The sequence below is a fragment of the Camarhynchus parvulus genome, chromosome 28 (assembly GCF_901933205.1).
Source record: "Camarhynchus parvulus chromosome 28, STF_HiC, whole genome shotgun sequence".
NCBI classification, from domain to species: Eukaryota; Metazoa; Chordata; class Aves; order Passeriformes; family Thraupidae; genus Camarhynchus; species Camarhynchus parvulus.
Window position 1 is genome coordinate 716,317 of NC_044598.1, and position 58,486 is coordinate 774,802.

At 55.4% G+C, this 58,486-nt stretch overlaps 5 protein-coding genes across 6 annotated transcripts; 2 read left to right on the top strand and 3 right to left on the bottom strand.

The window, feature by feature from the left end:
- Nucleotides 1-314: 314 nt before the first annotated feature.
- On the bottom strand, nt 315-13,858 carry SSBP4 (single stranded DNA binding protein 4). The gene is made up of 17 exons (XM_030966611.1): nt 13,673-13,858; nt 12,127-12,199; nt 11,961-12,022; nt 11,105-11,189; nt 8,449-8,538; nt 7,614-7,673; nt 7,426-7,495; nt 7,250-7,320; nt 6,262-6,329; nt 6,121-6,166; nt 5,980-6,015; nt 5,823-5,877; nt 4,525-4,595; nt 4,341-4,419; nt 2,087-2,115; nt 820-921; nt 315-435 (listed from the first exon to the last, which is right to left on the bottom strand). Exons 1-17 carry the CDS (start codon nt 13,726-13,728, stop codon nt 406-408), a joined length of 1,083 nt encoding a protein of 360 aa, XP_030822471.1. The 5' UTR covers nt 13,729-13,858; the 3' UTR covers nt 315-405.
- Nucleotides 13,859-14,793: 935 nt separating this feature from the next.
- LRRC25 (leucine rich repeat containing 25) lies at nt 14,794-17,601 on the top strand. Its single transcript, XM_030966807.1, has 3 exons — nt 14,794-14,867; nt 15,571-16,408; nt 16,926-17,601. The coding sequence occupies exons 2-3, from the start codon at nt 15,594-15,596 to the stop codon at nt 17,044-17,046; spliced, it is 936 nt and encodes a 311-aa protein (XP_030822667.1). The 5' UTR covers nt 14,794-14,867; nt 15,571-15,593; the 3' UTR covers nt 17,047-17,601.
- Nucleotides 17,602-18,898: 1,297 nt separating this feature from the next.
- GDF15 (growth differentiation factor 15) lies at nt 18,899-22,728 on the bottom strand. Its single transcript, XM_030966952.1, has 4 exons — nt 22,695-22,728; nt 22,463-22,510; nt 20,380-20,778; nt 18,899-19,695 (listed from the first exon to the last, which is right to left on the bottom strand). Exons 1-4 carry the CDS (start codon nt 22,726-22,728, stop codon nt 18,899-18,901), a joined length of 1,278 nt encoding a protein of 425 aa, XP_030822812.1.
- An 8,133-nt stretch (nt 22,729-30,861) lies between these two features.
- Nucleotides 30,862-46,243, bottom strand: PGPEP1 (pyroglutamyl-peptidase I). 2 transcript variants are annotated; one of them, XM_030966626.1, is made up of 5 exons: nt 46,102-46,243; nt 43,120-43,172; nt 36,385-36,501; nt 35,050-35,282; nt 30,862-33,645 (listed from the first exon to the last, which is right to left on the bottom strand). In XM_030966626.1, the coding sequence occupies exons 4-5, from the start codon at nt 35,253-35,255 to the stop codon at nt 33,453-33,455; spliced, it is 399 nt and encodes a 132-aa protein (XP_030822486.1). In that variant the 5' UTR covers nt 35,256-35,282; nt 36,385-36,501; nt 43,120-43,172; nt 46,102-46,243; the 3' UTR covers nt 30,862-33,452. The 2 variants fall into 2 exon arrangements, with proteins under 2 accessions (XP_030822486.1, XP_030822485.1); XM_030966625.1 differs by lacking the exon at nt 46,102-46,243 and adding an exon at nt 45,764-45,881.
- LSM4 (LSM4 homolog, U6 small nuclear RNA and mRNA degradation associated) lies at nt 45,939-55,520 on the top strand. The gene is made up of 5 exons (XM_030966627.1): nt 45,939-46,412; nt 46,613-46,654; nt 46,761-46,859; nt 51,082-51,265; nt 54,151-55,520. Exons 1-5 carry the CDS (start codon nt 46,410-46,412, stop codon nt 54,237-54,239), a joined length of 417 nt encoding a protein of 138 aa, XP_030822487.1. The 5' UTR covers nt 45,939-46,409; the 3' UTR covers nt 54,240-55,520.
- The last annotated feature ends 2,966 nt before the right edge of the window (nt 55,521-58,486 follow it).

Below are 58,486 nucleotides of genomic sequence, written 5' to 3' on the forward strand. Positions count from 1 at the left end.
GCTGGAAAACAGGGGAGGGGTCCCAGTGCTGGGGGGGGGGGAGCAAATAAGTCACGTGACTTATTTCTAATCATCATTATCTTAATTATCTTTTTTTTTTTTTTTCCCGCTCGTTTTTAGTGTTCGTTTGGAAAAAAAAAAAAAACCCCCAAAACCCCAAAAATATAAAAAAAATAAGAAAAAGGCGGGGGCGGAATAATTGGGCGGAGGAAAGGGGGGGGGGGCGCTGAATGAATTGGGGGGTTTGGGCGTGACGGGGCGGGGCCGGGTGGGGCTGATCGTTTGATCATTAAAATTAATGAATTTTTTTGTTGTTTTTTGGTTTTTTTGGTTTTTTTGTGGTTTTTTTTGTTTTTTCGGTGGTGGGTGAGGGCGGTCTGGCTGTCGGCGGCCTCGGCGCGGGGCTCACACGCTCATTGTCATGCTGGGCGAGTACTACAGAGAGAGCGGAGACACCACAGCGTTATTAGCGGGGCCGGGGTGGGCAGGGGGGTCCCGGGGTTGGGGTTGGGGTTGGGGGGGGCACACACACCGCTTGCCCCCCCCCCCCCCCAGCGCCGCCCTCCTTCCTCATCCTCACACCTCGCTCGGCCAAGGCGCCCCCCCCGCCGTCGCCGTCGCCGCTGCCGGTGGTGCCGATGACGATGATGACGCCGGCCGTGGTGGTGGTGGTGGTGGTGGTGGTGACACAATTTGGGGGGGTCGCCAGGGGGCTTTGCTCGCTGACCCCCCCCGTCCCCGGCCGCGCCCCCCCCGGGCCCCCCGCCCTCGCCGCCTGCCCCCCCGGGGGTGCGCGGGGGTCCCCGCCGGGTCCCTTACGCTGTCGCTTTGGAAGGGATTTAGGAAATTGCTGCTCAGCTCGGCGTCGTCACGAGGGGTCCCGGGGGGGTTGCTCAGGGCCCCCAAATTACTGGGGGAGCTCTGGAGGGAGGGAGGGGGGACAAGAGTTAGTGGGGGTCTGGGGGGGGGGATTAATGGGGTGACAGGAGATGGGGAGGGGGCGGTGGGGTGGGGGAGTCACAGTGTGGGGAGGGGGTAAAGGGGGTCACAGCAAATGGGGGAACCCAAATAAATGGGGTCCCAGTAAATTGTGGGGGGCGATAAATGGGGTCCCATAAATGGGGTGGTCCCAATATATGGGGGAACCCAAATAAATGGGATTTCACTAAAGTGTGGGGGGCAATAAATGGGGTCCCAATAAATGGGGTGGTCCCAGAACATGGGAGAACCCAAATAAATGAGGTCCCAGTAAATTGTGGGGGGGCGATAAATGGGGTCCCAATAAATGGGGTCCCAAAAATGGGGTGGTCCCAATATATGGGGGAACCCAAATAAATGGGGTTTCAGTAAATTGTGGGGGGCAATAAATGGAGTCCCAGTAAATTGGGGGTGATAAATGGGGTCCCAATAAATGGGGTGGTCCCAATATATGGGGGAACCCAAATAAATGGGGTCCGAATAAATGGGGTGGTCCCAGAACATGGGGGAACCCAAATAAATGGGGTCCCAGTAAATTGTGGGGGGCAATAAATGGGGTCCCAATAAATGGGGTGGTCCCAGCACATGGGGGAACCCAAATAAATGGGGTTTCAGTATATGGAGTGGGGCAATAAATGGGTTCCCAAAAAATGGGGTCCCCAAAACAATTGCGTGGTCCCAATATATAGCGGGGGCAATAAATGGGGTCCCAAATAAATGGGGTGGTCCCAGCACATGGGAGAGCCCAAATAAATGGGGTCCCAGTATATGGTGGGGGGCAATAAATGGGGTCCCCATAAATGGGGTGGTCCCAGCACGTGGGGGAACCCAAACAAATGGGGTCCCTGTAAATGAGGGACCACGGGCTCCCCAGCACGTTTGCCCCCCATCAGTGGGGTCCCAGTAAATGGGGTGGTCCCAGAATATGGGGGAGTCCCAAAAATAGGATCCCAATACACGTGGGGGGCTCCCAGTGCATTTCCTGGGGGTCCCAGTGCACGGGGGATCCCAGCACACTGGAGATTCCCAATAAACAGAGGTGCCATTCCACGGGGGACCCCAGTAAAGGGGGTGCCAGCACCGTGGGGGTCCCAGGTCCCCAGCTCACCTTTGGCAGCCCATCCATGTCCCCGGAGCCTGCCAGGGTGACAGAGGGGCATTAGTGACCCCCCGAAATCTGAGTGTCCCTAAGCCACGTGTGTCCCCCAAACTGTGTCCCCCACCCTCCATAATCCACGTGTCCTTCCCACACTGCGTGTCCCCCAGTCCATCCGTGTCCCCAGACCTGTGTGTGTGTCCCCAAATCTGTGTGTCCCCAAATCTGTGTGTCCCCAAATCTGTGTGTGTGTTCCCAAATCTGTGTGTGTGTCCCCAAATCTGTGTGTGTGTCTCCAGATCCGTGTGTGTCCCCAAATCTGTGTGTGTCCCCAAATCTGTGTGTGTGTCTCCAGATCCGTGTGTGTCCCCAAATCTGTGTGTGTCCCCAAATCTGTGTCCCCAAATCTGTGTGTGTGTCCCCAGATCCGTGTGTGTCCCCAAATCTGTGTGTGTCCCCAAATCTGTGTGTCCCCAAATCTGTGTGTGTCCCCAAATCTGTGTGTGTGTCCCCAAATCTGTGTGTCCCCAAATCTGTGTGTGTCCCCAGACCTGTGTGTGTGTCCCCAAATCTGTGTGTCCCCAAATCTGTGTGTCCCCAAATCTGTGTGTGTCCCCAAATCTGTGTGTATGTCTCCAAATCCCTGTGTGTGTCCCCAAATCTGTGTGTGTGTCCCCAAATCTGTGTGTGTCCCCAAATCTGTGTGTGTGTCCCCAAATCCGTGTGTGTCCCCAAATCCGTGTGTGTCCCCAAATCTGTGTGTGTGTCCCCAAATCTGTGTGTGTCCCCAAATCCGTGTGTGTGTCCCCAAATCTGTGTGTGTGTCCCCAAATCTGTATGTGTGTCCCCAAATCTGTGTGTGTCCCCAAATCTGTGTGTGTGTCCCCAAATCTGTGTGTGTCCCCAAATCTGTGGGTGTGTGTCCCCAAATCCGTGTGTGTCCCCAAATCGTGTGTGTCCCCAAATCTTGTGTGTGTCCCCAAATCTGTGTGTGTCCCCAAATCTGTGTGTGTGTCCCCAAATCCTTTTCCCATCTGTGTGTGCGTTCCCAAATCTGTGTGTGTTCCCCAAATCCTGTGTGTCCCCAAATCTGTGTGTGTTCCCCAAATCTGTGTGTGTCCCCAAATCCCCCCCTCTTGTGTCCCCAAATCTGTGTGTATGTCTCCCCTGTGTGTGTCCCCAAATCTGTGTGTGTGTCCCCAAATCTGTGTGTGTCCCCAAATCTGTGTGTGTGTCCCCAAATCTGTGTGTCCCCAAATCCGTGTGTGTCCCATCTGTGTGTGTGTCCCCAAATCTGTGTGTGTGTCCCCAAATCCGTGTGTGTCCCCAAATCTGTGTGTCCGTTCCCAAATCTGTGTGTGTGTCCCCAAATCCGTGTGTGTCCCCAAATCTGTGTGTGTGTTCCCAAATCTGTGTGTCCCCAAATCCCTGTGTGTGTCCCCAAATCCCTGTGTGTGTTCCCAAATCTGTGTGTGTGTCCCCAAATTTGTGTACGTGTTCCCAAATCCCTGTGCATGTTCCTAAATCTGTGCCTGTCACCAAATCCCTCTGTGTGTCCCCAAACCCGTGTCCACGTCCCCAAATCCCTGTACGTGTCCCCAAATCTGTGCCTGTCCCCAAATGCCTGTGTGTGTCCCCAAACCCCTGTGCATGTTCCCTAATCCCTGTGTCCCCAAATCCCTGTTTGTGTCCCCAAACCCCCTCGTGTGTCCCCAAATCCCCCGTGTGTGTCCCCAAATCCCCGTTTGTGTCCCCAAATCCCCGCGTGTGTCCCCAAATCCCCACTTGTATCCCCAAATCCCTGTTTGTGTCCCCAAATCCCCGTGTGTGCCCCCAAATCCCCGTTTGTGTCCCCAAACCCCTCGTGTGTCCCCAAATCCCCACTTGTGTCCCCAAATCCCTGTTTGTGTCCCCAAATCCCCGTGTGTGTCCCCAAATCGCCGCGTGTGTCCCCAAATCCCCGTGTGTGCCCCCAAATCCCTGTTTGTGTCCCCAAATCCCCGTGTGTGTCCCCAAATCCCCATTTGTGTCCCCAAATCCCCGCGTGTGTGTCCCCAAACCCCCGTGTGTGTCCCCAAATCCATGCGTGTGTCCCCAAACCCCTCGTGTGTCCCCTCAGTTCACTCCCCCCTCCCCCCCCCGCGCCCCTCCTGCTGCACGAGCCCATCCAGCCTCAGATGGACCCCCCCAGATGGATTTGGGGATTTTGGGGTTCCTGGGGGGGGAAAGCACAGAGGTCCCTGCTGTCCCCAGGGCTGTCACCCACCTAAGGACCCGTTCATGTGGTGCGGCTCCATGGCGCTCATCCCGCCCAGCGGCCCCTCGGCTCCGGGGCCCATGGGGAACTGCAAGGGAAAAGGGGGGGCTCAGGGATGCTGGGGGGACCCCGAGGGACCCCTGAGCCCCGTGTCCCCCCCCTGTGTCCCCTCCCTGTCCCCTCCCTGGCTCACGTTGGGCCGGCTCCCCGCGGGTCCCATGGGGTTCATCATGGTGTACATGTTCTCGCTGGAGTTGGTGGAGTCTGGGGGGACACAGCGCGCGTGGGGGGGTGAGCGTGGCACCCCCCGATCCCGGTTACAGCCCCAAATCCCAATCACACACCCGAATCACAATCACACACCCGAAAATCCCACTCATACCGCCAAATCACAATCACAGCCCCAAAAATCCCACTTATAGCCCCAAATCCCTATCACAGCCCCAAAAATCCCACTCATATTGCCAAATCCCTACCACAGCCCCAAAAATCCCACTTATAGCCCCAAATCCCAATCACACACCCGAAAATCCCACTCATACTGCCAAATCACAATCACAGCCCCAAAAATCCCACTTATAGCCCCAAATCCCTATCATACCCCCCAAATCACAATCACACACCCAAAAATCCCACTTATACCGCCAAATCCCAATCACACACCCAAAAATCCCACTTATAGCCCCAAATCCCTATCACACCCCCCAAATCACAATCACAGTCCCCAAATCCCACTCACTCCCCCAAAAATTCCCCTTATAATGCCAAATCCCAATCACACACCCCAAAATCCCACTTATACTGCCAAACCCCAATCACACACCCAAAAATCCCACTTATAGCCCCAAATCGCAATCACAGCCCCAAAAATCCCACTTATAGCCCCAAATCCCTATCACAGCTCCAAAAATCCCACTCATATGGCCAAATCACAATCACAGCCCCAAAAATCCCACTAACACACCCAAAAATCCCACTTATACTGCCAAATCCCAATCACACACCCCAAAATCCCACTTATAGCCCCAAATCCCAATCACAGCCCAAAAATCCCACTCATATTGCCAAAATCCCAATCACAGCCCCAAAAATCCCACTTATAGCCCCAAATCCCTATCACACTCCCCAAATCCCACTCACACCCCAAATCCTACTCACCCCCACCCCAAATCTCACTCACACACCCCCAAATCCCACTCACACCCCCAAAAATCCCACTTATATTGCCAAATCCCAAACACGCTCCCCCAAATCCCAATCACACCCCCCAAAAATCCCAATCACACCCCCCAAAATCCCACTCACACTCCCCCAAATCCCCCACACACCCCCCCAGATCCCACTTATACCCCCAAATCCCACTCACACCCCCAAAATCCCCCTCACAGTCTCCCAAATCCCAATCATATCCCCAAAAATCCCACTTATAGCCCCAAATCCCAATCACATTCCCCAAATCCCACTCACACTCCCCCAAATCCCCTCACTCACCTCCGGGGCTGGGCAGGATGGGGGTACCAGGGGGGCCACCACCCCCAGGAGGGCCCTGGAAGGGAAATGGAAAGAAGAAAAAGGGGGGTGGGTGGGTTTGGGGGGTCACGGGGTCACCGCAGCCCCCCCGTCCCCAGCAGCGCACCCCAATACTCACCACGTAATTCCCAGGGGATGAGGAGGAGTAGGCAATCTGTGGGGGGACAAAGGGGGACTCAGCACGGGGGGGGACACGGGGGGAGCACCCCCATAGGACCCCCCCACCCCAAGGTATCCCCCCCAAAACCCCCAAACTTACAGAGTTGGCGTTGGGGTTGGGCCAGGGCCCGCGGCCACCGGGACCCCTGGGAAGGCAATGGGGTCAGTGAGGGGGGGTCCTGCCGGGCCCGGGGCTCCCCCCACGCTGGGGGGGCCATGGGGGGGGGCACGGGGGTCTTACATGTTCATGGTGGGCATCCCAGGGCCGGCCAGCGAGCTGGGGGGGGGGCGCATCCCGCTGCCGTAGCTCTGCGGGACGGGGGGGGGTCAGCGGGGCTGGGACACCCCCAGCACTGTCCCCACCCCCTTGTGACCTCCACCTCTGTCCCCAAAAGCCATCCCCGTCCCTATATCCCCATCCCCTGTCCCTGTTACCCCCATCCCTGTCCCCACCCACGTCCTTATTCCTGTTCCCTGTCCCCATCCATGTCCTTATTTCCCTGTCCCCATCCCTGAACTCCCATTCCCATCCCCTTCATCCCTGTCCCCATCCCTATATCCCCATTCCCTGTCCCTGTTACCCCCATCCCTGTCCCCACCCACGTCCTTTTTCTTGTTCCCTGTCCCCATCCCTGAACTCCCATTCCCATCCCCTTCATCCCTGTACCCCATCCCTGTATCCCCATCCCCATATCCTTGTCACCCTGTCCCTGTAACCACTTCCCCCCCTGCACCCCTGACCCTGCCCTATGCCAGTACCCCAGTACCCCAACGTCCCATTACCCCATCACCCCACTATCCCACCATCCCAGTGCCCCCCAATCCCATTACCCCAGTGCCCCCATCCCCTATCCCAGTGCCCCCCAATGCCCTATCCCAGTGACCCCAATCCCATTACCCCAGTGCCCCCAATCCCAACCTCAATCCCCCCATCCCCTCCCAGTGCCCCCAATCCAGCCCCCAATCCCCTATCCCAGTGCCCCCAATCCCCATTATCCCAGTGCCCCCAATCCCCCATCCCAGCCCCCCAATCCCCATCCCAGTGCCCCCCAATCCCCTATCCCAGTGCCCCCAATCCCCCATCCCAGCCCCCCAATCCCCTATCCCAGTGCCCCCAATCCCATTACCCCAGTGCCCCCAATCCCCTATCCCAGCCCCCAATCCCCTATCCCAGTGCCCCCAATCCCATTACCCCAGTGCCCCCAATCCCCCATCCCAGCCCCCCATACCTGCGGCCCCATGCCCGCCATGCCTCGGGGGGGGTTCATGCGCTGCATCGGGCCCCCCATGCCGGGATGCCCTGCACAGATGGGGCAGGGGGAGCCGTGAGACCCCCGGAGCCCCCCCGAGGCCCCACTCGGGGCTCTGGGGAGGGCTCAGGGACCCCGGGGGACCCCAGACTCACCCTGAGCCCGCGCAGCCGGGTCCATGGCGTTGGGCAGCAGCGGCTGGGAGCCAGGAACGCCCACGGGGGGCTGCACAGAGGGGAGGGGGCACAGCAGGTCAGGGTGCTGGGGAGGGGGCTGCACCCCTTTACCGGGGAGGGGATGCACCCCTTTATTGGGGAGGGGGCTCCGGCAGCGACCGCCTCACCTGGTTGGGCATCCGTAGCGGGGGCCGGGGGCCGCCGGGGTAGCGGGGGGACATGAACGGCTGCAAGAGAGGGAGAGAGGGGGTTTGGGGGGGTCGGTGTCACCCTGGGGGTCCTGGGGGGCCCGGGGGGGCTGTGACCCCTGGGAGGGGTCTGTGACCTCATGGGGGCTGTGGGGACACGGGGGGAGGCTGTGCCATGGTGGGGGTGTGACCCCCTTCCTCCCCAAAACCCGCTCAGGACACACGGACACACGGACATACAGACACACGGACACGCAGGACACACGGACACACAGACACACAGACACATAGACACACGGACACACAGGAAATATGGACACATGGGACACACACACACAGGACATACGGACACACGGACACACAGGACACACAGGACACACGGACACACAGACACACAGACATACAGACACACGGACACGCAAGACACACGGACACACAGACACATAGACACACGGACACACGGACACACAGGACATATGGACACACAGGACACACAGACACACAGGACATATGGACACACGGACACACAGGACACACGGACACACAGACACACCACAGACACACGGACACATGGGACACACAGGACACACGGACACAGACACACGGACACACGGACACACGGACACATGGACACACGGACACACAGACACACCACGGACACACGGACACATGGGACACACAGGACACAGACACACGGACACACAGGACACACGGACGTACAGACACATAGACATACAGACATACAGACACAGGGACACACGGACACACAGGACACAGGGACACACAGACACACGGACACACGGACACGCCGTACCTGGAAGAAGGCGGGGGGCACGGGACCCCCGGCCATGCCATCCCCGGGGGGCAGGTTCCCCATCACCGGGCTGGGCGCCGCCGCCGCGCTCTGCGGGCACAGACAGACAGACGGACGGACAGACAGCTCAGAGTGGGGCCGGGGGGTCCCCAGCGCCCCCCGCGCAGCCCCGAGCTCGGGGCCCCCGCAGCGCCCGGGGGGAGCTGTGAAGGGAAGGAATGCGGCGCTTTTCCGCTCCTCCCGCTCGGCCCCGGCGCCACAAATGGTTCCAATTTGGAGCACGGAGGAGAAGGGGGGAACCCCGCGCTGCCCCCTCCGCCCGGGGGGCCCCGCGCCCCCCAAGGCACCGCCAGCCCGGCGGGGTGGGGGTCCCGCGGCGCCCAGGGCTGGGGGCTGCGGCTGCTGCTCTGGGGACGGGGATGGCCACGGTGACACCTGGGACACGGGTGACACCCAGGGTTGGTGGCACTGAGAGCTCAGGGACACCCAGATGGGGTCTGTGCCCCATGGGGGTCCCAGGGCTGTGTCCCCTCCTGGGGACCCCAGACTCAGCCGCAGGGACAGGCTGGGGCCACTGCAGCCCCCGGGGGTGACAGCGCTGTCCCCTCGGAGCAGGGACCGAACGGGGCCCCCCCGGCCCCCCCACCGCCCGGTGATGCAAAGCAGGGTTGCCATGGCAACAGGTGGGGGAGCTGCGGCTCCTCCTGCGGGCTCAAGGTCAGCAGGGAGGAAATTGGAGAGGGGGGGGACACGTGGGGGGCAGTTTAGGGGGGGCTCACCCCCCGGGGGGACCCCAGACCCCACTGCTGCCAATATCTGCCCCTAATTGCTGGAGCCCCCCAGTTCTGTGGGGTCACCGGGATGCTCTGGGGGTCCCAACATGCCTGGGGGGGGGCTGATGGGAACACGAGGGGACCCCAGCTCCACGCTGGGACCCCCCAGTGCAGCCCAGCCGGGCACTGCGATGGGGCCAGGGCTGCGTGGGGCACCCCAGCGGGTGCGGGGGGGCCCTGGGGCTCCCCCCAGCCCTGCCAGGCAGCAGTGCCATGGCAACGTGGCCTGACCCGTGCCGTGTCCCCGGCGTCACCGGCACCGCACCGGCAGCAGCCTCATTAATTCCAGCATGGAAATCAGCTCTGCGCAGCCATGGGGCCGGGGGCGGCGGGGGGGGGGTCCTGCTGCAGCCCCCGCGGCGCCAGCGCGGCCTCGCAGGGCCCACGGGACCCCAAAGGACCCCCCGGGACCCCAAAGGACCCCCTGGGACCCCAAAGGACCCCACGGGACCCCCTGGGCCCCACAGGGGTCAGGGGATTCCTGGGGGGCAGGGGATGCACGTGGGCCCGGCAGGGTCCTGAGCCCAGGGGCCACCGAGGGTCCTGCAGCCCACAGAGTGCCCCCTGTGGCACCCTGAGTGTCCCCCCAGGGACAGGGACCCCCCCCAGGACCCTGCATCCCACGAGGGCATCCTACACGGCACAGCATCCCACATCCTGCGGGGCTGCGGATCCCACAGCACCCTGGATCATCCCACAGCATCCCACAGCATCCTACAGCATCCTGCATCACCCCACAGCATCCTGCATCACCCCACAGCATGCCAGATCATCCCACAGAATCCTACAGCATCCCAAAACATCCTACATCACCCCACAGCATCCCACAGCCTCCTGCATCACCCCACAGCATCCTACAGCATTCCAAAGCATCCTGCATCGTCCCCTGGCCTCCTGCATCCCGTGGCATCCCCCGCCCCAGAGCACCGCGGGCTCCACAGAATCCCACAGCACTGCGGATCCCACAGAATCCTGCATCCTGTGGGGCTCTGGACCCTGCACCATCCTGCATCCCACAGCATCCCACAGCATCCCACAGCATCCCACAGCATCCCACAACATCCCACAGCATCCCAAAGCATCCTAGAGCATCCTAGAGCATCCTACAGCATCCTCCTGCATCCCAAAGCATCCCACGACATCCTAGAGCATCCCATGGGCTCTGGACCCTGCATCCCACAGCATCCTACAATATCCTGGGGATCATGGATCCTGCATCCCGCAGCACTGTGGACCCTGCAGCATCTTGGGGACCACTCCCCATCCCAGGGCACGGTGCCCCCGCAGCCCCAGCGCCCCCCCCGTGCCCCCCCCGTGCCCCCAGCCCTGGCAGGAGCGGGCACAGGGACCTGGGAGCCCCGGGGGCTGCAGACTCTGTGCCGGTGATGAAACCCCCAGAGCTGGCACTGGGAGGGAGCAGAGCTGTTCTGGGGGGGGTCCCCTCAATGTGGGGGGGTCCCACTGAGCCCCAGCCCTGCAGTGACCCCCAGGACCCCGGGTGGGGACAGGGGACACCCCCAGGACCCCGGGTGGGGACAGGGGACACCCCCGGTTGGCACCGTGCCCGGGGTCCCTGTGCCCTGGGGGGGTGACAGTGGGGGATGGGCACGCCAGGGCACGCCGGGGTCCCCCGGGGGGGGGCACAGAGCCAGGCCCCCAGGGATTAACCCCCCCTCGCTGGCACCCTGTGCAATGGGGAATAGGAAATAGGTCACCCAGAGATCGGGGCTGGCAGCGCAGGAACCCCGGCACGGGGGGGGGTCCCGACGGTATGGGGGGGTGGGGGTCAGCGGGACACGGCCCCCCCCTCCCGAGGCACTCACGTAGTCATGGAAGGCTTTGGCCTCGCTGGAATGCTCGCAGGTCTCGCGGCGGTCGGGAGCGGCGCAGTACAGATCCCAGAACACGCTGGGAAAACCACAACGGGGTTGGGGTGGCATGGGGGGGCAGCGGGTGAGGACCCCCCCCCAATTCACAGCCCTGACCCCCTCCCAGCGAGCCCCGCGGCCGCGGCCGTGTCCCCCCTCCCTCGGCGGGGGCCTCCCGGCCGCTCGGGCGCTGCTTTCCCCGCCTGTTTTCCCTGGAAACGGTCGCTACGGCCGGAGCCCAAATTCCTGGGACTTTACATCAGGCTGCAGCAGCATCCCGGCGTGGGGAGGGGGGGCGTCCCTGCCCGCGCCCCCCGCCCTGGGCTGGGACAGCACAGGGGGCCCTGCCTGGCTCTGGGTGCCCCCCCTGGTTTGGGGGGTGCTGGCTGGGTGCCAGCTTAACCCCCCCTCACTGCGTGTGTCCCCCTCCCCAAATCACCAACTGATCATCCCCTGCCCACCCCCGAGCCCCCCAACAAGTGGTGCCCCCCCACACCCTCCTCGGGGGGCTCTGCTGGGGCCCCCCCAGCGCGGGGGTCCAGCCCCGGGGCCGGGAGCCCCCCCAGCTCCACTCTTGGTGCCAAATTGGATCCATCTGGAGGAGCCGGGCAGGGGGGGCCGGGATGGGAGGGGAAGGGGGGGCCCCCAAATCGCGGATGGGAAAAGCAGAGGGGCAGGTTTATGTTTATGGGGTACGAGGTGATGTGGGGGCAGAATGAGGGGGGGGCAGCTCCCAGACCCCCTCCCAGCCCCTCTGCCATGGGCATGGGGGGGGTTCCCCCCTTTCCAACCCCCCCAGACCCCCACTCACCACCACCAGGAGTGCAGGAAGCCGGGGGGCTCCCCCAGCGTGATGTTCTTCTCCCATCGGATCTGCCAGAGGGACACGGGGGGGGGTCAGCAGGGATGGGAGGGGCTCCAGGACCCCCCCTGGGTGGGATGGGGGGGTCTGGGGGTGCTGTCCCCCCCCCCCTTACCTCCGACAAGAAGGTCTGGGCAGATTTCTGGGCCCCCACGTGCAGCAGGTACTCGTAGACGTAGAGCGCCAGCCTGGGGGGACAGGATGGGGACAGGGACAGCGTCAGGGACCTGCCACCCCCACGGTGACACCCCCACCCAAGGGACCCCGAGGAACACGGGGAACAGCCCCCTCAATTAGTGCAGATTAATGAGGGAGGTTCGATGTCACCTCCCTGCGAGGGACCCCAGCGGTGGCACCGAGTGACTCCCACCGGTGGCACCGCACGGCAGCAGCGCCGGGGTGGCTCCAGGACAGGTGACACAGCCCAGAGGATGTGGCTCGGGGCCCGGTGCCACCACGCGTGTCCCCGCTGGCACTCACGGAACCCCGGGGAGCAGGAACGGGACCCGCGGGGGTCTCAGCCCCGCTGGGTGCAGCCCCCGGCCCCAGCAGGTGCCCCGGGGAGCGCGGTGGCCTCGGGCACGGGGACACAGCCGGGAGCGGCGGGGCACGGACCGGGGACCGCGGCTGGCAGCGGCCGCGGAGCATCGGCAGCCCCGGGGCCATTCCGGGGATGGCACGGCCGGGGAGGGCTCCCGGTGCCCTCAGGGACGCTGCGGACCGGGCACATCCCGGCTCCCGGTAGCCCCGGTGCCATCGCGGGTCACGGTGCCCCTGGGAATGGCAGAAACCGGGGGGATCGCCCCGGCTCCCGGTAGCCCCGGAGGATGGCAGAAACCGGGGGCACAGCCCCGCTCACGGCAGCCTCGGTGAGCTCCCGTACCCTGGCGGATGGCACGGAGCACGGGGATCAGCCCGGGTCCCGGTGCCCCGGGGGATGGCACGGTCGGGGAAGGGGCATCCCGGCCGCCGGTGCCCCCGGGGATGCCGCAGACCGGGGAGATCAGCCCGGTGCTCCCGCAGCTCCCGGTGCCCCAAGATGTGGCAATACCCGGGGGGCACATCCCGGCTCCCGTTAGCCCCGGCGTGATCGCGACTCCCGGCGCCCCGGGGGATGCCACGGACCCCGGCACATCGCAGCTCCCGGTGCCCCGGGGGATGTCACGGATCGAGGGGGATCATCCCGGGTCCCGGTGCCCCGGGAAGCCACGGACCGGGGGGATCATCCCGGTTGCCGGTACCCCGGGGAATGGCACAGATCGGGGGGAATCATCCGTGCTCCCGGGGCCCCCGCAGCTCCCGGTGCCCCGGGGGATAGCACGGACCGGGGGGATCATCCCGACTCCCACCGCTCCGGGGGATGCTACGGATCGGGGGGACCATCCCGGCTCCCGATGCCCCGGGGGATACCGCAGACCGGGGAGCTCATCCCGGCTCCCGGTGCCCGGCTGACCCCCGCCAGCTCCCGCTGCCCCGCGGCTGCCGGTGCTCCCCGGCGGGGCGGGGCCGGGGGGTCCGCCCGCCCCCCGATCCCCCCCCGCTTTTCCCGATCTCTCCCCCCCTCGTCCCTTCCCGCTCCGTCCCTGCTCCCCCGGCGCCCGCCCCGGCAAAAAACTTCCGCGCCCCGGCCGTCCCCCGCCGCCGCCCGGCGCCGCACTCACTTCTCGCGGGCCTGGCCGTCCGAGGGCACGCCGGAGCCCTTGCCCTTGGCGTACATGGCGCGGCGGCGGCTGTCAGCGGCCCCGGGCCCGGCCCCGCGCGGCCCCCGCCGCCCCCGCCGCCCCCGCCGCCATCCCGGCCCGGCCCGGCCCGGCCCCGCCGGCTGCGGCCGCGCGCCCGAGGGGGGCTTGAAACCGCCGCGCCCCCCCCGCGCGGCTGTTCCGGCAGCGCCGCCACCACCCCCCCCGCGCCGCGCGCCGCCCTTAAAGGGGCGATGGCGGCGGGGGGAGGCGGTGGGGACCGCGCTGAGGAGGGAGGGAGCGGGGCGGTGGCGGGGAGGGGGACACGGACACGGACACGGACACGGACACGGACACGGACACGGATACGGACACGGACACGGACACGGACACGGGGGGCGAGGGGTGGGAGAGGAGGGTCACGGGCACCGCGGGGTGGGCACAGGGGGCACAGGGGGGCGCGGATGGGGCTGGAGCCGAGGGGGTGGACGCGGGGACGCGAGGGCGAGGAGTGGGCACGGACACGGGGGACACACGAGAGGGGGTGGGCATGGAGGGGCAGGGACACGAGGGGGGTCAGGGACACGAGGGGGGTGGGCATCCAGGGAGGGGGCACACGGGGGGTTAGGGACACGAGGGGGTGAGTTAAAGGGGCAGTGACACGAGGGCACACGGGCACGGTGGTCACGGAGGGACACGAGGGGGTGGGCGCGGACACGGCGGGCACAGGGGGTGGACATGTGGCAGGGTGGACACGGACGCGAGGGGGTGGGCACGGAGGGACACGGACAAGAAAGAGTGGGCACGGACACGAAGGGGTGGACATGGGAGGGGGGACACGGGGGGACACGGGGGACACAGAGGGACACGGATGTGACAGGGCGGACGCGGAGGCGATGGGGTGGACTTAAAGGGGCAGCGACACGAGGGGATGGAGACAGGCTGGTCATGGAGGGACACGAGGGGGTGGCCGCAGACACGCGACACAGAGGGACACGGATGGGCCAGGTGGACGTGGACACGACGGGGTGGACACATGCGAGGGGTTGGGCATACAGGGACACGGACACGAGGGGAACACACGGACACGACGGGGGGACGCACGGACAGGAGTGGGAGCAGGTAGTCACGGAGGGACTCGGACACCAGGGGGCGGACACGGACACGGTGTGACACGGTGTGACACGGTGGGGACACGGTGGGGACACGGTGGGGACAGGGATGGACACAGACGGGGGGGACGTGCAGGGACACGGACACCGGAGGGGGCTCGGACATGGGGAGGGGACCCGAGCACGATGCACTCAGGACACTGAGCTGCAGACACGCGGAGGGGACACCGGGATGGGGACACCCACCCTGCCAGGGGACACAGCCACGGAGTCCCCCGGCTCCCACCCGGCCCCGGGGTTCCCTCACACTCGGGGGGTCCCTGTGCGGCCGGGGGGGGTCTGTGTGCCCACACGCGTGTCCCCCGCCCCTCGGGTCACCGGGGTCACCGGGACATTCAGCCAGTGCCGGGGGGATGCTCAGCCCCCCAAGAAAGGACCGGGGGTCTGGCAGGGCTCAGGGGGTGCTGACGTGGGGGTGCTGCCCCCCTCCCCCCCCCGGGGCCGGCTACGCCCTGGCAGGGTGACACAGGCCAGCCGGACCCGCCTGTTCCTCTTCCCCACACCAGGCAGCAGCGGCCGGAGCGCAGGCGAGTGGGGCTGCTGTGCTTGGGAGGGGGAAGGGGGGCAGGAAATGCCCCATTGGGACCCCCAGGAGCTGCCCAGCCCTGCACAGCGGCACCGGGGTGGGGACCAGACTGGGCTGCACTGGTTTGCGGTGGGAGGGGGGATCCGGTGCCAATGGGGGTCCTGATTCCCGTTTCCCAGCAGGCTCCCGCTGCAGTGGAAGGACCATGGGGGTCCCTGCGGCCCGGCTGCTGCTGCTGCTGCTGCTGCTCCCCGTGACCCCCATACTCCTCGTGTCCCCCTGTTTCCCTTTGATGCTGGACATTTCCCCAGAGCTGGACCTGAGCAACCGGAGCAGCGGCTGTGCCGAGCTGGACTGGAGCCCGTTCCAGGGGCACCGGCGGCTGCTGCTGCGGCACAACGGCATCGAGGCCCTGAGCGCCTCGGCCCGCCTGGGGCCGCGGCTGGAGGAGCTGGACCTGGCGGAGAACCGGCTGCGGGAGCTGCCCCGAGGCTTCTTCAGCAACGCCACGGCGCTGCGGAGCCTGAGGCTGGAGGGGAACCCCCTGGCCGCCGTGCCCCCCGCCGCCTTCCAGCCCTCGCTGCGCTCCCTGAGCGTGTCCTGCCGCTGCGACGTGCTGGGCACCGTCCTGGAGCCCTGTGCCCGCGGGGGCATCCGCTGCCAGTGCCTCACCTCGCGCGGGCATCCCTTCAACGTCACGGAATTCCACGGCCGGGAGTGCGGGCCGGGCGCGGGCCCGGTGGCAGCGCTGGTGGCCGGGCTGGTGGCCGCGGTGGCCGCGCTGGTGGCAGCGCTGGTGGCCGCGGTTTGGTACCGGCGGAGGAGAGCGGGAGCCGCGGTGGGCGGCGGGGGAAGGGGGAAGCAGGATCGCGCTGGAAGCCTCCGGCAGCCCCGCTACATCAGCCGGGACACCGCGAGCGCCGATGTCACCGACGGCCCCGACTACGAGAACGTCTTCGTGAGCCCCCGCACGGCCCCGGCTGCGGGATTGGCACTGGCGTGGCAGGAGCCGCGCTACAGGTGAGGCTCCGGCACAGGGAAGGGGCATTCCGGGAACGTTCCACCCCCTCCCTGCTGTGCTGTGCCCTGATGGGCTGTCCTGAGCCATCCCGCCTCATCCCACCCCACTCCATCCATTCTGTGCTGAACCTGGCACCCCATCCATGCCTTTCCATCCATCCATCCCATCCCATCCCATCCCATCCCATCCCATCCCATCCCATCCCATCCCATCCCATCCCATCCATCCCATCCATCCCTTTCCATCGATCCCATCCCATCGCATGCTGTGCCATCCTGTTTTCTTCATCCTTTCCATCCCATCCCATCCCATCCCATCCCATCCCATCCCATCCCATCCCATCCCGTCCCATCCCTTTCCACCCATCCCATCCCATCCCATCCCATCCCATCCCATCCCATCCCATCCCATCCCATCCCATCCTCATCCCACACCACACCATGCTGTGCCATCCCATCCTGTTGATCTTTCCCATCCTTTCCATCCCACCCCACCCCTGGCATTCCCTGGCCCCAGCCCCCAGGTCCCGCTGCACGAGGATTATTTCCTGGAGAGCGCGGCCGATCCCGGGGACCAGCCCATCTACGCCAACACTCTGGGCCCCACCGAGGACATCTACCTCACCCCTGACCAGTGAGGGGCTGGGGAGGCACAGGGAGGCCTGGGGGGACGCTCTGTGTCCCTTTCCCTGGCTGTCCCCCAGCCCAGAGGGGACGGGGACATTCCCCTGCGCGGTTCCCACGCACATCCTGGGGCAGCGCCTTTCGAGGGGTTTTTTGGGTTTTTTGGCAGCCCCGGCTCCCTCCTTCGCCCCGGTTCTCAGGCGGAGGCGGGGGCTGAGCTGACATTTCCTCCCGGGGCTGCGGGGACGCCTCGGCCGCATCCGCCGGCAGCGGCACCGGAGCGGCGGGGCCGGGACACGCCCGGGGCCGGCGCGAGGAGCGGGGCTGACCACGGCCTCGGCTTCCTCTTCCCCTTTCGAGCCGATGGAGAGGAGAGCTCGCCTGGGGACGGGCTGGCGGTTGGGGACATCCGGTGCCACCTGCTCGATCCTTTCCCGCTAAATCTGCCGCTTTGGGGAACAAAGAACAAACTCCTTTTTTTTAATCCTCCCGGTGGGACCCCGAGCTGTTGGGACATAGGGAGCCCACGGTTTGTCTGGGTGTCCCCCCAGTCCCTGGGAGGCTTCATTGTGCCCCATTAAATGGTTTAATTATCTCTAATTACCCGCATAGCTCGTGGTCTGTGGGATGGGAAGCCCTGGGCAGGACATGGGGTTTTCCTGGGGGTTCCCCGAGTCTGTGTCCCCAAAGTGGGAGTCCCAAGGGACCAAGAGCCAGGTCCCTCCAGTCCCTGTCCCCAGAGAGGCCATCTCAGCCTGCATCCCTCAGTCTCTGGTCCCCAAAATCCCCACCCCAGAGCAGAGCTCCCATATTCCACCTGCCCCAAGGTCCCCAGCAGGAGCTGCTGAGCCCAGGACAGCCCCAGCCCACACTGGAACAGGGGACAGAAAGGAGCAGTGACAGCAGAGCCACCCCATGGATCCTTGGGGAGGCCTTGGGGACGCCGTGTGTGCCCCCAACCTCCCAGGGGGGTTCCCCCCATCCCTTTGGTGCCCACGGGGCTGGAGGCACCTGGAAATGGGGCAGTGGTCACCCCCAGGGGTCAGAGCAGTGCCCGGTGCCCTTCCCAAGGACACAAACAGCCCAAAGGTCTCTGGGAGCAGTGCCCAGGCATGACTCACACGCTGGCACTGGGAAGCCCTGGGGATTTACCAGCAAATCCACGTGGAGGCAGATCCCAGGGGGGCTGAGGGTCCTGTCAGAGCCCCCCCAGGTGCGCAGGAGGAGCAGCCAGAACCCCTGTTACAATCACTTTATTCATGATTATTACATCCTTTTGGTTTCATAGAAATATATAAAATAGAAAATCACAAAAGCCCTTCCCTCTCCCCCAAAAAAAAGGATATTTTGTTATAAAATACAATAAGTTAGAAATAAATAGCTGGGTTGCATAAATAAGTCTCTGAGCAAAGAGGGTTTGGAGTGGGATATGGACACCTGGGCACAGACCCACCCCAGCCCATCAGGGGTCTCTCGGGTGGGAAGGACCCACCTGCTCGATAAAATATGGATTTAAATTAGAGAAGAGACAGAGGAACAATTATCTTGGTAGAGAGGTCACAACTGGAGGTGCTGGGGCTGAGCTGGGTGGCAGAGCTGGAGACGCCGGGTCTGAAGCAGAGCCAGGGCTGGAGAGGAGTCACTTGGTGCCACAGGACCTGGATTTTGGGATGCTGGAGAGCCCTTGGCTGAGCTGAGAGGTGCCACAGGACCTGGATTTTGGGATGCTGATGCTGGAGAGCCCATGGCTCAGCGGATCCAGGGCTGGACAGGAGTCATGGTGCCCCAGGATCTGGATTTTGGGATGCTGGAGCTGCAAGCAGTCGGGATGGCTTTGCCCGCCCAGGATGGGCAGAGCTGGAGCTGTCAGGCACAGTGGCACCTGGTGACCAGCATGTCCTCGAAGAGGCTGGACACCAGCCTGCCCTGGCTGTCCAGGTGCATCAGCACCATGGGGTCGTAGCCAGCGGGGACACAGCAGGGAGGAGGGGCAGCCTTGGACAGGGAGTGCACCCTGGATTGGATCTGGGCGTGCATGCTGGCCGGTTTGTAGTTGTGGGGGCAGGAACCCTCGCAGAACCTCATGTGGTAGCTGTTGGGGGCGATCACCCAGTCCGCCCAGCCGATGTCCTGGAAGGAGACCCTCAGCGACTTCAGGCAGCACCTCCCATCGCTCTTCCCGCACTCCTCCTCCAGCCCCCGAGCTCTCCTGGCCGCCCGAGGTGGCTCCTCCAGCGTTTGCATCTCCAGCTCCAGCGTTTCCCCCGCGGAGGCGGCCAGGGCGGCCGAGATGTCGCTGCTGAATTCCAGCTGCAGGCGCAGCGAGGGCTCGGGCCCGGCCAGCCAGGGCTGGATGGCTCCCGTCAGGTCCAGGCTGCGGGAATCCCGCGGCAGCTCCTGGCTGTGCAGCAGCTGCGGGGCGCCCCCAGCCCCCGGCACGGTGGAGATGGTGACCCGAGGTGGCACCGAGGCGCCGGGAGGGGACAGCGGCTGCTTGAGGAGTTTCAGCTCCGCCCGCACCACGCGGAGCTGCCGGTGGAAATCCGCGGTGCGGGACAGCAGGAGGTGGTAGCGGTAGGGACCGAGGGGCTCCCGGTGTCCCTGGGGGTCCCGGTGGCCTTGAGGGTCCTGGTGTTCCTCGGGGATGTCCAGCCAGGGCAGCACTGCAGGGACAGAGGTGACAGCTGATGTAAGAGATAGGAATTCCTCATCAGCCCAGGCTTGGGATCAGCCCCGGCCAGGCAGCCAAGCCTTTGCTTGCAGGGAATCACCCACACCCTGAGGGATGCTGGAAATTCCAACATCCCGTCCATTCCTGGCTGGACGGTCTCAGCTCTCCTGGTGCCAGAGAAGGAATCCCAGGACCCACCGGAGCACCCCCGCCCCGACTGTCCCCAGCCAGCCCGAGCAGCAGGAGAGGAATGATTTAAATTAATTTAAATTTTAATATTAATTAATTTATTTAATTATTACACCCCCCCCCCAGACGCAGATAAACCCCCAAACTGGAGCAGAAGCTGGGGATCGGGGGGGTGGCGCCTCACTTCCCCCTCCCGCTCACCCCCAAACCCCTCGAGCCCCAATCCGAGCCCCCCAGCTGGCTGATCAAAGCTTTCACCCCCAACCCCGCTGATTTTTTGTGGTTTTAGGCAAAACGGCTCCAGCGGCGGCTCCTCCCCACTTCCAGGGCCAAGGAAGGAGCAGGACAAGGATGAGCGCGGCCACCGCGCTGCATGCCCGGTCATGTCCCCGGGCCGCGGGGTGACATTCCCGGCGGCGGGACACGCTGGGACACTCGTGTGGGGGCCACGAGGGTCGGGGGGCGACGTGGAGCCACGGCCACTTACAGGTGGGGGTCAGGCGGTGCAGCCTGGGCACGGCTTCCTCCTCTCCCGCCTCCTCCTCGTCCCGGCTCCGGTTCCCCGCCAGCTCCGCCACTTTGCGCCGGTAGAGCCGCTGCGCTCTCTGGATGCTCTCCGGGTCCGGCCGCTGCCGGATGGCTGGGGGAGCCGGCATCCCCAGCCGCTCCAGGATTTCCTTTTTGACGGCTTCCAGCTGGAACCTGTCCTGGTCCCACGTGTGGGGCCGGCAATCCGCGGCCGACACGAGCAGCAGGAGCCGCAGGCAGGTGAGGGCGGCCCGCGGCATCGCTCCGCTCAGCAGCATCCTGCAGGAATCCGCCGGCTTCGGGGCAGGATTTGCTCCAAATTCCTCTGCAAGGGCTGGACGCGCTGCTGCCGGCGGTGCTGGCAGGGGAATGAATGAAGAGGACCAGACCTGACTTTATAGGAGCCGAACTTTGCCCGCCCTCCGTCCCCCCTCCCCGGAGGGTGACGCCGGAGAGAACTCCCAGCAGGAATCTCTCCTCTCCTCTCCGCTGGGATTTCCGACAGGAGCTCCGAGAGAGCTGCGGCCGGGTGATGTCTAAGCTGGTTTGCAGCTGCGGAGATTAAAAACAAAATATGGAATATTCCTTTTCAGACCCAAACATTTCCCTTCTACCCGCGGTTTTCCCCACGGAGGGCGCGGCTCGGGGAATCCCCCTGGGGGTGATGGAGAGGGGATGATGTGCGAAGCGGGAGCATCCCAAGCACGGGTTTCCCATCCTCGCATCCTCAGGCACCTCTCCCGGCCGGCACCTCGCTGTTATGGGGTCGCTGTTATCGCGATCCGCCCTTTCCCAAAACCCCAGCGGAGAGGGGCGTGCGGCCGGAGCAGGGGGAGGAGCGGGACCGGACCTGGTCCCACCGGACAGGTGAGGCCGGGGGATGGGTTCGGGGAGCCTGGATCCTTCTGAGGCAACCGTGGCCGGGGTTACGTCATCCCAAAGGGAGGCAGCCGGGATGGAGCCGGGCACGCCGGTGGCACGGATCCAGCGGGGCCACGTGTGCCGGGCAGCGCCGTGCCAGAGCGGGGCTGGGCAGGGCGAAATCCAGGGTGGGAACGACCCCCGAGGGGCAGCGCTGCGCCGCCCCTCTCCCAGCTCCTCCTCAGGGATGCTTGGACGGAAAAAACGTGAGCAGAGGGATGAGGAGCTCCCGGTGGCGTGAGGAAACGGGCAGGAGCCCCGGGGCAGGCGAGGCCATTCCCGAGTGTCCTGAGGTCCATCCAAGCGCCCGGGTTCCAGCTGTGCTCCCGCCAGGGAGGAACGGGCGCTAATCCCGTGATTTAGGGCTGTTTGTCCCCGCTCCAATCCCGTGATTTAGGGCTGTTTGTCCGCGCTCCTCCGCCGGACTCGGCTCCAGCCCTGCCCCGGCTTTTCTCACCCGGGCTCTCAAGGGATTGCCTGAGGCAAAGCTTAAAACACGGGGAAGAAGTTTCACCCTAAAACACAGGAGAAGTTTCACCCGAAAACACGGGGAAGGGGAAGTCTGTCAGGATGATCAGGGTCATGTAGAAGGGATTGCCCGGTCCTGGCTCTGCTGCCCTGCTCTGGATCCGTCCTTGCAGCAGGATGGGTGAGGAGGAGCAAGCAGGAGTCCCCCCAGGTCCCCTCCCCATTTCACTGCTTTTCCCTTCCCAGCCTGGAAGGAAATCCCACGTGTGGCTCACAGGGAAAGCTCAGGTTTGTCTCCGGGGTTTTATCCCTTGTGGGACATCACCCATCGCTCCTGCAGCACCTTCCCAGAGCCCCGAGGCTGCTGTGATTCCTCTCCCAAGGATTTTATCAGCCAGGGTGTTGCGACCCTCCAGCCCCCCAAATCCAGGGGGGAAAGGAGAGGAGGAGAGGGAGCATCACCCCAGGAGCACCCAAGGGCAGAACCACCACACCATTCCCTCCCCTCCGGACATCTCCATGCCCACACCAGCCACCAGCCCCCTTCACCATGCCCGGGGTGCCAAATGTGCTGATCCAGAGCCAAAATGGAGCCCTTGGCACATCTGGGTGCAGGAAGAGGCTCCGACCTCTCTGGTGACATTGAGCAAGACCTGTCAGAAACCCCGAAATCCCAAAGTTCTGCTTTTGCAATGGATTTTCTGCGAGCCCCACATCCAGGAATGACGCACTCCCAGAGCATCAAAGGTTGCTGGAGCCGGATGTTTTCCCCCAAAGGCGCCAGCAGTGGAAGCCGGAGATTTACAGGGCCATAAAAGAGGGATTTTTGGGAGCAGTGGCTTGATCCTGAGTGAGGGATGATGAAATGTCCCAGCGTGTCCTCACCAGCCTGCAAGAGGGGATTGCGCAGCCTCTGCATCCCACGTGTCCTCAGCTCTTCCTGGACACGCTCAGGGCTGGGAGGTTCACGGGGGCTTTTTCCCAGCAGGATGAGGGTTCCTCTCCAGTTAATGCATCCCATGAGGGTCCCTCATCTCAGCACAGCTCTCCTGGCGTGGATCTAGAGCAGGGGATTGCTGCTCCCAGGGAAAGAGCAGCTGGCATGGGCTGAGGGTGAGGAGGACCGAGCTCTGGGAAGTCCAGGAGAAGCTCCAGTCGTGCACTGCTGAGCCTGAGAAGGTGTGGAGGTGCCCAAGGCCAGCTTGGATGAGGTTTGGAGCACCCTGGGACAGTGGAAGGTGTCCCTGCCCATGGCAGGGATGGGCTTTAAGGTCCCTTCCAACAAAACCATTCTGTAATTCCAAACAAATCATGCTTTTCCCTTCTCCAGATGCTGGTCCCGGTAAGGACACAGAGCAGGAAGCTCCAGAGGGCTCCAATTCCCCCAAAATGCAGAAAATTCCCCTCAGCTGCCTGAGCTGGCAGAAAATTTGGTTTTTTTTTTGCAGAGCTCCTTACCACAAGTGGCAAGAGGGGAAGTGCTGCCTTCCAGATTTTAGGGCTATCAGTTCCTCACAGCTGTTGAGCAAAGGATCCCCCAAAAGTGCCCAGAGACCTCTGGGAATTGGTGGCATCACCCCTGGGAGATACAGAGTGGGACCAGATCCTTCTCACACCTTACAGGACCCCAGTGCTCCCCAAAACCACCCAGGCTGAGCAAGGCGGATGCTGCAGGGAGGGGATTCCCTGGAAAAAAGGCAGTTTATGCTTTCTCATGGTGTTTTTTTAACCAAAGGATAAGAAGGGAAGAGCAGCCAGGCTGCTGGCAGCACATGGAGCTCCAAGCAGTTCTTGTGGTTCAAGGGAAGCTGGAGGCTCCAGGAATAATTTGGGATGGGAAACCCCAGGAAAAAAGGCAGTTCATGCTTTCTCATGGTGTTTTTTAACCAAAGGATAAGAAGGGCTGGCTGCTGCATCCAGCACATGAAGCTCCAAGCAGCTCTTGGGGTTCAGGGGAAGCTGGAGGCTCCAGGAATTATTTGGGATGGGGAACCCCAGGTGGGGTTTGCTCCATCCCACCTCAATTCAGGGCTGGAGAGGGGCACAGAGGGATGGGATTCAGGGCTGGAGAGGGGCACAGAGGGATGGGATTCAGGGCTGGAGAGGGGCATGGAGGGGCAGGATTCAGGGCTGGAGAGGGGCGTGGAGGGGCAGGATTCAGGGCAGGATTCAGGGCTGGAGAGGGGCACGGAGGGGCAGGATTCAGGGCAGGATTCAGGGCTGGAGAGGGGCACAGAGGGATGGGATTCAGGGCTGGAGAGGGGCATGGAGGGGCAGGATTCAGGGCTGGAGAGGGGCATGGAGGGGCATGGAGGGGCAGGATTCAGGGCTGGAGAGGGGCACGGAGGGATGGCATTCAGGGCTGTCCCTCTGCTGCCAGCTGGGATGGTTGGGAAGGCACAGCCCGAGTTTTCCCAGCGCTGGCTGCTGTCAGGACAGATCAGCAGAGTGGACACCGAGGTGACCTTTGGATGTTTCTAAATCAAAGCCAACCACGATGGCTCAGCAAGAAAAAAGAAAAGCAGCTTTTGCCCCGCCACAGCAGGAATCACATTTTTCTCTCCCTTTGCTGCGAGTTTACGGCATCTCCCAAAAATGAGACTTCTGCTCCACTTGGACAAAGAAATTCCTGCCTGGGCTGCACCCACGGTCAAAGATTAACTCGGATTCCCAACCCCCTCAGGCCTGGAAAGGGCAGGAAATGCCTCTGGTCCCACCACCAAAAATGGAAATCTGCCTTGGGAAGTGCTCATCACCCCACAATCACCTTCCTCTCTCCTTGGAGATGCTTTGGCACCAGGATGTTCTCTGCTTCCCAAGGGGCAGCACCCAGGGATTTCCCCAGGCTGGAGCCGTGGTGACGGAATAGGACAAGAGAATCCCATCCTGCAGCAGAGAATATAGAGAATATAGAGAATATAGAGAATATAGAGAGTATAGAGAATATAGAAAATAATATAGAGAATATAGACTATAGAAAATACAGAGAATATAGAAAATATAGAGAATATAGACTATAGAAAATATAGCGAATATAGAGAATCTAGAAAATATAGAGAATATAGAGAATATAGAAAATAATATAGAGAATATAGGGAATATAGACTATAGAAAATATAGAGAATATAGAGAATAATATAGAGAATATAGAGAATACAGACTATAGAAAATATAGCAAATATAGAGAATATAGAGAACATAAAAAATAATATAGAGAATACAGGGAATATAGAGAATATGGGGAATACAGAGAATGGAGAATGTGGAGAATGTAGAGAATAGAATATAGAGAATATAGTGAATATAGAGAAAATAGACAATACAGAGAATGTAGAGAATACAGAGAATATAGGAAATAGAGAGAATATAATATAGAGAACATAGAGAATAGAATATAGAGGATATAGAAGATATAGAGGATATCCATCTGCAGCTCCTGGATGTGGGCAGGGAGGGAAAGGCACACTGAGCAGAGAGTGAGAAGCCTTAAAGCTGCCAGCACAGAGTTCCCATCCCTGGAGGGGGTAAAGGAGCAGATGTGGCACTTGGGGACAGGATTTAGGGGTAAAGATGTGGATGTGGCACCTGGGGACAGGATTTAGGGTGGACAGGGGAACAGGTTTGTACCAACCACCACCTTTAAAACCAACAAGAATGAGAGGACACAGAGTCAAACTCTTTATTTCCTTTGAAACAGGGGTTCAAATCCTCAGTTACAAAGTCCAGTCTGGCAGTACAAGCTGGGACCCCCCAGCCCCTCGGGGCCGTGGGGGTTGTTGGGATTTACAAGGCACTGCAAGAACACGACAGAAACCCCCAAAGGGCTGGGATTGGTGCTCCAGGAGCCCTGACGAGCACAAGGCGACACCTGAGATGCCCACACAGACACTGGGTGGCTTCACGAGGGACACGCGGAGGACCCCAGGGCTGGGACAGGGTCAGGACAAACAGCTCGCCCCAAGAGGAGACAGCAAAACCATCAGGAATCGGGTTAACCCAACCAAAAACGAGGATGGAACAGCAAAATAATCAGGAATTGGATTAACCCAAACAAAAGTGAAGATGGAGCAGTAAAACCCTCAGGAATTGGGTTAACCCAACAAAAAAATGAGGATGGAAGAGCAAAACCCTCAGGAATTGGGTTAACCCAACCAAAAATGAAGATGGGAACAGCAAAACCATCAGGAATTGGGTTAACCCAACCAAAAATGAGGATGGAAGAGTAAAACCATCAGGAATTGGGTTAACTCAACCAAGAAGGGAGGATGGAACAGCAAAATAATCAGGAATTGGGTTAACTCAACAAAAAATGAGGATGGAAGAGTAAAACCCTCAGGAATTGGGTTAACTCAACCAAAAATGAAGATGGAGCAGTAAAAAAATCAGGAATTGGGTTAACCCAACCAAAAATGAGGATGGAAGAGTAAAACCATCAGGAATTGGGTTAACCCAACCAAAAATGAAGATGGGAACAGCAAAACCATCAGGAATTGGGTTAACCCAACCAAAAATGAGGATGGAAGAGTAAAACCATCAGGAATTGGGTTAACCCAACCAAAAATGAAGATGGGAACAGCAAAACCATCAGGAATTGGGTTAACCCAACCAAAAATGAAGATGGAAGAGTAAAACCATCAGGAATTGGGTTAACTCAACCAAGAAGGGAGGATGGAACAGCAAAATAATCAGGAATTGGGTTAACTCAACCAAAAATGAGGATGGAAGAGTAAAACCATCAGGAATTGGGTTAACTCAACCAAAAATGAAGATGGAGCAGTAAAAAAATCAGGAATTGGGTTAACCCAACCAAAAATGAGGATGGAAGAGTAAAACCATCAGGAATTGGGTTAACGCAACCAAGAAGGGAGGATGGAACAGCAAAATAATCAGGAATTGGGTTAACTCAACAAAAAATGAAGACGGAAGAGTAAAACCATCAGGAATTGGGTTAACCCAACCAAAAATGAAGATGGGAACAGCAAAACCATCAGGAATTGGGTTAACCCAACCAAAAGCGAGGATGGAAGAGTAAAACCCTCAGGAATTGGGTTAACTCAACCAAAAGCGAGGATGGAGCAGCAAATTCTGCTTGCCGCCCGTGTGAGTGTGAGCACACCTGGGGAACCCAGCGCAGCCTCCGAGGAGCACCCAGGGACAAGAACGGGGATTCCAGCCCAATTTCCCCACCCCACGCTGGGTAAACCCATCCCCAGCGCCACCCTGCTGCCTCCCAGCCAAGGCACTCCCTGATCGTCAGAGTAAACATTTGCGATTGAAGAGGCTGGTGCAGTCGAGGGCCCGAAGGTGGAATCTGAATCGGAGTTTTTCTGTAAGGGCAGCGGCAGTTTCATTTCCCACCATCCATTCCCATCTGCGGGGAGGCGTTTCCTTCCCTGTTTTGCCTTAAAAATAAACTGGTTTGTTCCCGGGTTTTAGTGAACACCTTGAAGAATTAACAACGCCCTCAGCTCTGGGGTTTTGGCAGAATTTCCCTTTCAGCACGTAAGACACTCATCAGGCAGGAATACAAGTTTGTTTTTTTTTTTTAATGAAAAAGTGCACTTCATACTGCAAAAGAAATTAGGGATTCTGGTGCAAAAATAAGAAATTCATCTAGATCAAGATGAGTATTTATGGTATCAACAAGGGGGGGTTTCCTCCAAGTCAATAAATTTAGAAAGAGCCTTTGCAACTCTGAAATTCCTATTGTTAAAATAAAATTAAACTGTTAAAATATTATTGGATAAAATATTAAAGTAAAAGGAGATAAGAGGGGGGGAGTTCCTTTGGGAAAGGATCTGTACAAATTCATTGCTGACAGCTTCACCTGCGCCGTGGGGTGAAATATGGAAATCAGAATGAAAAAAACAAACCCACAGAAAATACTTTTTATGCCTAAAGATGCTGATTTTCAGCCAGATTTCGGACACCACCACTCCCCCCTGCAGCAGCTCCGTGTCTGAGCCTTGGCTGGAGCGAGAGATCCAGGAATTAAAAGGAATTAACCCACAACCCCCCATGGCCAGCCCATCATCATCATCATCATCACTGCTGCAGCTCCTGTGGGATTCACCCAATTCCCTCCTTTCCAGGCTTTTCCTAAAAAAAATTCCTTAAAAAACTCCCCCGACCACGGCAAGGAGTCAGGGAAGCCCGGGATGCTTTGGGTTGGAAGGGACCTCAGAGATCACCCAGATCCAGCTCAGTCGAGGTTATCTGAGCATCAGAAGAAATCCTGTGGATTTTTAACTTTTTTTTTGGTTTTTTTTTTTCCCCAGACCTTTCCTTACCCAAACCAACATCCCTGGGAGCCTGTGCCGCGTGAGCAGCTGGAATCTCCTGGGATAATCCCAATTTCCAGCTGCTGAGGCACTGGGAGGGTCAGTGCAGACATGGGGAGGGGTTGGACGCTCCATCCACACCTGGCCCCAGGTGAGCTCGGCCACAAACGGGGATTTCCCGCAGCACCAATCCCACCGAGGTGACGATTCCCACATCCCAAGGAACAATTTCCTGTCCTGGCCATCACCATCCCCACAGCTCCCAAATTCATCCCAAAGCGCAGCAACTTTATTTTAGGTTTTTTTTTTTTTTTTTTTTTTTTAAATGATGTCTCCAAGCCTGCAGGGAATAACTGGAATAACTGTGGGAGCTCAGCAGCCTCTGTCACTACCTCACCCCAAACCCTCTTCCTGACCTTTCCGTCCCTTCCCACCTCTCCCTCTGCTTGGCAGCTTGGGGGATGCTCCAGGGAAGGTGAACTCCAATTTTCGCTCCCAAAAACCCCAAAAAAAAAAAGTTTAACCACCCCACAGAACCCCTCAGGCTGGGAGGGATCCCCAAGGATCAAATCCCACAGGAATTCCTGAGGCCAAGAGCCTCCCAAACTCTTTTTTCCTGAGGTTTTAAATCAGATTTCCAAATTTTAATTCACCTCCAGGAATTCCTGAGGCCAAGAGCCTCCCAAGCTCATTTTTCCTGAGGTTTTAAATCAGATTCTCAATTTTAATTAATCTCCAGGAATTCTTGAGGCCAAAAGTCTCCCAAGCTCCTTTTTCGTGGGGTTTTAAATGCAAATTTACAAATTTTAATTCACCTCCAGGAATTCTTGAGGCCAAGAGCCTCCCAAAGCTCTTTTTTCCTGAGGTTTCAAATCAGATTTCCAAATTTTAATTCACCTCCAGGAATTCCTGAGGCCAAGAGCCTCCCAAGCTCCTTTTTCCTGGGATTTTAAATCAGATTCTCAATTTTAATTAATCTCCAGGAATTCTTGAGGCCAAAAGTCTCCCAAGCTCATTTTTCTTGAGGTTTTAAATCAGATTTCCAAGTTTTAATTCATCTCCAGGAATTCCTGAGGCCAAGAGCCTCCCAAGCTCCTTTTCCTGGGGTTTTTAAATCAGATTTCCAAATTTTAATTCACCTCCAGGAATTCCTGAGGCCAAGAGCCTCCCAAGCTCCTTTTCCCCGGGATTTTAAATCAGATTTCCCAGTTTAATTCACCTCCCCACAGCAGCATCCCCCAGCTGGGACATTGCTGAGTCTCTGGAGCACTTTAGGGCTGGAACAATTAAATTCTGCCATCTCAAACACGAGGGCCAGACCCTGTTGCAGGCAGACAAATGACACCAGACCTGACCCAGCAGAACGTCCCTAAATCCTCTCTTCCACACCAAAACCCCTCAGCCCCATTTCCCCCCTGAACCTTTATGCCCAGAGACGATTTTGCACTCATAGCACCCTAAAATTTCAGATGTTTTTTGACATTTTTCCCACATTGCAGGCACGCGGAATGAGCTCTACCTGAACTTCCTGTGCTTTTATTCACCAGCACCAAGTTTTTGGGGTTGGCAGCAGGTCTCCCAGTCAGTGCAAATTAGCAAATTCTGTTAATTGATGATGTGGAAAGCAAATGGGATTTAGTAAAGCATCAGCTTTTTGAAGCTCTGCATCAGTTTGATGTCCTATTCCCAAAGAAAATAGGGATCTGTTTTAGGAAAATAGGAAAAGCTTTGTGAATCGGACAAAAAAAATAAAATTAAAAAAAGAAAAACACCCAACCCCAAAGTATTTAATTTAGCTCATATTAAATAAAATTAGTTTAATGCCATTTTTCCCCAGTTGGGCTACAGGAAATTTCTCTACCACCAAGACACCTTTTATAAACACAACTTTGGGCTAACTTCCCAAAACCCCCCTAAAAAAAAAAAATATAAAATAAATTATGTTTTCTAAGGAACTGATCACGCGGAGCTTCCCAAAACCAGATCGGGAGGAGAAGCAACGCCCAAAATCCTCCCCAAAAATGGGATTTTTAATGCTGACACACGCAAGGCCGCAGCAGGCATGGAGCTGGCTCTGGATTTTCCCCTGGAGCAGCAGAGAGCAGCCAGAAAAACGAATATTTTCAGGTGCTGAACAGGATTCGAGTGCCCAGGCTGAACAAACCCACGCGGGAAGCTGCTCTGCCCACGGACCTGCTGCTGTCTGCGCTCCCTGTGCTGGATCCTGGGCCTCCAGAACCCCAGAACTGCCAGGGGAACCCCAAAACTGCCAAGGGAACCCCAGAACTGTCAAGGGAACCCCAGAACTGTCAAGGGAACCCCAGCACTGCCAGGGGACCCCAGAACTTCCAGGGGAATCCCAGAACTGCGAAGGGAACCCCAAAACTGCCAGGGGAACCCCAGAATGGCCAGGGGAACCCCAAAACTGCCAGGGAACCCCAAAACTGCCAGGGGAACCCCAGAATGGCCAGGGGAACCCCAGAACTGTCAAGGGAACTCCAGCACTGCCAGGGGACCCCAGAACTTCCAGGGGAATCCCAGAACTGCGAAGGGAACCCCAAAACTGCCAGGGGAACCCCAGACACATCCAGGGCACCCTCAGACACATCCAGGGGACCCCAGAACTTCCAGGGGAGCCCCAAAACTGCCAGGGGAACCCAGACACATCCAGGGCACCCCTGGCACTGCCAAGGGAACCCCAAAACTGCCAGGGGAACCCCAGAACTGCCAGGGAACCCCAGAACTGCCAGGGGAACCCCAGATCTACCCAAGGCACCCCAGACCTACCCAGGGAACCCCCAGAACTGCCAGGGAACCCCAGACTCATCCAGGGCACCCCTGGCACTGCCAAGGGAACCCCAGAACTACCAGGGGAACCCCAAAACTGCCAGGGGAACCCCAAAACTGCCAGGGGAACCCCAGAATTGCCAGGGGAACCCCAGAACTGCCAGGGCAACCCCAGAATTGCCAGGGGAACCCCAGAACTGCCAGGGGAACCCCGACACATCCAGGGCACCCCTGGCACTGCCAAAGGAACCCCAGAACTGCCAGGGGAACCCCAGATCTACCCAAGGCACCCCAGACCCACCCAGGGCACCCCGAGAACTGCCAGGGGAACCCCAGAACTTCCAGAGGAACCCCAGAACTGCCAGGGCACCCCCAGACCTACCCAGGGCACCCCAGCATGGCATGGGGAACCCCAGACACAGCCAGGGGAACCCCGGATCTACCCAGGGGACCCCAGACCCACCCAGGGACACAGAACCAGGGATGGACAGATGGACAGACGGACAGGGGACACCTCACCTGGAGATGCTGATCCCTCCCAGAGCCCACCCTTGGCATTTCAGCGTGGCCTCACCAACCTGTTGATTTTCCACCTCCGTTTCGCCCACAGCGACACCAGAGGTGAATGAATTCAGGGTTTTTTTGGGGTTTTTTTTGGGAATTACTCCATCACCAAACCCCACTTGGGATATTTCCTCTTCCCCAAGTTTAGCAGCTAAAAACCACCCAGGACAAAAAAAAAAAAACTTCCCACCAACAAAGGAATAATTCCTATGGGGATAAGGAGCTCAACTAATCACAAAAAAAATTAAAAAAAAATCAAAAAACTGTGTCGAAGCACGAAGATTTCAACAAAACATTAAATAAAATAAATTACTAATCAGGAAATCTGACAAGTGCTACCTCGGAGCGGATGGGAATGACAACATTTCACTTGAAGGCAAATCCCTGTGAGCAGGAAGGCCTGGATGGAGAACAGAGGAGGAATTTCCTTGGGTCTATCCCAAAACCATCCTCCTGCTCAGGTGCCCTCAGCCGCAGAGCTCCTGTCCCATCTCAGGGGTCACAAGGAGTGGTTTTGTCACCAGACTTCTCCTGGCAAGCCCAGGGCAGCTCTCACTGAGAGTTACAATAGCAGAGCCAGTCAGCACCAGAGAAATTCAGAACCACGGGGTTTAAAAACCTTCCAAATGTTGGTTTTTATATATACATATATATATATTTCTAGCGATTTGTAAAAGCATCACAGGCCTCTCCATCCAAGCGGCCTCCCCACGAGGCCTCAGCTCCCAGGTTTGTGTCTGGTCCTGCTCCAAACCCAGCTGGGTTTTGTTTTGTTTTTTTTTTTTGTTTTTTTTTTGCTGCAATCCCAAAATTTGGCAGCAAATCTGCCCACAGGACCAGCACCACCCACCTGCTGAGATCCTGCTGAGATCCAAGAGAATTCCTGGGGAAATTCCCAGGAGCAGCCAGAACCACTCCTGAACCCTCCCGTTGGGAGGGGACACCAGGAAAAGAGCCCGGAATCCTCACTCTGAGCAAAATTCCTGGATTTCAGATAATTCCCTCTGGTTTCCAGGCAGTGGGGTTGGGTTTGAGAAGCTGACATTTCGTTTTTGCAGGGGTTTTGAAGATTTCCATCTGCATTTTTATGCACCCACTCGAATCCAGGTGGAATTGGGAGCACGAGGGGGGAATTTGCAGCTGGGGAAATTATAAATTTCTCAACCTTCCCCTCAAAAAAACAGCATGGAGCACCAGGATAAAGATCTCCCGTGGGGAAAGTGGCCCTCAGCAAAGCTCTTTATCCATCAGTGAAGGGTTTTAGACACATCTGAACCGGGCTGTTTGGTACAGGAGGTCCTTGAGGAAGGGAGGCAGCCAGGAGAGAAAAAGAGATTTGGAAAGATTTAGGATCAGGTTCCAAAAACTTAAAAAATCCAGCTGGATTTGGGTTCCAAAAGAACCCCAGACACATCCTTCTGCTGCAGCTAAGGAGGCTGAGGTGTCTGGAGGGTGTGGAGAGAGGAATCAGCGCCCAAAATCATCTTCCTTTCCAGCCAAGCAATTCCGGGCTCCTCGTGCCCACCAAACTCTGCTTTCCAAGCCAACCCCACAGCACCCAGCTGTCCTTCCACATCGTCACCTGGAATTCGGGGCAGGAGAAGGGGGAAAAACCAAACCCAAAGCCAACTGGAAAGCAAACCTTTCAAACCTTTCAGGTCAAGGATTGGCCACGAGCTGGTGCAGGTGAGGAACCTGCCTGGAGCTCCCAGCACGAACCCGTCAGGAATCAGGAGCTGCAGGTGTCCTAGAGAAGAGATTCTGAATCCTTTGTTGCTCAGGCTGGAGCTCACAGATTCAACAACACCAAAAAAAAAAAAAAAAAGTTAATTTCTAAGCAGAATTTGTAGAATATTCCTTTTTTTTTTTCTTTCTTTTTTTTTTTGAAGTCTCCAATTCTGTGTCTGGAACTGTTGCTTGATTTATTATTATTTTCTTTTCCCCCCAATACTTCATCAGAGCAGGGAAAATTTTGGAAGTGCAATACTAGGAGAGCTCCTGGCCAGGCTGCTCAGTGTTCATGTTGACAATTGATTTTGTCTTCAGAGTGCTCCAAAAAATCCAGCATTTCCTCTATGATGGCCTGCAGGGCCCGGCCCAGCTGTTCTGCAGAGTAAGGTTTCCCCAGAGGAGGCACGTGGACAAATGCTGACCTCCCATGGCTCTGGTACAAGGAGGTGTAGTAGGTGAAGTCACAGAGGTACCTGGAACACAAAACCACAGATTATCCAGTGAAAAAAAAGGAAAAAAAAACAGATAAAATGAGCTGTAGGGTCCCCATGCTTCAGCATCGTGTGGCATCCCGGGGTTTAGGGGGATGTGAGGCAGGAATTTTTATAAAATTTTATATACATTTTATATATACATATATATAAGAATTTTTATAACATTTTAGGTAAACATATATATATATATAAAATATATATATATAAAATATATATGTATATATTTATATATACATATAAAATATATATGTATATATTTATATATTAATATATATGTATATATTTTATATATACATATATATACAGTCACAGAGGTACCTGGAACACAAAACCACAGAAAAAGGGAAAAAAACAGATAAAATGAGCTGTAGGGTCCCCGTCCTTCAGCATCGTGGTGGCATCCCGGGGTTTAGGGGGATGTGAGGCAGGAATTTTTATAAAATTTTAGATATATATTTTATATATATATATATATATATATATATATATATATATATATATATATATATATACAGGAATTTTTATAAAATTTTATGTATACATTTTATATACACATGTATACAGGATTTTTTATAAAATTTTAGATATACATTTTATATATACATTTATACACAGTCACAGAGGTACCTGGAACACAAAACCACAGATTATCCAGTGAAAAAAAAGGGAAAAAACAGATAAAATGAGCTGTAGGGTCCCCATGCTTCAGCATCATGGTAGCATCCTGGGGTTTAGGGGCAGGAACTGTGAGTCTGGGATTGTTCTAATTCAATTTAGGACAAAAAACGTCAAGATCTCTCTATTTTTTTTTTTTCCAAAAAAGGGATAAAACCAGATAAAATGAGCTGTAGGGTCCCCATGCTTCAGCATCATGGTGGCATCCTGGGGTTTACGGGGATGTGAGGCAGGAATTTTTATAAAATTTTATATATACATTTTATATATACATATATACCTATATACACAGTCACAGAGGTACTTGGAACACAAAACCACAGATTATCCAGTGAAAAAAAAGGGCAAAAACCAGATAAAATGAGCTGTAGGGTGCCCGTCCCTCAGCATCGTGGTGGCATCCCGGGGTTTAGGGGGATGTGAGGCAGGACTTTTCATAAAATTTTATATATACATTTTTATATATAAATATATAAAAATATATATTAATATATATTAATATATAAAATATATATATGAATATATAAAAATATATATATTTTTAAAAAAATATATATTAAAAAGCTGGTTGAGAAGGGAACTGGAGTCAGTTGGCTGCTTCGTGAAGAAGACCCAGCGCTCTGAGGAGCTGCCCACGAGGAAACGCCAAGAAGGCGTGAAACCCTTGTGGCAAGGAGACCAGAGCGCCAAGATGCCAAGGCCCCATACCTGCCGGCGTCCTTGGAGATGGTGACAGTGACATCCAGCCCCAGGGCAGACACCCTGCTGCTGACGGCGTCCATGTCGATGATGGAGTCGATGCACTCGGGGCCGCCCTCCACGCAGCACTGCGAGCCCGGGCAGAAGCGACAGTTGTCCAGCCCCTTGTAGCCCACGTTGTGGCCACACTTCTCCAGGGTGACGGTGGTGGCCATGCCCGACACGCCCACGTGCACCACCAGCTGCCAGGGGAGAAGGGACGGGGTTGGGCCGCGCAAAATGCTGCTCACAGAATCACAAAACCACAGAGTAATGAGGCTGGGAGAGGCCTCTAAGGTCATCGGGCCCAAGCTGCGCTGGCACGGTAAGAATTGTTTTGGTCGTTCTCTGAGGTTCAGAGAATGTGGAACCCAGAAATATTCTTGAGAGGAACTGTGCCTTGCTTTCCTCTGTGAAGAGAAATGTGGGGATATTTCCTGACAGGCCAAGGAACCAAACACCATCACTGTGGGGAAACCATCTCCACGTTGCATTCTGCTTTGGCACAAACACAGGCAGGGAATATGGGATAAGAATATTCTTGGGAAGAATTGTGCCTTGGTTTTGTCTGTGAAGAGAAATGTGGGGCTGCACACCTGGCCCTGACAGGCCAAGGAGCCAAAACACCAACAATCCCCACATTGCGTTCTACTTTTGCACAAACACAGGCACAGCAAATGATAAGAATTGTTTTGATCATTCTCTGAGGTTCAGAGAATGTGGAACCCAGAAATATTCTTGGGAAGAGCTGTGCCTTGCTTTCCTCTGTGCAGAGCAATGTGGGGATATTTCCTGACAGGCCAAGGAACCAAACACCATCACTGTGGGTGAACAATCCCCACATTGCATTCTGCTTTGGCACAAACACAGGCAGGGAATATGGGATAAGAATATTCTTGGGAAGAATTGTGCCTTGCTTTTCTCTGTGAAGAGAAATGTGGGGATATTTCCTGACAGGCCAAGGAGCCAAACCACCAACAATCCCCACATTGCATTCTGCTTTGGCACAAACACAGCAAATGAGATAAGAATTGTGTTTTCTTTCTCTGAGGTTCAGAGAATGTGGAACCCAGAAATATTCTTGGGGAAGAGCTGTGCCTTGCAGTGGCCCCTTCACACCCACTGCTCCTGGGAGCTGCAGCACTCCGAGCTGTAAAACCCCACAAATTCCTCACCACAAAAGAAGAAAAGATCCAGCCAGGGACTGCCAGGCTGAGGGAATACATGAAAAAGGAGACTTCCCATGGTGCCCACTGCAGGTTCCAACCCTTTGCTGGGTGGTTTTTTCCTCCTCCCTTGACTCACTTGGGGACTGTGCTTCTTCCACAAGGCAGGAATGAGTCTCTGCACGGTCTGGTACTCGACAGGGACCTCATAGACGTGCAGATCCACATCATCCCTCAGCCCCAGCTTCTCCAGCTCCTGAAAACACCAGCAAAGCAAAACCAAGATGGTCAGACTCGGGATGAGCAGAGGATTTCCTCCTGGAGGGTTCAATGGCAGAGTGAGGGACTAACACACAGTTTACACCGGGGCTGTGCGACCACACAAACAGCACCTGCAGCGAGTTCACAGCGACGTAAAGAAAACCCCAAACCCATAATGGCAACAACAAAGGCATCTCCCCACCTGTGTGGAAGAAGAGTTTCACCCACAGAGCCGTTAGCGTGGCTCTGATGTGTGTGTGTGACAAAGAAATCAACATTTAACCGACAACAGTCACCCACGCTGCCAGGGAAACCTTGGCGCCGATATTTATAGAGGGAGACAGCCACAACCCTGCTTCTTCCAAGGAGTGAGATGTGGGGAAGGTGGGACTGGCAGGATTTTATCCATCACCCCAGGGCTGCTGGCCTGCAGAGGAATTTCACATTTATTTCCAGATAAAGAGCTCTCAGGGCTGCGGTGATTCAGCTAAGCCAGTAGGTGATTTCTCCCTCTCTGCCATGAAGACATCCCAAATATCCCGGCAATAAACGGAGCCAATTTCCTCCAAACCTTTTCAAACACAGAGTGGCAGTTAAATACCTTGCGAAGACTTTAAAACCAGAGGAAAGGGTTGGTTTTGGTCTTTTTTCTCTGACAGGAAAGCACTGTTTGATCCCAAAACTGGGAGTTGCCCCTGCACACAGGTTCTGCCCTGTCCTCTCCAGGAAGGCTCCACCTGGAGCTTTGCTCCTCTGCTACCTCTCAGAGCCACCAACCCCAAAACTTCCCAGAGCTCAAAGAAACACCCACAAGGTCTGAAGGCTCTGGAAAAAAAAAGGTTCTTAAAAAAAACAAAATAAAACCCATCAGCTGAGGCTGAGCTTTGGAGCCAGGTAACACCAGGAAAGCATTTGGAGAAGAGACCTTGCCCATCATGTTTAAGGAATTCCTGCAGCATCAAACCCGGACCAAACTCTCCCCTTGTCACCAAATGTCCAAAACAGCTGTTCCTGTGGAGCTGAGGTAGGAACAGGTAAAAGCCATCAAAGGACATTCCAAAATACCCCTGAATTTATCCCTGTTCCAGGTTTGGATTCGGTTCACCAGAGCCACGAGCTGCTCCTTGAAGCGATTCTCAGGTTTTATTTTCCCCCTTGCAGATCAGCTGTTTTCACTCTCCAACCTCGTATTCCCCCAGGTTAAAAATTAAAAATTAAAGGCGCTTGAAAGGAGAAGCCAAGCTGAGGTTTGAGGCCTCCCCCTTTAAACATGAGCAGTGTCTTGCCACCGTTTTTCTGTGTTTCCATCAGCATGAGTGGTTTTCTACTGAGGGGAAAAAACACCTTTCACACTTGTACAGCCAAACCACAGGGATGTAACAAGATTTAAGATAACTAAAACAGCCAGAAAGGCCAAAGTGGCACTTTCAGAGCGCAGCAGATATGAGCAAGGATGATAAATCACAGGCTCTGGCTCCCAGGGCAAGGCTGATATTAAAGCCTAGCTGTATTGATTAGTGTCTGGCACACTCAGACACTCATTAGCACAGCTGGATGGAAGGGATGCACAAATCTGCACAAATCTGCCTTTCAAAACCTTACCTGGAGCCTCAATAAAGGAGTTTACAGATGAGAGTGTCCAACCACCAGCCAGCCTCTTCAGGAGGAGAATAAACACTTTTTAGGAGCGTTAATAATAATAACAAGAAGCGATGCTCCTGAAGGTGAAGGGTGGGGAAGGAAAAAACTCCTGAGGATGGATTTGATGGCGGGGATGGGGAAGGACAGAGCTTCTAGGGATGAAATTTTTGGTGAGGAAGGAAAGAGCTCCTGGGGATGGATTTAGTGGGGAAGGAAAAAACTCCAGGGGATGGATTTGGTGGTGGGGAAGGAAAAAGATCCTAGAGATGGATTTGATGGTGGGGAAGGAAAAAACTCCTGGGGATGGATTTGGTTGTGGGGAAGGGAACAATTCCTGGGGATGGATTTGATGGTGAGGATTCAGAAACAGCTCCTGGGGATGGATTTGATGGTGGGAAAGGAAAAAACTCCTGGGGATGGATTTGATGGTTGGGAAAGAAAAAGCACCTGGGGATGGATTTAGTGGGGAAGGAAAAAACTCCAGGGGATGGATTTTATGGTGGGGAAGGGAACAGCTCCTGGGGATGGGTTTGATGGTGGGGATTTAGAAGGAAAAAGCTCCTGGGGATGGATTTGGTGGTGGCAACTTTTGCTGGATGAAAAGAGAACCCTCCAGCCACTTAAACCCCAACTTTACCAAGCCACAACTTTTCCTTTAAGCAAGCCCAGCGCTCCATAATGAAGATGTTTGTGACCTTCCTCCCCCCCCCCCTGAACAAGCTCTGCCCCCCAGCCCTGTCCACCTGACAACCAGAGCACACAGAACATGCGTGACCCATTCCCTGACCCCTCCACAATGCTGCTCTTTGTGAGCCTCTAATATCCTTATCAGGTCTGTCTAGACACCCTGACAGCAATTGTCCTTCCTAATGTCACAATGCACTCTGACCTCTCTCCTCCTCCTCCTCCTCCTCCTCCTCCTCCACAGCCAGCAGCACTTCTGGGGGGGATGAAGGAGCCCGGCAGCTTCACAGTCCACAGGTCACACCTGTGTCCACACCTAAGTCACAGCAGGGAGGGCACAAAACCAGACGAGAAAAGCTCATTTTAGTGATTTCTCCTTGCAAGGTCCCTCCCCAGCAAAAGTTGTGGGGGGAAAAAAAAAAAAATAAAAATCCTGAACCGACAGATTAGAACGATGAAAACTCAAAAGAGCAAACCCAAATTAACACGGAGTGGTTTTGCTGTGAGCCTTAAAATAAAGCAGAAAGGAGTTTTTCTTCCTGCTGGTTTTATAGGAAAGCTGTCCCCCGTGAGTAAAAACCCAAACATTTCATTGGGTTTTTTTAGGTGAAATTTCAAAACTTTTCATTTCAGCAGCATTATTAGATTGCTGCTGCCACTACTTAAGGTAGCCATGTGTAAAAATCAGTCAGCTTGCAAAACCAGACAGAAATTCACTGCACTTCCAGGGCAAACTCACCCCGTGCCCGTTGTTCTGTGGGAGAACCCAAATAAAACCAGGGGCAGCGAAAGCAAAAAAAAAAAAACCAAAAAATAAATAAAAGGAGAGAATTTTATCCTCGGGATGCAGCACAATAAAAGATGTAATAAACCAGAACTAGCTGAGCCCTGGAGCTAGGAAGGATTTAGAAAGATTGTTTAATTGATTTTTCTGCTATTAAAATGCAGATCACAGCGTCTGGGATTCGGGGACTCAGACACGCCTTTGTGTCCCCTCCGCTCCATGAAGTCCCCGTCTGAAAGTTGCACAATGCCCACCTCAGCCAGGCTCAAAGGCATGCTGTTCCTTTTTGTCTGGGCCTCTGGGGGCTGAGACAGGGGAAGGAAAGGCAAATCCTCCCCGCTGCCTCCCAGCTGATGTTTTCACTCACGATAATCCGGACCCGGAGCCTCCGGTTTGTGCGCAAAACATCCCCAGCTCTGGGTTTAGACACTCGAAGCATCCCAAATCCACTCAAAACATCCCCAGTTCTGAGCTTACCCACTCAAAACATCCCAAATCAACTCAAAACATGCCCAATTCTGAGCTTAGCCACCCCAAACATCCCCAGTCCAGCCAAACATCCCCAATTCCGAGTTTAGCCACCCCAAACATCCCAAATCCACTCAAAACATCTCCAATTCTGAGCTTACCCACTCAAAACATCCCAAATCCACTCAAAACATCCCCAATTCCGAGTTTAGCCACTCAAAATGTCTCCAATTCTGAGTTTACCCACTCAAAACATCCCAAATCCACTCAAAACATCCCCAATTTTGAGTTTAGACACTCAAAACATCCCAAATCCATCCCAAACATCCCCAATTCTGAGCTTACCCACTCAAAACATCCCAAATCCACTCAAAACATCCCAAATTCTGAGCTTACCCACTCAAAACATCCCCAATTCACCCCAAACATCCCCAATTCTGAGTTCAGCCACCCCAAACATCCCAAATCCACTCAAAACATCCCAAATTCTGAGCTTAGCCACTCAAAACATCTCCAGTTCTGAGTTTGGCTACTCAAAACATCCTCAATCCACTCAAAACATCCCCAATTCTGAGTTCAGCCGCTCAAAATATCCCCAGTTCCAAGATTAGCCACTCCAAACATCCCAGATCCACTCGAAACACCCCAAATTCTAAGTCTAGCCAGTCAAAACACCCCCAACTCTGAGTTTACCCACCCCAAACATCCCCAATTCTGAGTTTACCCACCCCAAACATCCCCAATTCTGAGTTTGTACACCCCAAACATCCCCAATTCCGAGTTTACCCACCCCAAACATCCCCAATTCCGAGTTTACCCACCCCAAACATCCCCAATTCCGAGTTAACCCACCCTAAACATCCCAAACCTAATCAAAACACCCCAAATTCTAAGTTTATCCAGTCAAAACATCCCCAATTCCGAGTTTGTACACCCCAAACATCCCCAATTCTGAGTTTGTACATCCCAAACATCCCCAATTCTGAGTTTACCCACCCCAAACATCCCCAATTCTGAGTTTGTACACCCCAAACATCCCCAATTCCGAGTTTGTACACCCCAAACATCCCCAATTCTGAGTTTACCCACCCCAAACATCCCCAATTCTGAGTTTGTACATCCCAAACATCCCCAATTCCGAGTTTATCCACCCTAAACATCCCCAACTCTGAGTTTGTACACCCCAAACATCCCCCACGAATTTACCCACCCCAAACATCCCCAATTCTGAGTTTACCCACCCCAAACATCCCCAATTCTGAGTTTGTACACCCCAAACATCCCCAATTCTGAGTTTACCCACCCCAAACATCCCCAATTCTGAGTTTGTACATCCCAAACATCCCCAATTCTGAGTTTACCCACCCCAAACATCCCCAATTCTGAGTTTGCACATCCCAAACATCCCCAATTCTGAGTTTACCCACCCCAAACATCCCCAATTCTGAGTTTGTACATCCCAAACATCCCCAATTCTGAGTTTACCCACCCCAAACATCCCCAATTCTGAGTTTGCACACCCCAAACATCCCCAATTCCGAGTTAACCCACCCCAAACATCTCCAACCTACTCAAAACACCCCCAATTCTGAATTTATCCACCCAGAACACCCCCAAGTCTGAATTTTGCCATCCCCCAAGCCCCTAAAAAGCGGATTTTACACGGAGGGGAGATGACTTCACCCCTCAGCCACACAGCTGAGCAGCCACCAGCGCCTGGAGCTGTTTCTCTTTAGGTTTGTTTATTTTTTTTTTTTTTCCAAGCAACATCTCAACACCCACCACTCCTCCTGCTCCAAAACCAACCCTTTTGTCCATCTCCTCTGAAATAAAAGCAGCTATTTACAACACCAGCAAGAACAAACCAAATCGCTGAGCCTCGCTCCCGATTTTTAGGAACGTCCTGTATTTTTTTTTTCCCCCCGCCATCCACGACCTGCGTATTCCCCCAGACTGACCCAAAATTAAATAAATTCATTCCCAAAAAAAAAAAAGCTCTTGGAGGCAAAGGTTTTGTCTTCTCCCACCAGGCAGCGACGTATCAGGCAGCTGGACATTAGTTGGCTGTAATTGATTAGAGTTTGTGATTTAATTTAAAAGCTTTTGGAAGAAGATATTAATCTCAGAGCTCTGAAGGGGAGAGAGGCGTGGTGGGGAGAAAAATGGATTTAATTCCCTGGGCAACTGTACTAAAAGGTACCATGGAATTCCCAGGGGCTCTGCCACAAACCCCCATCCAGAATTGACAAAGAAGGAGGAAGTGGGATAATGTGGCAGCACCATCCCTGTGAAAAGCGTTTTTACAACAACAACAAAAAAAAAAACACCTTAATTCCATCAAAAAGAGCTCAATTCCCTCTTTTTGCCACACCTGTGGGATGCCAGCCTCAGCCAGATGAACTCCTGGGCTCAGGGTGGGGATTTTGGGGTGTCCTGTGCACGGCCAGGAGCTGTTGGATGATTCCCTCGCAGGATATTCCAGATCTGAGGGATGTGCCCAGGCAGGTACAGAGCGGCATAAAGCCGATTGTCCTGAGCAGGCAGCAAAAGGCATTTCCCCAAAAAACTCTCCCAAGCAGAAAAGGGAGGATCCAGCATGGGAAATGAGGCAGCTCTGCCTGGAAATCAGATCTGCCACTCAACTCCACCAAAGTCTCCTCTCAGGGATAAAGGTGAACTCAGCTGGCCCAGCTTCAAGTCAGAACTGAGAGAAAAACACCCGGATTCCTCTGGGCTGGCTTGTTTGTTTGGAATTCTCCGGGGCACAGGAAGATTCCAAGCTCCCTGCCCCATTTAAAAAGCACCCAAAGCTGGGAATTCCTGACCCGCCTCAGCTACATTAACTCGATCTCATTAAACTCCACCAGCTCAGGGATTGTTTTCTGAGCAGGGAATCAAACATTATCCAGCTGACCATCTGGATATCTGCAGAGAGCTCCAGGAGAAGTTGTAAGTGATAAAAAGAGCTGAAAGCCCAAATTTGTAGGGATTTGTCCTCTGTTTTGACGCTTCCCAAGAGGGAAACCCAGGGGTTACCTGGACTGCAATCCAGCTGGCGTTCACAGCGTGCTCTCCAAACGGCCCAAACCCTGCAAGAGAGGAAAAATTCACAGATTTGACTCAACTTGCAAAGAGGTTTGAGCTTTCCTGGGAAAAAAAAAAAAAAAACAAACAAAAAACAAACTCCGCTTTACCTCTCAATCATTATTTCTTTACACCTGAGTATCAAACAAGACACCTGCACTAAAATATTTCAACTCCAGCCTTGTACAGTGAAGGAAAACAATAACTTGCCTGAAAAGAAATTTGTTTTTTTTTTTTTTTTTGAGGAGGAGAACTTTCCTTCCTGCCCAGGTTAGAAAAATTGGTTATTACCAGCTAACTTGCCCGATGGCACAGAATTAGAATCATGATTGGATTTTCTATTCCTGATTGCTTCAGCCCACAGCAGATGCTTCCACAAGTCTGCCTCAAACGTTCAGGGCCCTCTCCAAGATCTTCGTTAGCATTAATTACACCTCCCAAGGAAATAAACAGAGCTGTTGACAGCCCACCCACAGCTCAGCAAAGGCTACCAGGGTGTCATCAAAACCACTTCCTTCAGCACCTCCAAATTCCTAATGAATAACTCTGGAGTTAACTGGTAATCCATAATATCTTTTTATTATTTTTTTTTTTTCCCCTGAGCGAGCACACAAAGGTCGGGCAATTTATCTGGGTGTAACGTCGATATGCTTTAATTTCAGATGTCAGCCTTGCCCTCCGAGCCTGGTGCAATTAGGAGACATAAATTCTGCCCAGCCCCTGAAAGGATCCGAGAGGGACCGCAAATATCGGCTCAATGGAAATGCGGGGTTTGCCCTCCCCAGGCAGGCTGCACCCCAGCAGGAATTTCCCAAGCGTGGGCTCGTCCACGCCCGCGGAGCTCAGCCCGGCTCGCCAAAATAAATATCCCCACGAAATCCGAAATGCTGGGGGTGTTTTCCTGCGAGCAGAGCTGCAGGGGTGTGAGACAAACCGCGGCAGGGGAAGGAGGCAAATGAATGCCTTCCCCAGCTGTTTGTGCAAGCCCCACACGACTCCCTGGAGCTGAATTCCCAAATAGAGCGTGACAATCCCATAAAAGAAACGAAATGCACCTTTCAACAGCTCAGCCAGGGGAAGGCTGGAATTCCACAGGTGCCCGCGCACAAGGGCAGGATTCCCTTGCTCCAAATTCCAAATCCAAGCGGCACAAACACAGCTGGGGCTACCCCTGCTCTGCCTCATCTGGGAACAGAGGGAACTTTGCGGGCAGCCCCCGACCCCACGGAGCACATCCAGCCCCGCGAGGCTCATTAGCACTAAAACCAGCGGCAGGGATGGCCGCGGGATTATCTCTCCTTAACGAGTTCTAAAAAAGAAATTGTGCACAAATAACGTTTATCCTCGGCCAGCCCGGCTGGGAACCCGCAGGGAACACGACACCGTGCCCAGTGCTGAACGGAATTCCTCCCGACGTCCACGGAGTTATCAAACAGGGGCACAGCTCACAAGGCAACCGCCGCCTTTTTGCAACCAGACTTCCTTGAAATTTACCCAAAAAAAAAAAAAAAAAAAAAAAAAAAGGAGCGTGGAGGAGCCTCGAGCAGCAGAACGTCTCCTGACGCAAGTTTTCTGTTTAGTCACCGCCGCTCCACGCTGGATTTGGGGCTGGGAAAGGCAGGATCTGCCACCTGCTCCCTGCAAAGAGGCACTTTCTGCCCGTGGTTACGGCCGCTCTGCTATTCAAGCGGCCTCAGCTTCAGCTGCTGGGGGGAGACCTGAATAGTTTGGGCCAGTTCCCCATTTGTCACAGGGCGGCCTCACCCACAAATCACCCCGAGCTGCCTTTGTACCCCGGGGGGAGGCTGACACCGCCGGGGCCTCTCGCTCATTCTTCCCTCCAGCGCCTCGGGGAGCAGCTCCCACACCTCGGGGGCTCAGGGTGGGATTCCCCCCTCCCTGCGCCCCAAATTGGTTTTCCTGCTTGCTCCTTGGGAGGATCGATTCCCTTCTTCTGGCGAATAGCAAACCTCTGGGATGGGGTCACGCATGGAAAATGGGGATCCAAGCGCCAGCTGGATGGATAAATGCTAGAAAAGCCCCTCGCTGCTGTACCCCCCCCAGCTCTGGCACCCCTGAGGCAAAGCCCCCCAGACTCTGCCCTGCGCCCCATTTATCGCCCCACACAGGGGACAGCCCCCCAAAACAGCCCCCCCAAAACAGCCCCCACTCCCCATTCAGTCCCCCCCCGATGGGACAGCAGACCCCCCCTCACCTCAGGGAAGGGGTCCCCCACTGATCTCAGGGAAGGGGTCCCCAACTGCCCCCTCCAAGCCCTGTGGTGAAGGGGCGCCCAAAATTCCCTCCCTGCCCCAAATTCCCCATCACGCAGAAGTGGCTCCTGCAAGCCCCCCAACACTTCGGGGAGGGGTCTCACCCCTACCCCCGGCCACTTTCATCAGCAAAAGGACCCCCAAAGCTGCTCCTCAGCGCGGAGCAGGGGTCCCCCAGCTGCACCCCCAGACCCTTAAACCCCCCCAGCTCTGCCCTTCCCTGGCAGCCCCCCCTCAATTGAGGAAGGGCTCCCCCAAACTGCCCCCGCAGGGACGGGGTCCCCCAGCAATGCCCCCCCATTTCCCCTCTCACCGCCCCGTACCCGTCACCACCACCGCCCGCCGCGGCTTCTCCATCGCGGCTCCGTCCCGTCCCGTCCCGTCCGTCCCGTCTGTCTGTCTGTCTGTCTGTCCGTCCGTCCCGTCCCGCCGCCGCCGCCCCGCACTGAGCGCGGCCCCGCCCCGCGCCGCCCGCCCCGCCCCGCGCCGCCCGGACCCGCCGCTTCCGCCGCCGCGGCGGAAGTCCCGCAGCGGGACGGCCTGGAGCCCTTCACCCGTTACCCATCACGGGCACCGTCCGTGCGCGGCGCAGCCCGAGGGCTCCCGCTCGCCCGCCTCAGCGGCAGGACTCGGAGGGGGTTTAGTTAAATAAAACGCTCACCCTGAGCCTCGCGGGGGTTCCCTGCTCGCTGTGGGGCAGCACGAAGCGCGGCCGCGGTACTGGGCGGTGCGGAGCGCGGCCCATCCCGTCTCGGCGCGACCCGGCCGGGGCGGTGCCGCCGCAAAGGCACGGACCGGGCGGCGCGGCGCGGCCGGGCCGTGATCCGCGCTCTGATTGGCTGCGGCGGGACCGCGCCGCGCTCTGATTGGCTGCGGCGGGACCGCGCCACGCTCTGATTGGTCCCGCGCGGAGCCGGGGGCGGTTTGAGCGGCAGCGCCCGGCGCGGCGGCGGCTCCCGGTCCGGCACGATGGTGAGCGGGGCACCATGAACGGGGGGGAACGGGGAACCGGGCTCGGGAGGTGGCTGGAGCGGAGGGGAGGGCCTGGATCATCTCTTCCCCGCCGCCAGGGATGGCGTGCCCGGTGCCCCGCTCGGTGCTCGGGTCGGTGCCCGGCCGGTGTCCCGTTGCCGGTCGGTGCCTGAGGCCTTTCTCCTCTCTTCCCCCCGCAGCTTCCCCTGTCCTTGCTCAAGACGGCGCAGAACCACCCCATGGTGAGTGCGGGCCGCGCGGCCCAGCCCCGCTCCCCTCTCCGGTACCGCGCGGGTGGCACCGGGCACGTCCCGGTACCGGCGCCCCGTGACCGCCGTTCTCTCGCAGCTGGTGGAGCTGAAGAACGGGGAGACGTACAACGGGCACCTGGTGAGCTGCGACAACTGGATGAACATCAACCTGCGGGAGGTTATCTGCACATCGCGGGTAAGGCTGCGGCACCGGTACCGGGCAGGGCTCACCCACGGCAGGGTCCGCGGAGGGCACCGGGAGCAGACAGGACTGGCACCCCCGGTCTGTCCCCAAAGGTTCCCCAGCTCTGTCCCCGCAGCCGGGCTGGCTCTGCTGTAGCTCACAGCGCTCCTATGGAGGCGTGACGTCTGCCTGAAACGCAGATTTAATGTGATCATTGATAATGTCCATTTAATTATTGATAATGTCCATTTAATTATTGATAGTGCCCATAAGGAAGGAGCAGCCCTGTGTGTGTGTCCCCTCTCTGCACATCACAGCATGAGGGGCTAGGGTCCCTCATCCTCCTGGGTGAGGAGAGTGGGGGGCCACGTGCTGTGATGCTGATCCAGGTTTCCCAAAAACCAGAGCCTTTACCTGTCCCAGGCAGCCTCAAACACCACAATCTCTTTTTTTTAATTCCCTCCAATCTCTTTTATTCCCTCCAATCTCTTTTATTCCCTCCCCTCTCCACATCCAGCTGAGTTCACCCACTGAGGTTAAGGGGACCTTTGGAAGGTCTGGGACCTTTGCCCTTGGCCAAAGTTGCTCCAGGAGATTGGGATCTGTGTTTTGGGCTTTGACCCGCACCAGAAGTGTCTGGTGTGGTCCCTGTGGGCAGCACAGATGGTGGAAGCCCAGCTGCTGTTGTGCTTTCCCAGCCCTGGAATGCCAGAGCTCCGCAGGAGGGGCTGCCAGGGATCCTTGTTCTCCCAAAAATCCCCTGCAAACCCCCCGAGTTCCTGCTGTCTCCAGGGCAGGAGTGTGGAGTGGTGTGGCTGGGGCTCATCAGTGTGACAGGGGGGACACCCTGAGTGAGGTTTGCAGGGAATTTCGGGGTGGAATTTAGGAATTTGTGGCTGGGTTTTGGGTCACGGTGGGACGAGGATGCGCTGTTGAATTTAGTGGAAGGGGAACTCAGAGGAGGTGACAGCAAAGTCAGGACACAGGTGATGATTCCCTTCTCCGTGGAAACTTGCTTCCAAAGGCTCGGTGCTCTGCGTGGGAAGAGCAGCAGCTCAGGTTTTATTGGGAGGGATCACCCGAAGGACGTGGGGATGTTGGAGTGAGTCCAGGGTGATCAGAGAGGGATGGAGCAGCTCTCCCGTGGGAAAAGGGAATTGGGAGAGGGGAAGCTTTGGGGTCACCTCATTGTGGCCTTCTGGTCCCTGAAGGGGCTGACAAAAACATGGAAACTTTGGCCAGGGGATGGAAACTTTGGACAGGGGGAGGGCAGGGTGAGGTGGGATTTTGGGGAGGAATTCCTCCCTGTGAGGGTGGGGAAGGTTTGGGATGAAATCCCCAGAGCAGCCGTGGCTGCCCCATCCCACAGTCCGAGGGATTGTGTCCCCATCCCTTGGACACAACCCAGCGTCCAAGGCTGGGTTGGACAGGGCTTGGCGCCGCCTGAGACAGTGGGAGGTGTGGAACTGGGACAGTCTTTGATTCCCAGCCCAAACCATTCCGCGATTCCACAATCAGCGCGCAGGGAGAGCAGCCTCATGTGCCTCCAAACACCCCCAAACCCCGGGTGGAGACGGAATCTGCCGCCGTGCGCTGGTGGCACCGGTGGCACTGGTGGCCCTGGCCGCTAGATGGCACGGGACAACGAGCCGGGAGCCTCCTGTTTACCCGGGGCAGCCCGGAACGAGGAAGGAGCCGCGAGCTCCATCCCTTCCTGCACCCGAGCCAAGGAGCGGCCGGGCGCATCCCAGGCAGGGCGGGGTTTGCCGGCTCTGTCTCTTGGAAGGGAATCTTGTCCTGGGCTTGCCCGTGCAGGCAGAGCTGCCCCAAATAATAATAATGATAATGATGATGATGATGCTGAGAGGAGCTGCTGCTGCATCCCCAGAGTGCAGAACAGGGCGTGCTCCTCTCCTGGGACTCTGCTGCACATGGGGAGGGCTGGGCTGGGACAGAGCCACCCCAGCTGCAGCCGGGCCCTGCTGGAGCCGGCTCAGTCCCTCCTCCCACTGACATCATGGCCAGGGAGTTGTTGTTCAGCCCTGGGTTCTTATTCCTACAACCCTGAGTTGTTGTTCAGCCTTGGGTTCTTATTCCTACAACCCTGAGTTGTTGTTCAGCCCTGGGTTCTTATTCCTACAACCCCGAGTTGTTGTTCAGCCCTGGTTCTTATTCCTACAACTCCGAGTTGTTGTTCAGCCCTGGTTCTTATTCCTACAACCCTGAGTTGTTGTTCAGCCCTGGGTTCTTATTCCTACAGCCCTGAGTTGTTGTTCAGCCCTGGGTTCTTATTCCTACAAGCACTCGCTGAAACCCTGCTGGGTTGAGCCCATGGTATCCCAGGAAAAAAACAACACAGGGAGGTGGCTGCTCCAAAACTGGGCACCTGAAGATTTTTATTTTAATTTTTTAAATGAATAAATATATATATATATGTATAATAAATATATAATAACCCATTGGATTGAGTCCTAGGGAAGCCCATGGTATCCCAGGAAAAATCCTGAAACTGCCTGAAAACAACACAGGGAAGTGGCTGCTCCAAAACTGAGCGCCTGAAGATTTTTATTTTTGTTTAAAAAAAAAAAATATAAATATACCTTTATTTATAAAATAAATATATAATAACTCATTGGGTTGAGTCCTAGGGAAGCCCATGGTATCCCAGGAAAGTCCTGAAACTGTCTGAAAGCAAAGCAGTGAGGTGGCTGCTCCAAAACTGGGCACCTAAAGATTTTTACTTAAAAAAAATTAAAGATAGATAGATAGATAGATAGATAGATAGATAGATAGATAGATAGATAGATAGATAGATAGATAGATAGATAATAAATATATAATAACCCATTGGGTTGAGTCCTATGGTATCCCAGGAAAACCCTGAAACTGCCCGAAAGCAAAGCAGGGAGGTGGCTGCTCCAAAACTGAGCACCTGAAGATTTTTATTTTTATTTTTAATATATTTAAATAAATATATAAAGCGCGAGTTCCTTATTCCCCTCAGCTGCTCTGGAGGCTCTCATCCCACAGCCAGCTGGCTCCAGAGCTGCCTCTCTGCTCCCTCCACAGCCCAGAGGAGGGAAGGAGTGGGGTGACTCCCAGCTGGACAGGAATCCTGGCCACAGCTGCGTTTTTCTTACCAGAATTGGTCGTTCTGGTCCCACTTTCAATTCCCTTCTGGTGTGAGAAGGGAGGAAGGGCCTGGTTCCCTCACCCTCTTCTTCTGACGTTTTCTGCCGCTGTTTGAGGAACGAATTGAAATTGCAGCTGTTTGTGGGGCTCTGTGTTCTGGGGAGTTAAACCCCCATTTTTCACAGCTGGTTACAGGTAATGCTCCCAGCAAAGACTGCTGCAGCTCTCCCGCTCTCCAGAAACGCTCAAAATCCCTAAAAGTGACCCAAAAGCAGCAGGCTTTGCTCGTGGCCTCACTGCTGCTCCTCAACAGGTTTGGGACAAAAAAATCCCTAAAAACGACCCAAAAGCAGCAGGTTTTGCTCGTGGTGACAAATTCAAAATCCCTAAAAGTGACCCAAAAGCAGCAGGTTTTGCTTGTGGCCTGACATGCTGCTCCCAAAGAGGACAGGAACAAGTTCAAAATCCCCCAAAAATGACCCAAAAGCAGCAGTTTTTTTCTCCCATTTCTCCCCATTAGGATGGGGACAAAATATCCCCAAAAATGACCCAAAAGCAGCAGTTTTTTTCTCCCATTTCTCCCCATTAGGATGGGGACAAAATATCCCCAAAAATGACCCAAAAAGCAATTTTGCACGTTTTTTCTCCCCAACGTATACTCCCCCCAAAAAGCAGTAGGATTTTCTCAAGAGGTAGGGGACAAAATATCCCCAAAAATGACCCAAAAGCAGCAGTTTTTGCTCGTGTTTCTCCCCAACAGGATGGGGACAAAAAATCCCCAAAAATGACCCAAAAGCAGCAATTTTTGCTCGTGTTTCTCCCCAACAGGATGGGGACCAAAAATCCCCAAAAATGACCCAAAAGCAGCAGGTTTTGCTCGTGTTGCTCCTCAAGAGGATGGGGACAAAATATCCCCAAAAATGACCCAAAAGCAGCAGTTTTTGCTCATGTTTCTCCCCAACAGGATGGGGACCAAAAAATCCCCAAAAATGACCCAAAAGCAGCAGGTTTTGCTCATGTTGCTCCTCAATAGGATGGGGACAAAATATCCCCCAAAATGACCCAAAAGCAGCAGTTTTTTCCTCGCGTTTCTCCCCACCAGGACGGGGACAAGTTCTGGAGGATGCCCGAGTGCTACATCCGCGGCAGCACCATCAAGTACCTGCGGATCCCCGACGAAATCATCGACATGGTGAAGGAGGAGGTGGTGTCCAAGGGCAGGGGCCGCGGGGGGATGCAGCAGCAGAAGCAGCAGAAGGGACGTGGCGTTGGAGGAGCTGGACGAGGTAAAAAATCTGATTTTTTAATGGGGTTGGAGGAGCTAAATGAGGTAAAAAATCTGATTTTTTTAAATGGGGTTAGAGGAGCTGGATGAGGTAAAAATCTGATTTGGGGTGGAGCTAAATGAGGTAAAAAATGTAATTTTTTAAGGGGGGTTGAAGGAGCTAAATGAGGTAAAAAATCTGATTTTTTTATGGAGTTGGAGGAGCTGGATGAGGTCAAAATCTGATTTTTTTTGGGGGGGGGTTGGAGGAGCTGGATGAGGTAAAAAATCTGATTTTTTTATGAGGTTGGAGGAGCTAAATGAGGTAAAAAATCTGATTTTTTTGGGGGGTTGGAGGAGCTGGATAAGGTAAAAATCTGATTTTTTAATTTTTTTTCCCCCCATCTTGGAGAGGGGAGAATGGGATCCCTGCCTTTAAAATTTCCCCCGCTGTGCGGGGAGCAGCTCCTGGTGCTGTGTGCTAAACGCAGGGCCGTGCCTGGGAGAAGCTGGAGCGGCTCCCGAGCAGGATCCAGTCGAGCAGGCAGCCCCTGCCAAGGAGCAGGCAGGATTCGTGCCAGGGATGGGCCTCCCTCCTTCCTGGGGCTGGGCAGGAGCTCTGCGGAGTCTCAACTTGACTCTTTCAGCTCCTTCAGGAGCGTGGCCCTGCAGAAACGCAGCTCAGCAAGGCCCAGGGGGGAAAACAAAAGGCTGTTCTGGGTGAAAATAGTGAAAATAAACCAGGCTCTGAGGGGGAAAAAAAATCGGCTTCTTCCCCCTTTAAGATGGGGGTTTGGATTTCCTGATTTGTTAATGTATTTGTATTTAAAAAACAACAACAAGAAGACAAAACTGTGCGAGGGTTTGAGCTGCTCCTGGCAGATGAATAATTCATGCTCCTGATAAAGGGCAGGTTGCCACTTCAGAGGAAATAGGTCACGCGAACAACCCTTCCCATTTCTGGGGTTGGGTGATCCCAGGGCACCCCAGCTGGGGGATTTGCTGCTCCTTTTTCCCCAAACGATCCCCCTGGAAGCCTGGGAGCTGTTCCTGCGCTCTCCCCTGGTGCCACATCTTTGGGATGTGGGGATTTGTGGTCACCCCACAACCCCAGGGCTGCTCTGGGCCGGGCTTCACCTGCAGCTGGAGCTGAAAAATCCCAAATAAATATTTCCCTTTATTTATTATATTCATTTATATATCTATATTTATTATAAATAAAAACTTATATAAAAATATATTTATCTAGATATCTATTATATAAATTATATTTATTTATATAAATTTTTATATATCTATATATTATAAATCCAAATTTATATTTCTATAAATATATTTATTTATGTATTATAAATATATTTACAATATATTATTTATTTATTATTTATTTTTATTTATTTATGTATATAATAAATATATTTATTATAAATATGAAATTGCATTATATAAATATATTTATTTTAATATTTGTATTTATTATAAATAAAAATTTATAATAAATTTTTATAATATGTATGAAGATATATTTATCTATATATATTATAAAAATTATCTCTCTATAAATATATTTTATATATTTATATATTATAAATCCAAATTTATATTTCTATAAATATATTTATGTATTTGCATTTATTATAAATACGAAATTGTATTCTATAAATATATTTATTCTTATATTTCTATTTATTATAAATAAAAATTATATTAAAATATATTTATGTATTTATTATAAACGTTATCTTTATATAAATATATTTTTATATATTTTATATATTATAAATCCAAGTTTATATTTATATAAATATATTTCTTTATGCATTCATGTTTATTATAAATACGAAATTGTATTATATAAATATATTTATTTTTATATTTCTATTTATTTATTATATTTATTACGAGGTTCCCTTCCTCGCCTTTGCCTTGGCACAGCAGTTTTTTAGGATTTTTTTGGGGGATAAACACCAAAACCATGCTGTTTTCCCTGCTGTGGCAGTGTCCACCTGCCACATATTTACAAATATTTTCAAGGGAAGCTTCAGCGTTTGCTAATTAGCTCAAAGGTTTGGCTCTCGTCGCCCAGACGTGAAGGGAGGAGGGAAAGGAAAAACAAAAAACAAAAAAAAAAAAAAAAAAAAAAAAAAAAGAAAAAAACGAAGGCAGGACAATTTTGTTGGGAGGCCACGGGGCAGGAGGGAAGCTGTAATTGTGCTCGCAGTTGAAAGGATTATTGTTTCTGACACTCCTCATCCTCCTCCTTTGGCTTCTTGCTTGCCCCAAACTCACCAGTCCCCAGCCTTCGCTCCACGAGGAGCATCCCCAGCACTGCAGGCTTGGGAATAATTTAACAATTTATATTTTGGGCACGTCCCCTCCTCTAGAGAACCTCTGGTGCTTGGGTTGGGTCTCCTTTGGGCTCTGCCTTTGTGTAGCAGGGTGCATCCACGTCCCTTTATCCCTAGGATGGGATTTTGGGGATAAATCTCAGCAGCGCCCGGTTTTGGGGCCGAGATCTCACTGCAGCCCCCAAATCAGCCCCTGCTGCCCCGTGCCCTCTCAGAACCAAGGATTGCTCTGCCCACTCCCTGGGCTGAGCTCTCACTTCACAACCTGGATTTCACCTTTGGTTCCATTTTTTTGGGAGGAAACCCGAGTTTAGCACGAGCTCAGCATTGACCACGAGACAGACACACCAGGGAGGTGCTGCTGGCGGGGGCGGGGGGATGAGTTTGTGCACCCCCTAAATAAATGTGTGGGGCTGCAAAAGGAGAAGTCGAAAAGTCACATTTCTGCTTCTAAGACCTCCCAAAATAAGCAAGTTTTTGGGGTGAGGCGTGGATAAGTGAGGCTGTGAGGCGTTGCTGGCTCACGGGGTGCTGATACCTGTCCCTTTCTGCTCCACAGGTGTGTTTGGTGGCCGTGGCCGAGGAATCCCAGGCAGTGGGAGAGGCCAGCAGGAGAAGAAGCCAGGCAGGCAATCAGCCAAGCAGTGAGGGCCAGGGACGCTTCGGGTTTTGTCACCTCAGGGCTGCCACGTGTCCAAAAAACGTTCCCTGTCCCACTCCTCCATCAGAACCAGAGCCCAAATCATGCTCCTTCGCAAGCCCCTCACGCGGAGTTTTCTCTCCTTGTAGTCAGCAAATCATTGGAAATATTTTTAAAAATTCGTTCGTGGTTAAGGACCGAGGTTCTGCCTTCCTCTGAGAGTGATTTTTTTCAGGCTTACCAGGTTTAATTTAAAATATTTTCCCGTTCAGAGGTACCAGTACGAAGGCAAACACTTTCTGGATTGCTTGGATTTTTTTTTTTTTAAATACTTGAAACTTGGGAAAGTTGTTTTGTTTGTAACAGATGCGTTTTGGTTTAAAAACACTGAACTTGAGGATGTTGTGTCTGTATATGAATAGTCCTGAAGGTTTGGGGTTTTTTTAAACCAACAAACTTTGAAGCTGTTGCTTTTCTTCTCCTGGCCAGTGAGTTCTGTTCCTCCAGTGCCTCAAAGGAGGGATGAAAAGGCTTGTTCCCAAGAGAGCTTTGTGACAAATGAGCATTTCCCAATTAGTTCATTGCTAATTTGACTTCAGACCAGAAGTTTCCTTCACAGGAACAGGGTTTTTTTCTGTGGTTTTTGGTTTTTTTTTTTTTTTTTTGCACAAGGCTGGTGCACCCCTCATTCTTCATGGGGGATTTAAATTTGTTTTTTGAAGCATCAGCTTGATTTGCGTGGATTTATTTTTGAAAACTCTCACCCTTCTGCTGCGACACCAAGTCCTGAGCTCTGACAATGTTTCTCAACCTGATTTCTTCCGTCAGTGGCTGGTGATTGACCTCGCTGGCTGTACCTGTCACTTCCTCCCCCAGCCACCAATTACCCTCCCTTGGGGACAGCGTGTGAACGTGTCCCTCCTGCAGGTTCAGAAAACTCCTGGGAATTCCCAGGTCAGGTTACTCCAGTCTTCCATCCCATGAGCAAAACACACCCTCAGAATATCCTGGCTGATCCCAACTGGCCACACGGAGGGGAAGAAACAGCTCTGGGTGTGCCTCAGCCCCCTCCCTGGATGGATGAAACAGCTGAATTTTGGGGGGGGAAACTGATATTGTGGCTTGTTTTGAGCAGGTTTGGGGTTTGTACAACTGGTTCTCATATTGGAGGCTCTGCCATCGCCGCTGTACTGAAAAGGAGCGAAGAACTTGCTTTTATAGACTTATTTTTTTAATGTTTGTAGAACTGGGCACAGTGGTGAGTGAGAATAAACCTCCAGGCTCTCCCAGCCGCCTCCCTGTGTGTGTCTGTGATGCTGCTGGGCCCTGCCCAGCCCAGAGCCCTTCCCTGAGCCCTGGAATCGGGGATAAACCCCGAAATACTCCATTTCCAACACCAGCCACGCGTTCTCCGTGGAGCTCCTCGTTGAGGCCGTGAGCGGCTCATCCCAGGGAGCCAATTCCAGGGGATGGGGTGATGTGTCCTCCCTCCTGGAAAACTCCTGTGGCATTTTAACAAAGCCCATGCTGTGTCAGACTTTCCCTTCCCAACCTGCTCCCTCCCTCTGGATCCCTCCAGCCACAGACGCTCCGTGCGCCGTGGCTTCCCTGCTGGAAAGGGAAACGGCTCCAGCCCTGCTGGGATTCGAGGGCTTTTCTGGCAGGAGGAATCCTGACTGCAACAATGGGACCTTTGGCTCCAGCTCGGGGTAGAGTCCTCCAAGCGCTCCTTATCTCCTGGCCAAGCTCTGGGGTCAGGTGATGCAGCTCGTTAAGTTCTGCATTTGTTTAATTACCCCGCTTTAGCAGCATTCCCTGCCTGCTTCTCCCTTCTCCTTTTTTCCCCCTCTGCCAGGAATATTTTTGTCCCCCCACAAAGGGCGGCTGGGTGGCAGGTGGCCCTGTGGAAGGGCATTGATCCCTTTGGGCTTTTCTGCCCCAAAAATCAACCTCTGGGGCTGCCACTGCCCCGTGGCAGCGCAGGGAGGGCTGAAAAATAAAAAAAAAAAAACAACACACAAAAAATGAAACAAAACAGGGAGGAGCGAGATAAAAGCAACAAGCAGAGAGGAGGAGGAGGAAGAAAAGTCTGAGCCTGGCTGCGGGCGTGGGTGGGTGCAGAGCCTGGCAGGGCCAACGTGTCCCCACGGAAAAACCCAGCGAAGGCCACCCTGGAAAGCCTTCCCGGGATATTTGGGTGGCACTGGAGCTGGTGGCAGCCCTGGGTCGGTGTCGCTGGCTGCCCCGCGGTGACTCAGAGCTCCTGAGCCCCGCCGAGGAGGCGGCACAGGAATAGTTACACTCCAGCGACGCGGAGGGAGTGGCTGCCGAAATATTTCAGGGCTGTGCTAAGCAACTAAAAATACATGTCAAACCCTCCTCCTCCTCCTTTTTCCTTTTAAAATCTGTTTTCTTTCTCTCTTTCTTTCTGTTTTTTTTTTTTCTTTTCTTTTCTTGCCTTTTTTTTTTTTTAAATTCTTGTTTTTGGTTGTCTGAGGCCCCTGGGGGTTCCTCGGGGACAGGGCAGGTTTGGGGACAGGCGGTGGCAGCTGTGACTTCTTGTTTTCCCGGCTCGGTTCCTCTCTCCCTGCCTGTGGCAATGACTAAGAGGCAGCTTCCCATTGCGTGCCCAGAGCCTGCCGTGCCAATCCTGGGGTGCAAACCCTGCTTGTTCCCTTTTCCAGGGGGAGCTTGGCATCCCTGGGAGCCCCTGGGCACCACTCAGTGCCCAGTGCAGCTGACCACCGCAGGATCAGGCACCTCTGGTGTCCTGGAGCTGGTGGCACACAGGGAATGGTCCTGGTGGCGCTGCTGGAGGGGTGGTGGGGACAGCAGGAGCGTGAGGATGCTCTGGTGGCCATGGCCTTGCTCCGGGCTCATCCCAAATGCTGCTCCGGGGTAAATCCAGCCGGGCTGGCAGGTGGCAGGACACCGAGGGCTCCGAGGGAACAGCGGCTTTGGCCACCCCGCCGTGGGGACGGTGGCACCGCCACCAGCTCGGGCCCTCCCCGCGGCTCTGCAGGCGGAAGGGGTCACTGATTCACGCCCCTCATTAAACGCTCATTAAGGAAATGAGCCGCTCGCTGGCTCGCTGCAGGCATCGCGTTCTCGCTTTGGGGACAGGGGACACGCGGAGCAGAGCGGGGACACGGCAGGACGAGCCCCGGGTGCCGATGCCCTGGCGGGGCTGTGCCGGTGTCCGGTTCGTGGCTCCCGTCCCCCCGGCCACCGGGAGGTTCCCCGGTGGAACCGTGAAAGCACCGCCGGCCAAAGCCGGTTCTGCGTGCCCCGCTTTCCGTGGGGTACCCCGGTGCTCACGGGGCGCCGGTGGCCGTGCCCGAGGTGTGTCCCCAGCCTGGGGCCGAGTTTGGCCGGGATGGAAATTCTGAACCTGCCGGTCCGGCCGCGGCAGCGCCCTAATGAGGGGTTTGGAGCGGAAAGGGGAACGGCGGCTTCACCTGCGAGCTGCTGGGAGCCCCGGGACACCGGGCCTGGCACCGCCACCGGCTCGGGACAGCGGGGCACACAGAGCCGCGTCCGCCCTGCTCTCTCGCTGCTGAGATTTAGTAAACCGCGTTTATTCGGGCTTTAATTAACAGCAGCTGTTGGGAGGTTAATTGGGGGGGAGGGTAGATCGCAGTTGTTCTCTCAGTTGTGCCTCAGTTTCCCCAGTGCCAGCACCACGTGTGCCGGCCCCGAGCGCTGCCCAGCCCTGTCCTGGGTGCCACCCGTGTCCCCTGCAGCCAGAGCGCGTGCTGGGCCCACACACCGTCCCCGCCGGCTGCGGGCAGCACGGACACACTGGGGCGGGCGCTCCTGGCACCGGGAGAACCGGGGGCCCGCGGTGTCCCCCGAGTCCCCCCACGCCCGCGGCGCTGACGCCGCTGATTTATCGCTCTCGTTAGCGCAGCCCGGGGAGCATCTGGCCGCAATTAGCGCCGGCTCGGCGTCACCCGCCCCGGTGTCCGGGGCCCCGCGTGTGCCCGGGCTCTCGGCGGCGCGGGGGCCGCATCCTGCCCGGTGGGGGTGTTATCGGCGGCCACCGGTGCTGCCTCCCCCCGCGCCGGTGACGTCAAGCGCTGACGCCGATCCGCCCCCTCAGCCGCCCGCGGGCTTGGCCGGCCGTGACGTCCGCCACTGCCACCGCCACCGCCACCGCCGTTAACTCCTTCCCCGGTGCCGCCCCACCGGGCTCGTTGTGGCCCTGGCTGACCAGCGGGGCAGTGATGGTGTAACCCCCCCAGCTCTCCGGTGA

Excerpts from the sequence above, each read along its gene's own strand:
- LRRC25 (XM_030966807.1), top strand. The coding sequence starts at position 15,594 with ATGGGGGTCCCTGCGGCCCGGCTGCTGCTGCTGCTGCTGCTGCTCCCC. Across the intron at positions 16,409-16,925 it reads TGGCAGGAGCCGCGCTACAG|CCCCCAGGTCCCGCTGCACG; the intron begins GTGAGGCTCCGG and ends CCCTGGCCCCAG.
- GDF15 (XM_030966952.1), bottom strand. The coding sequence starts at position 22,728 with ATGCAGAGGCTGCGCAATCCCCTCTTGCAGGCTG. Across the intron at positions 22,511-22,694 it reads CAATCCCCTCTTGCAGGCTG|AAAATCCATTGCAAAAGCAG; the intron begins GTGAGGACACGC and ends TGGGGCTCGCAG. Across the intron at positions 20,779-22,462 it reads GATTTCGGGGTTTCTGACAG|CACCGCCGGCAGCAGCGCGT; the intron begins GTCTTGCTCAAT and ends TTCCCCTGCCAG.
- LSM4 (XM_030966627.1), top strand. Across the intron at positions 46,655-46,760 it reads CGGCGCAGAACCACCCCATG|CTGGTGGAGCTGAAGAACGG; the intron begins GTGAGTGCGGGC and ends GTTCTCTCGCAG. Across the intron at positions 46,860-51,081 it reads AGGTTATCTGCACATCGCGG|GACGGGGACAAGTTCTGGAG; the intron begins GTAAGGCTGCGG and ends TCTCCCCACCAG.
- PGPEP1 (XM_030966625.1), bottom strand. The coding sequence starts at position 45,797 with ATGGAGAAGCCGCGGCGGGCGGTGGTGGTGACGG. Across the intron at positions 36,502-43,119 it reads CCAGCTGGATTGCAGTCCAG|GAGCTGGAGAAGCTGGGGCT; the intron begins GTAACCCCTGGG and ends TGGTGTTTTCAG. Across the intron at positions 35,283-36,384 it reads GGAAGAAGCACAGTCCCCAA|CTGGTGGTGCACGTGGGCGT; the intron begins GTGAGTCAAGGG and ends CTCCCCTGGCAG.
- SSBP4 (XM_030966611.1), bottom strand. The coding sequence starts at position 13,728 with ATGTACGCCAAGGGCAAGGGCTCCGGCGTGCCCTCGGACGGCCAGGCC. Across the intron at positions 7,496-7,613 it reads CGCTACGGATGCCCAACCAG|CCCCCCGTGGGCGTTCCTGG; the intron begins GTGAGGCGGTCG and ends CCCTCTGTGCAG. Across the intron at positions 4,596-5,822 it reads CATCCTGCCCAGCCCCGGAG|ACTCCACCAACTCCAGCGAG; the intron begins GTGAGTGAGGGG and ends GTGTCCCCCCAG.